At 35.3% G+C, this 60,948-nt stretch overlaps 3 protein-coding genes across 3 annotated transcripts; 1 reads left to right on the forward strand and 2 right to left on the reverse strand.

Moving 5' to 3' along the window:
- Positions 1 to 14,620: 14,620 nt before the first annotated feature.
- On the forward strand, positions 14,621 to 38,554 carry LOC149413140 (uncharacterized). The gene is made up of 6 exons (XM_089645420.1): positions 14,621 to 14,836; positions 24,970 to 26,447; positions 34,026 to 34,847; positions 35,833 to 36,228; positions 37,009 to 37,187; positions 37,954 to 38,554. The coding sequence occupies exons 1-6, from the start codon at positions 14,621 to 14,623 to the stop codon at positions 38,103 to 38,105; spliced, it is 3,243 nt and encodes a 1,080-aa protein (XP_089501546.1). The 3' UTR covers positions 38,106 to 38,554.
- LOC149413141 (SOSS complex subunit B homolog) lies at positions 29,456 to 33,563 on the reverse strand. Its single transcript, XM_089645445.1, has one exon. The coding sequence runs from the start codon at positions 33,476 to 33,478 to the stop codon at positions 32,867 to 32,869; it is 612 nt and encodes a 203-aa protein (XP_089501571.1). The 5' UTR covers positions 33,479 to 33,563; the 3' UTR covers positions 29,456 to 32,866.
- Positions 38,555 to 49,444: 10,890 nt separating the features above from the next.
- LOC149413142 (mitochondrial import inner membrane translocase subunit Tim22) lies at positions 49,445 to 54,677 on the reverse strand. Its single transcript, XM_089645079.1, has 3 exons — positions 54,362 to 54,677; positions 51,828 to 52,094; positions 49,445 to 49,649 (listed from the first exon to the last, which is right to left on the reverse strand). Exons 1-3 carry the CDS (start codon positions 54,600 to 54,602, stop codon positions 49,567 to 49,569), a joined length of 591 nt encoding a protein of 196 aa, XP_089501205.1. The 5' UTR covers positions 54,603 to 54,677; the 3' UTR covers positions 49,445 to 49,566.
- Positions 54,678 to 60,948: the final 6,271 nt, after the last annotated feature.

Below are 60,948 nucleotides of genomic sequence, written 5' to 3' on the forward strand. Positions count from 1 at the left end.
TTGTTTCCTTTATGCGTTCATACATTTCTATTGAAAAAATGTTTTAATGGTAGTTTACATTTATATTTTTTATTGAGTTATTTATTTTTTTATTTGTATTCTACTCAAGCAAAACGATAGGCAAACCTTTAATTTATATAAAACATATTTTTTGTATTCATAATGTACACCAATTCGTTATAAAGATGAATCAAAATAGTGATTTTGCATTAAGCTTCGCCTTAAAGAGGAATTGAGAAAACATATTTTCTTCAAATATTTATGTTTTTTTGTGACATATGTACTTACATTTAAATATTTAAAGATCCATTGTGTGCCAATTATTGTAATTTTTTTAATGTTTCTTAAACTACTAGCACACACAACGATGTGAGCTAACTTAAGATTAATAAATAAATAAATACCGTTTACCAATAATTTGAAAAGAATTTTAATAAATTAGCGATTCTCATTATTCTCCGTGCAGCACGACACAGGATATGGTGCTGCTAAACTATATCATCCCAAATCGGGTTATGTTGTAAGTCTTAAGGAAGTGAGGAGGGGGAGGAGATGGGGGGGAGAAAGGTGGGAAAGTACCTGGCTATACAGATCTGATCACTAAACACGGCCAAAGCCATTTCAAACAACGTTTTAATTCTGAATAGCGGTCTTACACCAGAGCGATACTGAGAGTATTTTCCACTCTGGAATGTGCCGCAAACCTACTGTATATATTATGTTAAATTATTAAGTTGTGAAATAACACAAATTAATAAATATATAATTTACTTGCGCACCCCGGGATTTGAACCCGCGACCAACGGCTTGCCAGTCTAGAGAGCCTTACCCCTCGACCGCGGAGGTGTCAGATGCCACTAATAATTATCTTGCATTTGGAAATATCGCAGTATCATATTTTTGTAGCTATTCATGTGTATACTAAATGAACTGTCATAAACCTAGAATTTTAAGAAAAACATCTGTGTGTAAATTATATGATAGGTACATCTGTACCTTCCCACTTTCCCACACTCGAAGCGTAGATTAATTTGGCAGAACTTTCTTCTACGTTCAATGACTAATCCAATTTATCTTCATCAAATCCCTGATTTAATTAATAACGACTTTGGTCTATCAATTTCTTCTTAAAGGTACAACAATTTGCTATAGCAGACAGCAAAGACCAAAGCACCTATCTAGAACGCCAAGCATACCATCATAGTATAATTCCCTGGGACCTAACGGAGTCTTGGTCTGCATATTCTTGACCAGCTGTCGCATATAATATAGGCATTCGCCCACATCACATGCACCATCTTTAGGTAACGGTTCTAACTTGTGCTTATAATAGCCCCACAGATCTAAGTACGTTTTCCATCTGGTGTTTACGAAAACCTACGTCAGGAAAACTGACAGATTGGCAATGCGAAATGCCAGATTTGAATGGGTTACTTATAAATGTATTAACGGTTCGAAGTACGGTTTTTGGGATAAAGTACCGTGCTTAGATGATGGTCAATATGTTCTTTTGCAACAACATCATTAATATTGACCATGTCGGGAGAAGATTTTAATATTTCAAATTTTCATAGCCTATCATTTACTGTCAAATCCGGATCAACTAAAGTTTTGCACCCGGTAAGTGGTCAGGACATGGTCCTTGTATGTTGTCAAATTGAGATTGAGGATTTTTGCATTGAAGACAATTATAAATAAAACAAAGGTCATAAAAGAACAAAAAACATCATGTCTAAATATTATTTAGTCTAAACAAAATACTATTGCTTTCATTAAGAGGAAAGTGGAACATGAACACAATACTAGGTTCACAAAAAATTAAGGAATGCTTGTACCAAAATATAACAATAAATACGGACAGCGAACCCTGGAATACAATGTGCCTAAAATATTCAACATGTTACCAACAAATATAAAAAATTGCGAATTACCTCAGAGATTCAGATATATGCTGAAAACATGGCTACTAAGCAGAGATACACTGTATTAGTAAAACTATTGATTATGGCAGTGGTTTTTTTTAATTTTTTTTTATAGTGAATACCTCACAAGAGTCCCAACTGCTCCCGTCTTGAGCCAGTGAGACTATGGCATCCCCAATTGGGGGATGTTGTGAGGCTGAAGGTAAGTGGGGAAGGGAAAGAGGAAGGTAGGGAAGTACCTGGCTATTCAGATCTAGTCACTAAACACGGCTAAAGCCATTTGGAGCAACGTTTCAATTCTGAATGGTGGTCTTACACCAGGGCGATATTGGTAGTATCTTCCACTCTGGAACGTGCCGCAAATATACTATATATTATTTTAATTAATTAATTGTGAAATAACACAAATTAATCAAATAAAATTTATTTGCGCACGCCGGGTTCGAACCCGCGACCTTCGGAATGGCAGTCCAATGCGTTACCACTGGACTATGCCGGCCGTCAAAGCCGTCAAAGCTAAGGCCGGTTAGTGATAAATATTATGTATAAGTTGTATTGTAATTAGTAATGATATTATGTACATATATTATATTGTAATTGAACATTAGCATCCTGTTGACAAACTGCTAAATTGCGGTTTAATTGGATTGTACTTTGAAGAACAATAAAAAAAAATAAAAATAAACAATTGATGGAATAATTTGAAAGGTTACAAAACAAATCAATGTAATTTTAAATCATTGAAAAAGAAGATAATATTAATAAATTCAAACGGAACATATAACAGAACAATAGACTAGTTTAGTGTTTAGAGTATTGTCCCTGTAAAACGGAGGTTCTGGGTTCTATTTCCAATTACGATCTATTGAATAATCTTTTAATTTTCTATGTCTTGATCGCTTTCATATTTGTTTGTCTGACATCGTAGATCTCCATCCAAATTGAATTTCGTAATTTAAGTAGGTAAGAACATTAGTAAGTGTACAGCAGACAGGGGGTTAAAAATTGTAAAGTAATAACAAAGTATATATTATATATAGACGTACAACAGAATGTTATTTCAAATGATCTGCATAAGGGTAAGTATACGGTATTTGTTCCAAGCTGTTAATTAATACTTCTCTAATTGAGAGTAACTGATAGAGAGTGGTTATTTGTTTTTCATAATTTTGATATAAACTATTGCAATTCTTTTTATAATTATGAGAGATTTTAGAGATGAGTATTTTTTTCTATGGTTTTCTTGAAAAAAATTTAAAAAATTGAACGCATAAATTTAATTTTTAGATTTAAAAATGCCATTACTTTACTACTTTGAAGACTGTTGAAGACTATATGAAACCACTGAAAAGTAACATTCCCAAAAAGTGTGTCTTTAAAGGTTTTACCAAAACACTGTCGATTAGTTTTCTGTGTAGGACACAGTCCTTCTATAACAATTCCTGTATATAAGTATTATATATTTTACAATTATTTCTCATCATCGCCACACGGTGAAAACTTACTGATATGAAATCCTGTTCATTTATTAAAAAAGCTTGTTAAATCATTCGTTTCCCTGTTGAAAACGGGACTCGAGGCGTACAACAAACAATTTGACAAATTTCATAACAAACTATAATCAGTAAAGCAGGGAATCAAAGAGGAGTGGAGAGGAGAGATGAGGCCACCTCCGTGAACTCTTCCCTTGTGGGGCCTTCACGGAACCAAAGGGGAATGGAGAGGAGAATGAGGCTGTCTTCCCTTGTGGGGCCTTCAGGGAACCAAAGGGGAATGGAGAGGAGAATGAGGCTCTCTTCCCTTGTGGGGCCTTCAGGGAACCAAAGGGGATTGAAGAGGGGAGATGATAGCTGGGAAGACACATTGTGGAACCAGAAGACATAGCCACATATCCCATGACAACCCTGATGAACTTTATAAAATGGACACAATGGGCCTATGGCCTAAGTGCTCACGGGAACTACATGTAAACCGTCTCCGCTCTATAAATAAATAAATCAGTAAAGCACCAATATTTTATGAGGAAGTCTGAAAACGTGTTTTTCAAAATAATAATATTTTGGCATCTAGTCCATTATATTTATTCGGACAAGTCCACCTGCGTTGAACACGTATTCACATATATTCTGAATGACTAGCTTCCACTGGGGCACCAATGAGTTTTTAGGATATGCAATATATCATCGAAGAGTCGGTTAATCGCAAGAGAAATCTAGATCAGTTATTTAGCATACATCTAACATTGAACACAGATCTGAAGCTGGATGCGTCTTGCTTCAGACACGCGAGATGAGAAAATTCTTCAGATAAATTAAATTCCTTGACCATAACAATATAATAGAAGTAGTTCGGTAAAAAATGCATATTTGATTACTGTAGCACGACGTTCAACACAGTGTGGTTTATTACAATATCACTATTAGTTGAGCAAATATACTTACTTTTAAAACTAACCTTGTGACTACGATTATGATCACGATTACGATTATAAGCATGTTTACGATTGTGATTACGATTATAATTACCATTACCTACAATTACGATTAGATACACTTACAATTACGATTTTACATTACGATTATATAACGATTACATTACGATTGTAGAACGATTATATTATGATTGTAGAACGATTATACTAAGATTATATTACGATTATGTTGCAATTACTTTATGTTTGAATTATATTTTACGATTATGTTAACGATTACGATTACCATACAGAAATTAGAAGCCACGACATTTTTAAAACAAAATAAAGCTTTGATATTAAAATTCAGATTTTTCTATTAACGCCACACGGAATCAATACCCTCATATGTAATAAAATACGAGTTTAATTATAAATTACTTAAGTAATAAAAGTGAGAAAATTGTATCATTTAAAAAAAAATGTTTTTGTAAATATCATTTTGTTGGATTAAAAAAATATATCTTTGAAGGTGACTAATGTTCTACAAACTTAACCTCAATTCAAATTGAAACAAGTGAAATTTAAAAGATTTATTTTGTTTCAGATAGACGCCTGACGCATCGTGGATGAAACAACGCCTCTTCAGATGAAGTTCTCTGAGATGCTGTGAACTCTCACCTCGGAAGGGTAAGTGTGATGTAATCGAATGCACTCAAAAGACAAAGTCAACTGTTTCCATAAATTTGTTAATCGTTCTATAATCGTATTACATTCTCATGCACCTGACGTAACAAAGCTCGTAACGTTACGAACACCAAAACGTAACATGAGATTTCCAGAGTTGTTCTTTGTTCATTTTTCAAAAACAGCTATTTCACTGATTCCCCAGTCCAAAGGCTTCATAGGAATGGTAATAAATTCATTTACGTTTATATTTTCTTTTATTCTTTACTAAATCATTTTTATTCAATTTAAATCAGAAATATCCAAGATTTGTTCGGTTATCATTATTAAAATTTGTAACTTAATTTTCCATTTAATGTTGACTTTTGTTATTCACCTCCCCTATCTCCTTCCCCTCTCCACTACCTTCAGTCTCACAACATACCCTAATAGGGGATGCCATAGTCTCACTGGCTCTAGACGGTTGGGAGCAGTTGAAAAAATTGTATACTTTTTGTTGCAACCTACATTTAACAATAAATTTAACTTCCTCAATCTAGTTTTGTTAGCGGCATATATAGCGCAAGTCATGCATTCCTAATAACCATGTTGGTTAACCATGTCGATGCACGCATCCGCATGCGTAATAAAATAAAATTACTAAACATACTAATTTCGGTTTTAGGTGCGTGGGTGAATGCGTGATTTGAAATTGTATTTATGCGTAAAATTATTCAAGTTCAATGAACTTTTCAAAATTGAAACCGATAAGTGTAAATCATATCAAACAAGCGATAAAGTATAAACCAAGATTAGTTATCCTATTAGTTATCCTAATTAGTAATCCTTTATTCGAAATGTGTATTTTTTTTGTTACAGATCTTTATTACAGATCTAAATCTGAATCACTGATTTCTTTTTGTAGTTTAATATCGGTGTTTATTCGACAGATAATTAATTTTGAAATTTACTAAGGGTATTCACTTGAAAAGTACTTAATTTTGAAGCTTACTAATGGCTTTCAGTCTAAAAGTAATTAATTTTGAAGTTTACTAACGGTGTTCACTCGAAAGGTAATTCATTTTGAAATTTACTAAGGGTATTCACTTGAGAAGTAATTAATTTTGAAGCTTACTAATGGCTTTCAGTCTAAAGGTAATTAATTTTGAAGTTTACTAACGGTGTTCACTCGAAAGGTAATTCATTTTGAAATTTAATAAGGGTATTCACTTGAAAAGTAATTAATTTTGAAGTTTACTAATGGTTTTTACTATAAAGGTAATTAATTTTGAAGTTTACTAACGGTGTTCACTAGAAAGGTAATTAATTTTGAAGTTTACTAACGGTGTTCACTAGAAAGGTAATTAATTTTGAAGTTTACTAACGGTGTTCACTAGAAAGGTAATTAATTTTGAAGTTTACTAACGGTGTTCACTAGAAAGGTAATTAATTTTGAAGTTTACTAACGGTGTTCACTAGAAAGGTAATTAATTTTGAAGTTTACTAACGGTGTTCACTAGAAAGGTAATACATTTTGAAGTTTACTAACGGTGTTCACTTGAAATGTAACTCATTTCGTCGAAGTTTACTAACGGTGTTCATTCGAATCGCAATTAATTTTGGTCGCCTCTCTAATTATTTGTCAACAAAAATATTTGATTACGTTTTAAAGAAAATTGACAATTCATAATATCGACGCAGTAAAGGCAAAAGGGCGTACGCGACAATAAAGTCAAAAATGAGTGAATCATACAGTTTTCATTAGAATTTTTATCTGATTAAAACTGTACATTTAACTCATTTTTGACTAAATTGTCGCTTACGCCCTTTTGCCTTTTCTGCATCGATATAATAATTGTTTTTGATGACCAATAATCTCGAGGCAAATATATAAATATATTTAAAGAGAAATTCTGAAAATGACTGGATGATAAAAAATAAATGCTAATTTAAATATAAACATATGATTTGGCAACCCTGGTCTATATTCAAATTAGAACCGATGAAAATGTTATAATGAAGGTTTTTAAATGCCGGTAAATTGTTAATCAGGTGTGGTCATGGATGTAATTTTGCACATTGGTACAATACAAAAACATGATGCTAACATTTAACCTAATGTTCTTTAATGTTAAAGGCGGGTGGTTGAAGAATAAAAAACATCTCGACTCCCATACAAAATACAGCGCCGCCACAGATAAAATAAACATATTTACAAGTGACGAAACGACCAGCTAGAATAATATCAAGATAAATTATTTTCTTGTCAAGCGAATAAAATATATTTTAGTACGCTGGGAGAATTTGTAAGGTTCAAAATACCATAAAATCGATGCGAGTGAGGAGAGCTACTAGCAAATCTACGGTGGATTTCTTGGCACATTAGATAGAGGCTAAACCAAACAGAGCCTACAAAACGGTTGCCCGATATAATTGTAAAAGCCGGTGCACATAAGTTGGTCAAGTTAATGTATGTTAGATGTTAGCGCCATATTAAAACAGTTTCAGTCTTGGTTCGGGTGTGCCTAGTCGCATTATTTATGTAGATGGAATAGTCAGAGTTATGGTTTAAATAAATATTGTGTCGGTTATTGTGATCATGTTGTTTTTTCCTTTATAATCTGTGAATATGGTGGAATTGAAATCTTGCGTATATATATATAGATGGAATAGTTCGAGTTAAAGTTTAAATAAGTGTTATGTTGGTTATTGTAATCATGTTGTTTATTCTGCGAGTTTCTGACCATAAAAAGCGGTGATTTTAAAATATATGGATATGGTGGAATTGAAATCGTGCATTCTTGTGTGAGTAATTTTATTAACTGCACGTAGCATAGTCCTGTTAACTCGACAGTTTTGCATTTCGTCTGTCTGTAAATTTGTTTGTACGTTCCGTTTTTTTTCGAGGTGGTGGTTGTTTTAATAGTTCAATATATGTAGAATCGTTTAATGTGTAACCGTCATGTCGTGTAAAAGAGATGGTGACGATTCTTTGGATAAGTAGTATAATTCCTTATTTGAAATTTTAAAAATATTTCAAAAAATTTATAGTTTAAAAAATCTTATGATTTAGGAGGAAATTTTGGTTTTGATTTAATAAATAAGAGAAAATTAGAAACATTCTTTTTTGGACGTGAGATTTACTGTTAACGTATACTAGCAACATAATGTAATCAAATCTAAAATTTGATGCAAAAGCCCATTTGGCCGTTAACAAATACATAAAATTAAATAAATGTACATTATTTTTACAAAGTTCATGCAATTATTTGAAAAAAATTACCAATTTTCGGTCTTTAATAGTAAGTACCTGACGAATTTTATCACATTATCAGTAGGAAATAAAAAAATCAACCCCGATTACTCGGGGCCATACCTAACTCGAAGGACCAAAATCGGATATAGATACTTCTGGCGTTAATTCCCAGTAATAGAATAATAAATAATAAAGATGTCCAATAGTCCGATAGGTGGGACGCTCGATCAGCACTCGGACGGGCTAAATTCGATACTCATAACGTGTAATCAATTTACTACACCTCTCAACACAAGTTAAGCTTAGCGAAAAGGTCTGTACTTACAGTTATTTAGGGTTAATTTTCAACTATTTACAGTTTCTTGTTTTTAACTTGGCGTGAATGAGGCCCGCCCACCAAATTGTTCACTGATTGTAAGATGGGTATAACATACCCATTAAATTGTTCACCGATTGTACGGTGGGTATAACATACCCATAAAATTGACCACCGATTGTAATGTGGGTATTACATACCCGATTACGTTTTTTTCAAGATTCACATTTTTAATTTATATAATAAATTGTAGTAAGGTTGTATTGCTCTCCTATATCTTCTGTTCTTTTAAACATAATAGAACTATAACGTTACAATATACTGATAAAATATTTATTATTTAACTTGAAACTATTGTTAACAAATTATTCTAACGAGCTACAACAAGCGGAAACTTTCGTTACATAAATCCACAAAATCAGTTACTTCTTACCATTTGAAGCTCGAAACAAAACAAAATTATATCGCTTTTATACTAATGCCTCAATAAGTACCCCGACGGAGAGGTCGGGTGTTACGTACCCTAGACGAGTTCACGCTCGTGTATCTAATAATATCCTTAACCTCCCAGGCCTCTGATATATTCTGACAGAAGGTTGGAGTATTTCCGTTTTGCAATGAAATATAAACAAATGGAATATTTCTGAACAAATTCGAAAACTTAAAACTGTTTTTGAAAGGTGATGAAATACACTTTCAAATGTTACTATTAGACATAAACGTAAAAATAAAAAATAAAATAAAAATTTAGTGATTAGTTTATTTAGCCAAATATATTACGAACATAATTGTCGCCTCACTTTTTTGTCATTTCATATTAAAATAATTAATAAAAATTTCAAAAAGAAGTTCCATAACTTTTTTTCATATCGCGGTCGGAACCTTTGGTCTCAAAAAGGAGCACATTTTAAGTCTTATGTATATAACTTCTAGATATGAATAAAAAAGCGTTGTTTTCTTTTTCACACTCTTTAGATCAGCGGTCGGGGAACTTTTTTAACCATTACCCCAAAATATTTTTGCGCAAGTCGATATTACCCCTTCCCCCCATTTTGAAAAAAAGACAATCAATGTATATTTAAATAAACATTATTTATTGAATTAATTTACACGGAAAATGAAAAAAAAGTTACATGAAAATAGTAAGTATGTAATAGACAAACACTATAAAATTCTCAAAAAGGATCAAACAAAAATTGAGATTTTCAGGTTTCTATTTCAGTTTTTGGAGAAATGATGTTGCTTCATGTTTGATACAATTTCTTCAAAATTGGGACTTTTTGATGTAAGAGCAATATGAATACAGTCTTCGGCTTTTAATCGATTTCTGTTATTCGTTTTTATGTTCATCAGAGTGGAAAAGCCTTGTTCACAAAGATAGGTTTTTGCAAATGGCATCAACTTTTTACCGCCTCCTCATGTGCAATTTTGAAAGCCTTCGTAGCTTTTGACATCCAAACAGACGACAGATTGGCTTTGCTCTCAAATTGAATAAGTGCTTCAGTATTAGATCGAAGTTCATGTATTGTTTCTGCCAAACCCGGAGGTTCTTCTGGTATGTAAGCAATTTCACATTTAAAAGGATCTACAACCCAATTGAAAGTATGTATATCAAGATCTGGAAAGTAGTCAGAAAACCGCTCTCTGAGTTTGGTAAGATGTTTTATAACTGTATCCTTGATGTCAAAGTAATATTTATAAAAGTAATATATTCACAGTCTTCCAAAATAGCAAACTAGAAAATTTTCCTTATCACCCTGAAAAAAACATTTTTACCCCATTTGGGGTAATTTACCCCGGTTCCCCGACCGCTGCTTTAGATCATATTTCTCACCATGTAAGTAAGGGAGACACAACATATTTATGAGACCATATGAGTTATTCCCAAAAGAGAACAAATTGGCTTGAGGGGTTAAAAAAACGTTCGATATTAATAAATATTAATAGTAAATTTGAGTTAGGTAGTTGGCCACGGCCGGCGCACAGTGTTTCGTTTCATACAAGCTAGACGGAAAAAAACTCTTTTATAATTATAAAGTGTTTGGAACCCTCTTGTGGGGAGTATTTAATCTGAATGTATTGAAAATTTGTTTTGAAAGTGATTAATTTAATTTTTTTCTTAAAAAAAAAATCGGAAAAAAAATCTTTTAAATAACTAATACAATATTAATACCGTATTTGAGGTTTTTAAAGAAAACAAATTTAAACAGTAAAAAATATTTGTATTTTGAGAATAATAAATACGTCAAAGCACAGTCAGAAAATATAATACAAATCATGAAACAATCGCGAAAGTATAAATAAATGATAAAAAATATCTAAAAAATAATCAAAAAAATCATTATTACTAAACTAGGAAAACAATTTTACACATTTTTAGCAACAAAACTTAATAAAAACAAGCATTAGTTGCAGAAAGTACAGTCATAAAATAAAATAATAATATAAAAAGTTATACAAGAACAGTAACGAAACAAAAAATTATTACTTATCTAATAAAGTGCTATCTGAGTCATTTGCGGCACGAGATATTAAGTGCACATAAAAATCTTTAATTTTTTTAAGACAGAGTACAGGACGAATAGATTTCTGAGAAAGTGCTTAAAAATAATGCTTATTGAAACTAGATGCTATCTGAGTTATGTTCAGAGGAGTCATCAGAATAATGTTCAGAGGAGTCATCAGATCGCAAACATTGTGTTCTTGAAGATGCGATGAATTCCTCGCTCGGACCACATGCTTCTTTTACTTTCCTCAAGCTATAAAATGACGAATATAGGTAATGGCCGGCTTTGATGGCATTTCTACGCATGACTTTGTATGAATGCGAAGTAAGTTTGCAATCTACATAAACACTTAGCGCTTCTTCAATGGTTAATGTGCGCTGTTCCTTTAATTGTCGACGATCCCTCCATACTTTTGCCAGTTCATCAGAAGAAGCTTCCGAGTTTTCCAGGAGATCGGCAACGGTACGTTTTCCAGTTGCACGAACCTACATCTGTTCGGCAAACGAAAGTTCGACAGATGTCCTCGTATTCACTAAGTTACACACTTTCATTCTTTTACTTCGATCACTGCACGCCTCAAAATCTTTTGCGGGCCTTTCAGTGGATGTAGATGGCTGATTTCTATCCAATTGAGAATTTTCACGTAAATCTTCAATTACAAAAACGTTTTCACTGCCTTGAAGCCACTCACCAAATTTAACAACAAATCTTTCGAGAATCCGAGAGGCTGCGGTCCACTTTTTGGTTATATTCAAAGATATTAACTGTACTTGGCTTTTCAATTTTTTTTCACTTTTTGCACTGAGATTTTGACGTTCAAATTTACTTAAAATATGATTATATATTCCCTGAAACCTTTCTTTCTTGGGTAAACTTCTCCACGTCTCGAACAATTCCTGCCTGGAAATCTGGTATGTGGTGCCTTTAAAATGACAAAATATGATTGGTGAGCATTAATGAGCAAAAATATCGAAACTGATTTGAATAGAAAATTAATTGCTCAATCTAGAAAAAAAAAAATCACGGAACCTTATCCTTATACTTTATCCGAAATAAATTCTCGAGAAGTTAGAAATGAAATATTTTTAAACCACAAAAAAATACACAAGTTAAACATTATTTAAAAAAAAACTGTAATGTTTTATATAAAAAAAATTACAATTATAACATACTACATACCTTCCAAAGTAGACTCCATTTTTTTTAGAACCAAAAAAAATACTTTAAACAAATAAACAACCTTACAGCTCGCGCGACAAGATGCGAATAAAAGCAAATGATAATTCATAAATTCATTTACCTAACTTTGGGGCTCTGGTATGAGTCAACCCGTGCATTAATTACCCCAATTACAAAAGCATTTGTCACACTAACTACCTGGTAATACCCCCATGACGTCATTTTTCAAGAATTCCAAAGAGAGTTTTTTCCGTCTAGCTGTATGAAACGAAACACAGTGCGGCGCTTCAAACGCCCTGACATTAACAGTATCAGTATTGTGTAAAATCTTGTTCTGTCATGATTAGTATAGTATAATCCATAGACAAAATGCAAACAATAATTTGCTAACGAAATCTGCCTCAATACAAGTTCGCTTAGTAAGGCAGGTTATGCCCAACTTAAATATACTATATTACGCTTTTTATACATAATTATTTTCAATTTCTGTTATTATCATTTAAACTTAACTGCTTGTTCGCCGACATATCCTTACGGTCATGAAAAATTTGTAACCGTTGAACGCTGACTTATCATTATGGATCGTTCAAAACATACCTTCTTTTCACAGGATTTTGAATCATACAAAATGTTAGCAGCTTACTAAAATAAAACTTATTCGATCAGCAACAAAATAAACAATAAGATAAGAGTTTTTGCTTTCTTGTTTCTTGAAGAGCAGCCATTTAAAAATAATAACAAAGTTATTAGGTACTACGTCATTCTTTAAGACCCCGCATACACAATTTCTATCGATTTATAATAAGTTTCTCTTTAACTCCTTATGTTTTTAAGTTAAGAAACAAATTATTTTTGAAGATAATATCTATACATTTGTAATGCATAAACGTTAATTATATGAAATTCCTCAAGAAAGCTCCAAAAATAATTAAAAACACGTTTAGTTTTGTTATTTAATATGTTATAGAAATGATACATTCACAGTGTATTTTTAAATACAACTAAAGCATTTGTCGATAGATTTTTGCTCTATTTCGAACGAGTCGTGTTTTATTAAATATTTTCACCATTTATGCTTAATTATTTTCGTTTTTTAATATTAGCGCGCTCCCTCTAACATTTGTATATACTCGTATCTCCCTTTCAAACCATCTTTAAACGCTTAGGTACTACGAGGCCTTAAGTTCAAGTTGTAAAGTTTGTTTGTATTCTCTATTTGTATCATGAAAAATACTTGTGCAAATAGTTTCGTATTTCTTTACTACTACTACACGACTCGTTTGAAATAGAGCAAAAATCTCTCGACAAATGCTTTAGTTGTATTTAAAGATACACTATGAATTTTTTCATGCATATAACATATTAAATAACAGAAAAAAAAGTGTTTTTAATAATTTTTGGAGCATATTTTGCAATTTTTTTCTATCGAGGAAATTTCATATAATTATTTTATCAACTCGGCATCTGAATAGAGATTATCTTAAAAATAACTTATTATATTTAATTAAGAGCTCAAACACTCAAAAAACTTTACTAACATTTTTTTATAACATGCGAGAGAAAAACAAAAACATTTCGCTGATTGTAACTAGCTATTCTGGGGAAACTACTTATGGTAGAGTATATACTATTTTTAAAAATAAATAAACACATTATCTAGTAAGAAGGTACAATTTGCAGAATAAACATTTTCAAAAAATAAGTAAGTTATTACAAAAATAGTAGGAGCCGGCGTACGGCGAGCCGCGAGAAAGATGGAAAATTTTGGGTCGACGCACCACGGAAGTATTATGTCGCTTAAGCTCGGCGTCCCAAAGGTTAACACTAAATTAAAAATTTGTGGCTGACGTAAGTCAAAAGTGAGATAAATTTATTATTGTTTATACTATTTTGTTAAAAATTTTAACCTAAAATAATATAACTATAATAATAATTATTATTTGATAAATCAATACCTTCATATTTTTTTTTAAAACCCTCCCTGAACTCAGAGTGCCAACATAAAAATCTTAAATATTTGTTTCAAAATATCCGGGTACACGGAGAAAACTTTTTAATTAATTTATTAAAAATCTGTTCAATTTTTTTTGTATTCCTGTTTAAATCGGGATTGCAGGCCTTTAACGAATGAATCGACAGATTTCCTAACAAAATCTCAGTTAAACACGAATGTGTTATGAAGATGTAGGAACAAGTGTTCATCAAAAATATAATATTTTCGCAGTTCGAACATGTGTTCCGTTATTTTCAGAATGTAACATAGGATATTAGAAAATGGCCTGCCATTACGTTTTTATGTTTAATTTTAATAAAAATGATGTGTATGAGATATCCGACCTCATTGAAATGAGACTTTCGTTCCAGATGGTGGTGGCAGAAAGATCAGGGCCGGGTCCAGGGCTCGGGCCGGGCGGCAGGAACTCCAGCTTCCGCCTGTCGGGACGGGACAGCGTGTCCTCCGCCTCGCTGTACAAGCAGAGGATAGACAGCATGTTTGATGAGGAGCGCAGCGTCATTAGCCACCACAACTACGGGGTCACGCAGCAGCCGAGTATCAGCTCCAGATCTGCCAGGAACAAGGTAAGGAACATACTCTTTTATTAACGTACTCACTATCATAAATGACGGTCTCATTTATACTCAGTTGTCTCTTGAATGATAGAGGCAGCGCGACAGCGTCGACCCCCTTAATGCCCCCTAGTAAAAGTTCAAAGATGGTTTGAAAGGAGATATTCGCACACCTAGGTAAAGGGTAAAACAACTCGAAATAATTCAAAATTGAGTTATTGCGATTTTTGGAATCTGCGTCGAAAACTACACAAACTACAAAGACACCTGTTTTAAAATCTCCATCAATAATAATGTGATGGCGAAGTAAGTTAGTCTTTCTGAGTTGCTCCACGTACACCCACCACCAACAACAGTAACACATCAACAATTACGACATACCAGCAGTAGGGGAAGGTGCTGTCAATACGCACAAAGACTGGATTATTTCGACTTAGTTTTGTATTCGTGATTAACTGCAGTCATAAAGCGTGAATTATTTTAGTTGATTTGGTATTCGTGATTGAACCTGTCTTGTTTCTCGGGCGTTCTACATATCAATTCCACATACTCCGGTTTTGTTTACAAAAGTAAGTAATTTTAATTTTACTAATTCATAATAGTTGATTAATTTGAGATGATAAAATTATTAAACAATGATTTAGTCACGAATACTAAAATAACACGAAATTAATTAATAAACAAGTGATACGTGTATTTGATGATAAGTAATTGAGCAAAAAAAATATCCTAGTAAAATAACATACAACATTATATAAAAATATTTTTAATCGGTCACATAAAAATCGAGTAAAATGTTTTTTTGCTGTTCCTGAAAAAAGAGGTATTTTGAGTTGTACTACTCTTCATCTGGGTGTGCGAATATGTAAATACGAATATTAGAGGGAGCGAGCTAATATTAAAAAAACGATAATAATTAAGCGAAAATTGTGAAAATATTCAAAAAAACACGACTCGTTTGAAATAGAACAAAAATCTACCGACAAATTCTTTAGTTGTATTTAAAGATATACTATGAATTTTTTTGATGCGTATAACATATAAATTATTCTATATATCGTCGCATTAATTCGTAGAATGCGTAACTCCCAAATGTAAAATTTTACAGGAGGCACAAAAAACCTCGTAGTGAAAAAAAATGAAAGACGGCTTATTCTTTTTATTTATGTTTCGAACATATAATATATTTGGAAATTTATTTTCAATCATTAAACTTTGGTAAGTTAAGGCTTTCTATTTCAAATCGGAGTTACGAAGTTTACGTAAAAACCGAGAATGGAGATACGCATTTTACAAAAGATACATACTTTTCTGCGAACAATTTTATGACCAACCTAGCGGAAAATTTGGGAGATAGGAATTTTACATTTACAAAATAAAACACAACAATGTATGTGTATGTCGAGGCAGTCTATTTAGATGCATTTTAATGATGCGGAAGGTTATCGTTAAAGGAGTGGTAATCCTTTTCTAATGTCTGTTTTAAGTCTTGTAAATGCTGGTACTTTTCCTTCCTTAAGGGATTAAATCTGACTCTCAAGTGAAATCTTCAAACTCTGGAGATCATTACAGATTCGGCGACGGATTTGTGCTGGGTGAGATCTACACTGACCGGGAGTAGTCGTGTCAGAGATGATCGTTAAGTGACGCTTGGAGTCGATGAAGAAGATTGTAGAAGAATTTGATCTGACATTGTCGATCACCCTTGTTATCCTGTAGAAATAAAACTGATGTACTTACTAGGGTTTGCAAGACCCGGGCAAAGAGTAGCCATGACAGGAAACGTTGTGAAAGAGACTCCTCAGAGTGTGAAGATAGGTGGGAGAGACTTGAAAGTGGAACTGGTGAGCAAACATGTGCTTTAAGCGTAGAAACTCTTCATGCTCAGCATCACTTTGGAGTAAAGTGAACGCTTCATCTTGCCCGGCTGGTCGATCCCGAGGCGAGAAGAAAGGACGTCGATAGATGCGTGCGTTCCTGCGTACAATGCAGGACAATTGACCCTCCACCATCATCCCATGAAGCGGGTAATCTTAATGTTGTGACAACCTGGAGTCGCTTGGCAGTTGATGTTACTCATTTCGGTAGGAAATGTTTACTCACATTTATCGATTGCGGTCCAAGTAGATTTGCCATGTGGCGGGAAATCGAGTCAGATAATGCAGCTTCGATTATCAGACATTTGGAAGAAGTGTTTCGGGAAAGAGGCCCGCCCAAAGTAGTTCTCATGGACAATGGTACTGCATTTTGTTCCTACAGTGTTACAGATAAGTGTAAGAGATGGAATGTTCGTCAAAGATTTTGCGCGGCATACCGACCAGCTGGAAACGGTATAGTTGAACGACATCATCAAACAATAAAGAGAACTGCAGCCAGAAGTGGAAGCGATCCCCTGCAGGCAGTGTTTCGGTACAATCTTTGGCTGCAAAAAGTCAGGATGATCGAGGTATTGCGCTGTCTAGTATAGTTCACACTTCACACTCGTGGAGACACCCTTCTGCGCAAGTGAATATAGAAGAGGAAGTATTGACTGAGCTCTAAGTGGGCGATCTTCTTGCGGTTTAACCAGTAGATGGGAGATGCACATCGTGCATGGAAGGGTGACAGGACTTACTTTAGTCAACAACATCGAAGTAGATGGCATACCAGGACATGTGCTTGACCCGCGGAAGATGCCTGACAGAGAACGGACTGTGTCTGAGGAGAGACGAGATGGAATTGCCGCACGTTCCACCATAAATATTTTGGGTTTGTTTGAAGAGGACAGTGAAGAACCGGATCCGGATATGCATCAGGAGGAGATCCACTTGCAAAGAGATGGTGACCTTGAAGAAGAGATAATCACAGAACAAGGACCTATTAGGTATTTACGAAACCGCAGAGGCACATAAAACAAGAGAGCTACGGCAGAGCGTCACACGGTGCAGAAGACGTCAGTTTAGACTACAGATACAAAACACTATTCGTGACTTCACAATTAAAATTAAGGTTATAAAATGTTCAAAATTGATTAATCAACTTATCTCAGTTAATTTCACGGTAAAACTATTACACCGTAAATAAATTTCCTCAGTCAAAAACACAACAAGCGTGCACGGCTCACCGCCCAATACTGAATTAAGGAGTTACGAAGTATTCGCGAGTAAAAATGGCACCATAATTTTACGCAGTTTTCTAATTTGTGTTTATCTAAAAGGTTAATTTTTTTTTAAATTTTCGAGTTTTACTAGTCGATGCGGGTCTAATTTTAACACCAGATGGCATTAAAAACGTATTTTCGAAAAATTTGGAGTTACGCAGTCTACGAATTAATGCGACGATATATAAATCATTAAATAACAGAAGAAAACGTGTTTTTAATAATTTTCGGAGCATACATTGCGATTTTTTTCTATCGAGGAAATTTCATATAATTTACGTTTCGGCATAAAAAATGTAAATATTATCTTCAAAAATAACTTTTTTTTTGGATCTTAAAAACATAAATAGTTAAAGAGAAACTTAATAAATCGGTAGAAAGTGTGAAAATGCGGGGGCTTAATTAGCGTATTTAGCCGGTTATCATACCTATCTGTTACAAAATATTTAATAAAACACTACTTATTTAAAATATCTTGACATCTGAGGTAACGTTTAAAGAAATAATGCAATATTTTTCATACCTATGGCAAGTTAAATAACAGAACCAGTGTTCTTCATAATGCGATTTTTTTCCACCGAGGGAATTTCATACAATTACTTTATCAACTCGGCATCTGAATAGAGATAATCTTAAAAATAACGTATTATATTTCATTACGAGCTCAAAAACTTAAGACCCCGTAGTAAGCGTTCAAAGATGGTTTGAAAAGGAGATATACAAATACAAATGTTAGAGGGAGAGCGCCAATATTAAAAAAACGAAAATAATTAAGCGAAAATATTTAATAAAACACGATTCGTTTGAATTAGAGTAAAAATCTCTAAACAAATGCTTTAGTTGCATTTAAAGATACACTGTAATTTTTTTCTTACCTATAACGTACGAAATAACAAAACAAAACGTGTTTTTAATAATTTTCGGAACTTACTTTGAGATTTTTTTCTATCGAGGAAATTTCATATAATTAACGTTTCGAAATGACAAATGTACGGAGATTTATCTTCAAAAATAACAATTTTTGTTTAGGAAATTAAAAAGTGTTAAAGAGCAATATGTTATAACTCGGTAGAAATTCGGAATGCGGGGCTTATGTTGTATGTTGGAAGAAATTCGGAATGCGGGGCTTATGTTGTATGTAGGAAGAAATTCGGTATGCGGGCTTTTGTTGATGTAAGAAGAAAATCAGCATGCGTGGCTTATGTTGTATGTAGGAAGAAATTCGGTATGCGGGCTTTTGTTGTATGTAGGAAGAAATTCAGCATGCGGGGCTTATGTTGTATGTAGGAAGAAATTCGGTATGCGGGCTTTTGTTGTATGTAGGAAGAAATTCAGCATGCGGGGCTTATGTTGTATGTAGGAAGAAATTCGGTATGCGGGCTTTTGTTGTATGTAGGAAGAAATTCAGCATGCGGGGCTTATGTTGTATGTAGGAAGAAATTCGGTATGCGGGCTTTTGTTGTATGTAGGAAGAAATTCAGCATGCGGGGCTTATGTTGTATGTAGGAAGAAATTCGGTATGCGGGCTTTTGTTGTATGTAGGAAGAAATGCGGAATGCGGGGCTTACGTTGTATGTCGGAAGAAATTCAGAATGCCAGTTCTTAAAAAGAATAAGAGTAGGTACCAGTGCAAAAAAACAGTTCGATCGTAAGTTCTTCTTTTGACCACCTGCACATTAAATCTGATAACGATTATTACTGGTTTATTTTTTTCCGGTGGCAAGCTCCTGGTGATATAGACATTTAAGTAATATGCTATACGATAACGGATCGCTTAAACTAGAACATCTCCTGTCAAGCAAAAACAAAAACAAAATGAATGAATACGTCTCAGTCTAATATTTACACTGTAAGTTAGCGTAGTTAAACTGGTTCTGGAATTCGGCCAGAAAATAATTTGTATTATTGGCCAAAAACTTTTTTCCCCCTCGGGTGTCCAAATAGTAACGCGAAAATAGCAACGCGCTGTCAATGAAATCAACTTTGTTTATTTATGAGTTCTCTGTGCATTAGGGTGGATTATTTTCGAAAATTAATTGGTGAAGTTGTAGTATTGCCAAAATAAAACCGATTATGGATTTCCTCCTTGTGACTTTACCTCTAATAAGACGAAATAATTACATTTATAAGAAAATTATATAAAAACAAATTAATGCTTGTGAAAATAAAGGAAAATATTTATTTCGTTGAGCTTGTTCTGGTGTAATTGAAGATCTCATATTAAGACAGGATATCTATCATATTATTAAAAAATAAATAACACAGGATTAACATTGATTAAGTTTTATACAGAATCCCATAAAACAACAAAACTCATCCATGTTAATAGTAATTGAGAAAAAACATGTTTTCCGTGTACATAACATTCCGGTTAGAGGTTCATAGATAGAGCCAACATTGGCGTTCGAAGCATGGGCCACAAACATCGGTTCATTGTCCGCTGTCAGATACCACGGACTTCAGTCGATTACAAGCGCTCGTCGGGCACAGGTCCCCGGTGATAACTTCAAAAAGCCGACATGTGCGCTGAGATATTGTACAAGTTATACTGGAAACGATAGGGAAAGCAACGGTTTAATATTTAAAAAACTCAAAGAGCACTTGAAGTTGCCGCGCCGGTAACCCAAATGTTCCGGGCTCGGCGGGCGGTCATCGGCGACTCCGATTGTGGAGTTCGTTCATGGTCGGAAGGATTCGGGCGACATCGACAGCCGCCACACCCCCTTCAACATTTGTATACAGATTTTGCAAGGAATATAGACTCTATCTATGTACCTCAATGATACTTACCAATAGTCACAGTTGTCTTTTATTGGTATCAAGATAGAAGATTTTATAAGAAGACAAGATGCAGGCACATAAAACAAATTCAATTTATTTTAGAATTATAAATATAAACAATAGAAAAGTTACACATCGTATCGAATCCGTACATCATCGCTTCTTAAGGGGAATTGCTTGGAGGTTGGGGCTAGAAAGAGGCGATTACTCATACGATGAACTTGACGTAAAATTAAATCTTTCTTCTTTAGAAAAACGTAGGACGGACTTGGATCTCATATGCATTTTCAAAATTATTAAAAGTATAAATAAATCACCCACTTTGTTACAATTCACCCCTTTCAAAATCAATTCCCGTAGACTCAGAAATAATGATTTGCTTTTCCTCAATCAACACTCCACAAATTATGGATACCATTCACCAATGTCCAGAATGGCCAGACTTGTCAACTCAAGTCAGGACCTTGAATTTTTTGGTGCTAGTCTAAATGATTTTTGACAGTTACTGCGCAACTAATTTTTGTATTGATATGGCTGAAGTCGTGAAATCCAGCAAAACTTGACTTGACATTTTCTCTATTATTTTTGTTCCCTATTTTTATCATAGCATATTGTATTATAACATTTCTCCTTGTATTAAATTCATGTAATATGTAATGTGTTAATTGGACTTGGTCCGTTAGTAAATAAATAAATTAGTTATGTGTATTAAGGGTTCATATTATTCATAAGTTATTTGGCAAAATCTCTGGAGGCTTGCATTGTCCCATACGCAACCCTCGGTCAGGGCCAAATATGTCATAACAATAATTTTTTTTTTTATGCTTCCGATTTTGTTGTCCGGGTTAAATCTTCCCCATAGGAAAAACTAAACCCTTCCACTCACTTTTCCACAAATGATCAGCTAGTCAATCAGCTAATACAAGAACAACAACACGTCAAATCACCAGATATCAAATGGAAAAAAAATTCACCGTCTCCAGATATTTTCATATCAGAGGGTTCGGCTCGGTAGAACTTCTAACAGGGCCTATAAATCCTACTGATCCCTCAACATAAATATTTAAAAAATCTTTTGTTATCCTACATGTATTCAAAATGACCGACTTTTGCATCTTTATATATAAATTTTTTGATAGATCTAATACGCCTAAATTTTTAATTAGAGAGCTAGGATAATGCCAGTAGCCGAAATAACGAATGGTAATATTTTTCTAGTCTGAGAATGCCAAATTCTTTTTATTTCATTTCCTAAATCTGTGTATTTTCTTATTTTTTCGCTAACAGATTTTTGAATATTACAGGAATTTGGTATAGCGACATCAATGATATAAATTCTTTTTTTAATTTTGTCATGTAAAACTATATCGGGTCTATTATGACTAATCGTTCGGTCTGTTAGTATAGTTTTATCATAATATATTTTATAAAATTCGTTTTCTAAAAATGAATTTGGTTCGTATTCATAATATGGTACTATATTACGGCAGTCAATCAAGTTATGTTTAATTACCAAATTTTGGTGAATTATTTTTAAAACTTGATTGTGCCTAAATGTATACTCGGACGGTGCTAATATAGAACATCCCGATATAATATGTTCTATAGTTTCCGGAAAAGCCAAACATTTTCTACACAAATCATCAATTTGATTTGTATCTTTGATTATATGCTTTCTATAATTTTTAGTATTAATGACTCTATCCTGAATGGCAAGCATAAATCCTTCTATTTCTGCGCTCAACTCTCCAATACTCAACCATTTGTTTGACGAAAATTTGTCAACATACGTTTGGTTGAGATAATTGAAGTGTTTTGCGTGTAAAATTTTATTTGACCAGGAATCTAATAATTTCTAAATATTGAAGACAATATTAGTGATTCTTAAACGCAAATCTGAAACAGAAAAATCAGAAAAGGAAACGGTCACATCTGGGACTCGAACCCAGGACCCTTGTCTTTCCGGGACAATGCTCTACCAACTGCGCTAATGGGACCTTATCCTCATCGGTCACTTTTAACTGTATCATACTTCGAATAAGAACTACCAACGTTGTCTTCATTTTTTCACCGCACATTTTTATTGGCAACTATCTTTATGTATGATCGCAAGATTCAACCCGAACTAAATGCAATCCTAGACAGCGTCTTATAGATAAACCTATCTTATTGTTTTTATTTTTTGAAAGAAATGAAGACAAAATGAAGACAACGTTGGTAGTTCTTATTCGAAGTATGATACAGTTAAAAGTGACCGATGAGGATAAGGTCCCATTAGCGCAGTTGGTAGAGCATTGTCCCGGAAAGACAAGGGTCCTGGGTTCGAGTCCCAGATGTGACCGTTTCCTTTTCTGATTTTTCTGTTTCAGATTTGCGTTTAAGAATCACTAATATTGTCTTCAATATTTAAATATTATAATTTGAGGTTTTACTCAATAAGTTATTTCGAAAAATAATAATTCATTTCTAGACTTGCAGAAAAAGTCAATAGATGTCGCACATTAAAAATAAAAACAATAAGATAGGTTTATCTATAAGACGCTGTCTAGGATTGCATTTAGTTCGGGTTGAATCTTGCGATCATACATAAAGATAGTTGCCAATAAAAATGTGCGGTGAAAAAATGAAGACAACGTTGGTAGTTCTTATTCGAAGTATGATACAGTTAAAAGTGACCGATGAGGATAAGGTCCCATTAGCGCAGTTGGTAGAGCATTGTCCCGGAAAGACAAGGGTCCTGGGTTCGAGTCCCAGATGTGACCGTTTCCTTTTCTGATTTTTCTGTTTCAGATTTGCGTTTAAGAATCACTAATATTGTCTTCAATATTTAAATATTATAATTTGAGGTTTTACTCAATAAGTTATTTCGAAAAATACTAATAATTTCTGGTTGGGATTTATAAAAATGTTGGCATTCTCATCGTATAAATTTAAAGGTGTAATATTTCTATCTGCCTTGCAAATTATTTTGTGCATTTCTGAGCTATGAGCTTTCCTATGGAAAAAAGTTCTTAGCATTTCTACCTGATTATGTTTCAAAGAAGTTATTTTGACTATACCTCTACCTCCTAAATTTCTTGGTAAATTAACTCGTTTTATTGCTGAATTTGGATGATGGCAATTAAACTTTGTTAGCGTAGTTCTAATTAATCTTTCTAAGTTTTCTAAATCTGTATTAGACCATTTAATTATGCCAAATGAGTATATATTATTATTTTTATTCCAGGATAATTAATTAATAAAAACTTAGTTATAATATAAATAAGTGTCTGGTACGAGTGCAGTTGCGCAGAGTTTTTCCAAGCTACTGCCTGCAGGGTGAAGATTGACATGATGATAGCTAACCTCGATAGAATAGGACACTAGACGAAGAAGAAAATCTAAATGTCAAGGAACTTTTAAGACCACTGAGAGGTCGATATTTGTCATTTATCTAAAAAATTAAGCACTATATTATATAAACGGCCCACCCTAGTTCGCAGAAACCAAACGACAGTCTGACAGCTTTATGAACACACCACTCTTTATTTACGGAGACATCGCATTACATTTTTTTATATTCTCAATCAAACTTTTATTCACCCGTCGGGCATTCAAAAAAACCGTGTAAACGTGTTGAATAGATTAACCTTCCATATACTCGTATATCTAAATTAAACCTCCGTGAAGCCTTTTTTTCGCGTTCGATTTTTTGTAGCAATCGATGTGGTTTGACGTAGTTTTTTTTGGGCTACCTTCCAAAATGTTAATGAATTTGCGCAATACAGAAAGATAACACGAGAATTGCAGAAGAAATCCTCACAATTACCTAAACCAAAAACTGAACTATAAAACAGAGTAGTTTTGACGTCATCAAATTTGCACATCCTTCTGTTCACAATTTTAAGTTTCAACATGTCTACCCATCCTTTGAAATATTCATGTAACTAAATTATAAAGACATAACTAATACATTTTTTTATCCATAATATCAAATTGCTAAATAAGAAAAAAGTATTTCGAGAAGAGTGTCACAAATGGTTGTAGAACCGGCGTCCTATAAAACCAAGGTTTTGTCTCTCGAGTACCGAGGAAATGCAAGATTTAGATTCATCGCGAGTCTTCAAGAACCCTTTCACGAGGAAAATGAGAGAATGGAATTAATTTAAGCAACAAAATATTAGAAATTTCTCATCGCGTAATTTTTGGTGATAACTATTTCTAATCAATGTTGTTTTGTTCCCAGGCCCCTTCGATTTCTGGAAGGCTGGATGGTCCCGGCGGACTGGGCCAGGCTGGAGACGGTATGAGAGCCAGGAGCGGTAGCCACGGAGCTGGAAGCCTCAGGAGACAAGATAGCGTCAACTCAAACCACGGCATCGCGAGCGTGGGACGCAATGGAAACTCTGTCCAAGCCAGCATAGAGAGGATGTTCAGCGAACTGGCCATGGAAACAGACACCACCAACACTGGGACTCACACCTTTACTGTAGACTACCTTGGATCAACTCCTCTCCCAAGAAGAGTCACAAGCCTAGCAGGACTACAAGCACCACTTTCGAATCTTTACTTAGCTTATAGAAGAACTAAACCAATCGGAACTTTGAAAAGCAACTCGGAACTCGCAGCTAGGTTAGAAATTTCAAGAGCAGGCTTGCATGTCAGACACTGCGGACCTAAAGGCGAATTAGAACAATTAAATCCTTTTCCTACAATAGCAGTTTGGTCTGCAGTCAAATTCGTGTTACAACCATCAGAAGAAGATAAGAGTGTAATAGAATACGCATTTCTTCCGCTTATTACAGACCCAGACAATATAGATAAACAAGCACTTTTCAGACATCTTGAACCTTCAGAAAAAAAATACATCTTAGGAAGAGATGGAAACTCGCACTCTCCTCTCTTCACAGTTGTTATGAGAAAGATAGGAGTTGCTAAACAGCTGGAATGCCACGGATTTGTGTGTCAAACATCTGAAGATGCCATCGTGATTGCAGCGACTTTATATAAATCCCTGATGGCGCATATGAGCAAGGTGCCACGAGCCAAAGGAGGTATTACTGGTCCCAGTGTAGCCAGTAGTATAGCCGCCCCAGTTAGACCTCCAAGACGAAAAAGATCAACTTCCATCGCCAGCAACGATAGTGACAGGCATTCCACAAGGCACGACACTCTGACCAAAACTAAATCATTACAGAAAAATAGAAGAACTCCAGACAAGATGGAGCCTCCACCACCACCTCCGCCGCCCCCAAATAAGCTATCAGGGATTGAGCAAGTCAAAGCGAAACTTGCTCAAATAAAGAACGCGAATGAAACAAATAGTGACAGAGAAAGGGGAAGCAACACTCCACCAAAAACGATCTACAATGAATCAATGGAGTTTTTAAACAAGCAACATAAGAACTCTGGAAAAAACAGCAAAGAATCGTCACTTCGGAGTAAAGTATCAGAAAAAATAGAGCTCTTCTCCGGGCTGGAAAGGGGCAAAGATATTCCGAGGCCCATCACAGTACCGCCTCCAGTTCCGATCAAGCCTAAGAAGGATTCAACACTGATCAAGGAGAGCCATCCCAAGTCGGGGCCCGTAGAACCCTTGAGAAGAAGTCACAGCATGAGGAATTCCTGCGAACCTGGTGATATCCTGACCAAAGTAGCTATTCCTCGATCCGGAAGTTTTCTGAATGCCAGTGGATTGAGCAGATACAAATCTACTGGACAAAGGTAAAAAAAACCTCTATAATACCCTAACTATCATCTCATTTCTCCAAAGCGATGGGCAGAGGATGGAACACTCCAAAACTCTGCCTGACGCTCCTTGCTACATTCAAATTCATACATTGTCTCGTACATAATCTTCTGTTATACCGACTTGTGACTTTACCGAACTCGAGTCAATAATATACTATCTATGTACCGTAAACCGTTTCTACTTTGCACCAATTTTGGCTCCACTTTCATAAATTTTATTGTAAATTGAGAAAGGCGTATTATACATCTCTTTTATTGGTTTGACCGATCAGAAGCACATTTAAGCTTTAGCAAGACAGGAAATTTTTTAAAGTTTAATGGTTTGTTTTGATTTTTTAAAACTTTGTTTTTGGAGCAAAGTAGTTCCTTTGATAAGGGTAACTTTGCTCCACTTTGTCTTTCCTTAAGTTTTACGTTTATTTATGCTATGGAGCAATAAAATACGTTACTTTTTTTACTTTGCGCTATCGGAAGATGACCCAGGATTAAGAAAAATGCAACTATAAATGAAAATCACATATATTTTTGAGAGATTCATCAACATAACTTTGGTTCATAGTAAAAAAATGCTTGGTTAAATTTAAAAATAACTTTCAATGTAATTTCCAACAAAGCAAGACATGGTCCTTTGGTAATCAAGTAGAAAACGCAATAAAATTTCCAAAAAATAACATTTAACATTGCAAATTTATGAGTTAAACCCCCCATAAGTAGTTTAACTCGGGTACAGAGTAAAACTCGCGTCTTCCCATTTTTTTGGTGGATTAATGCATCCCAGGATGTTGCTCCATTTATATATAATTTCGTCTTTAGCTTTTGGCCACTTCCAATTTGTTAATGAACGGGCCATTGCCGAAATAGTGGGCCCATTCGCATCGAATTTTGTTATTACCCCTGGAAACATTTCTCCTTCGTATAAAAACACGACATACCGGCCCACCTCTCTCACTAACGGTTGCAAATCTAGTTGATTTTGGCCTTCGAAAGCATTAGGTGGTTCGTTTTCCAAATCAGAAAGTCCTTCAGACGAATCTCTCAATGACATTTTATCACTAGCCTCACTACAGCTATGATTTCTACGAGTTTTTCTGGAACTCGTGCTGGGCATGATGTTTACCATTTCCCCAGTCGTTTCCGATAAAATCTGTTGCACAATATTTTCTTCTGGTTCTGTTAGTAATTGCTCCGCAACGCTCATTCCTGGCACTAACTTTAGCTTTTTACGTCCTTTCTGGCTGATGCTGTTAGTCCATTCGACTTTTTTGTTTTGAAGGTTCTCTAAGAAAGAACTGTTTATGGCCTAGGACCAGTACAGGGAAGTCGATCTAAGAGAGGTTGCATATTTAGGGGATAAATTCCTCCATTGGGGTACATTGCTCCAGGAGCATTGTATCCCCAAAAGTATGTGCAAAGGATACCCAATCTCGAAAATATCCTATTATTCCAAAAATATCACACCAAATTAAAAAATATTTTGCCCACAATTGGTTAATGAAATTCCTTATAAAATGAGATAACACTCACCTCTATTCGTCCAAAAAATTCTCAGATGCAAATGGATTTTGACGGAGAACGTAAACCACAGCAAGCTCACACTCGGAGGTCATGACAGAGAATGTCAAAAAAAGTTCGACTTCCGGCAATCTGTCATATTAGTTTTGCCAAAGGAAGAATAGTATTTACCGATTTCACTTTTTAAATGACTAAAATACGCGAGTGCTTCCATCTAGAAAAAGTCAAATCTTTTTATTTTACTGGAGCACAGTTACCTCGCAGGAGCAAAGTAGGAACGTTTTACGGTAAGTTCAATTATTTGAAAACACATATTTTTGGCACTTCCAGTTGAACAGCACAAGCCGCATTGATTAGGGCTTTTGAAATTTGAAATTGACCGATTGACTGCTTGTACTCCGTTAAAGTCAATGCTGCGAATGAACCATCCCCAGTACAAAAGCAAGGAAAATTGCAAATATCCTTAGATAATTTTTTGTCTCTCCTGAACATTTTTACAAATGGTTCTTCTGCGGTATTGGACTTGATAATGCATTGTCTCCCTGGAGCGTCTCTGGCTTCTTCTCCATTCATTTGTGCTTTGTATTTTCAAATATATAAAGATCAAAGTTACTTGATAGTATTCAAATAATTATGCATCTTACAGCAACATCATTTTCAACATATAAGTGTTGCAAACTCAATGACATTTAAAATTGAAAACCGTAGCATGAAAGTGTGAAATAGAACACAAATATGTAACACTGATACAAATGTTACAACATGTTTACAGTTAGAGAAATTATCTGCCATCATAAAACAAACTAAGGTAATAAATTGTTACGTTGTATATATCTATTTTCGATTGTGACATTTTTCGAGGTGGAATTCCATTGTAAGGATTAATACAATTTTAAACTTATTTTATTTTATACCGGTTTCAGCCTATTATAACCATCTTCAGACTCGTACAGTTACTCCTAAAACGATGGTTTAATTAGATGATAGAAAATGGCTAAAACAGCAAAATAATAAAATAGACGGAAATTTTTTTCAATTTTTTCAATACGTCATGGTTATTTCGGGGGCTTAGGATCACAGGGGCCTAACTACAAAAACTGATGTTAAGTTTGGTTTCGGTAATGCCATAATCATATTTATTAGTGACATGAACCTTTATCTCGTATGTAAAGCCGTTTAAGACTTACAGTTGGGCATATAAGCATTACAATCTTCATTTGCGTTTATCTCAAAACTATGTTATACCTGTGATCCTAAACCCTCAATTTGTTATCAGCAAACCAAACATTATGCAAAGAGCAACAAAACATACAATTTTTGTAGACTATTCTTCCCAAAGAACAACATAATTCATTTCATATATTTAACAAAAAGTGTTACTCGTTGAAGAATGACTTGGCACTTAGGTGGGTACGTAACATTGGAAGAACAGAAAAATAAAAGACAATTTTTCTTATATTATTGGTATTTATTCCAAAAATACCTATACTTGTAATAGCACCGATATCTTGCATTCACCCTTTTGCTAAATACGGGGCCACAGAAAAAAGTTTCCAAATTCATATAAAAAGATCATCAGAGATTCCATTGATCGTATATGTATTACTAACTTGAATACTAAAAATATTGAAGATGAGTACTTTATTATGATGATGAAAATAAATATTTATGGTGAAAATGATGACAAGAAATGCTCTTCATTAATGAAATAGTCATTAGTTTTTTGTCGTTGAATAAAATTTAAAACATTTTCAGGCAAAAGTTTATGATTGCCAAAGCTAATTCATAGGATACAAACATACAGTAAAGAATAACACAAGAAGTGCCTTGTGAGCATTTTTCGTGATCTAAGGATAAGCCCAATTTGGTCCTGTATTTCCATACAAAACTGTCTTTCACCATGATTATGAAATTGAAATGGGATGGCGAAATACAATTTCAGGCAAGTTTAAAGCAGGGTACTCACCAAGAGTGTAGCATGTAACGTACCTGATACTGTATCAATCTGCAAGTGGGTACGGCTCGTCCACGGTAACCGCGTATCCAGCTACGACCTCTCGGATCCGCCTTTAGTGCTCGCTATGGTGCTCGCAGTGAAACCGTCGTCGGTGGGTCGCTGCGAGCACACTGCGCTCCACCCGCGAGCTGCTCGCAGTAGGCTCGTGTCTACGTACTCACTTGATACAGTATCAGATACGTTACATGTTACACGGTTAGGTGAGTACCCTGCTTAAGAGAGACAGAGCGCGTGCTAAATGGTGTAGAACCAAAAGGTGCTAGGTTAGTTGTTGTTTTTTTTTTTTTAATTTGTATGGAAGGCACTTCTAGTTTTCTTTTTTTTTCTACAAACATGTTTTGTAAATTTTCATTAAAATCATATTTCCATCATTTTAACTCCTTTATGGCTGTTTTCACCAAACATAACTGAGCGAACATAAGATTTAAGCGAAAATTTACACTTAGTGGGATACGTTCACCAAAAGTCAATCAAAATGTCATCAGAGATATCAAAAAATGTATGTTAACCTGTTGTCCCACTGGCTCGGTAACAGCAAGGGGTCGACAAATACCCAAGACCCCGACCCTGCGCAGCCATTGTGGGACTTCTGGGGACAAAATGGACAGCATGAGATGTCCATTACCACATGTGGCGTGCAGGTTGTGTACCATTATTATGCAACAATCTTTTAACATTTGAAACAATGCGCCCCGCTAAATACTAATATCAGTACAAATTAGTCCCAACATCACTAAAATTAACATTCCAAGACAAATGAAATAAAAAATGCATTATCATTTCACATCTAAGAACAGTATTTACAATTTATTATCAAAATATGTTTTAATGTTGATATAAAACATTGCATTATAATTTTGATTGAATTCTTATCGGTTGGTGAAAACAGAATAAAATCAATAAAAAAAGTCAATTCCAGTAAAATTTTTTATAATATTTCTAAATTATGTAATTAACCAACAACCCATAGTTAATTCATAAATGAGACTTAAAAAATAATAAACATTACGTTGTTCAATACAATATTATATAAATATAAAAAAAATTATAAAACATAAGTACAGGTACAGAAAATCTGATTAATTGATTATGATATTACAGCAGACTCCCGATTTATGAACCACTTTGTGTCAACCAAAAAAGTTTTACATAGGGCCGGTATTTAAATTTATTTTTAAACTCGGATTGAGCGATATTTATGTTGGTGTAGTTGGTGTAGTTGGTGTAGTGTCTTCTGGAAATGTCTATAGTCACCATAGAGATACATATTTCATAGAAATACCCCAAAAAAAAAATAATAAGCCATTGTAACTGTACTAAGGATGGGTGGTTTAGAATATTGATAGAATTTGAACAATTCATCAATTCAAGTTCTGTTATTATATCATTATTGGCCAATTGTTTCACAAAACTGAAATAATGACAGATCTTGAAAATCAGCTTTGCTATTTGATGAACTAACTAACTAACCATCACGCTGTTTCATCGCAGGGGTAGGCAGAGAGGACGGACCGCCAAACAACTCGGTCTTGGCACACACTTTTTGCCTCATTCACAAACCATCTAAGCGTCCCTTTCTTAATCTTACTCATTACGTTTACATCAGCCTTGCACTCTGCTATTTGATGAATTGTTCAAATTCTGCGAAACAGCCAGTCCTAACAACACACAAATAAAATTATAATAGTTCATTATGCACCACATATAAATCAATTCAAAAGTTAGTCATACAAGATGGCTGCCAGGCATTTTCCCCTCACCTTAGATTTGGCTTCAATGCAATTCATACAAAATCGTACTAATGCTCTGTCCATGGCTTTTTAGGTCCATGTAGAGATATATTGATAATCACAGACATTTTAAAAAATGCAATTTTAAACATTTAAGCAGATGTTCAATTTTTAGAAAACAATTTAAAATGGTGTCTGTATGCAGATTATACATACAAAACAAAACATTATCTAGAATATTCCATGAAAGGAACATTAGTGCCATCTTTTGATATTCGGTAGCAGTTTAATCAATCTAGCAACTAAACTTATTAGCTAATTGCGGAAAGTTGAAGAAAAAATTCATAAAAATCATCCGCCTAGAGCTACCCAAATTCGGGTAGTATATTATCGCTCAAGGGTTATTGGTGCTACCCAAATTTGGGTAGCTATTGGTTATATGCTTTTAATTCAGTTTAGTGGTCAGATATTGGAAAAGAATCGGAAATATGTACAAAATATGTTCGTTTTACAAAAACTCGGCGAGTGTTTACAATCAAAGGAGTTAGGTTAGGTTGTATTTGAACACACATAAGATAAATGCAAATATTATTGGCACGATTTTGGCTAATGTCGTAAATAATACAAAAGCAAAAAATTAAAGGTAATAAGAAATTTTGTAGAAAGAAATCACTTTATCTTGACGTTATTTTTTAAATAAAACAATCAATTTGTTTGAATTTAATTGCAATGTGTCACCTAATGGATTGACATATAATATAAATAAATGGATTAGTGATTCATATAAAGTAATTGTTTAATTTCATTTCATATAAACTAATAATTGACATTCATGGTGCAATTTAGTTAGCAATTTCATTAGGGTATGGGAAAATAAACAGATATTACCAAAACAGTAACAATTTATGAATCTAGGTACAAAAGTTCTATTCTATTCCACTCTCTATTATTACATCAATATATCTGTCATCTATCTATTTTTCTCTCCTCACGGCATTCCTCAAATTCACATAGACCAAGTTTTGTCCTTAACGGAGCAAATACAAAAATTAATGGTCCATCGTTCGAACTGTAGTAATCCAGGAATGGAAAAATTAACACAGACCAGTCAAAGGTAAAGAGCGGAAATTCACTTATCTCCGGTCATCTCTATTGGCTCCTCCTCTATGGCTACCTCTGCCAACTCTTTGGTTCATCTTGCTGGGAGGTTTGTTTTGCTCTCCTGAATATCTGTCTCCAGGTTTATTCTGACTATTCATATTATTCATCATCTGGTTGTGCGGCTGACCGCTGATCATCTGTCTGTTCATATTCGGGTTGGATCCGTTGTTAGTTCCGTTATTTGTGTTGTTTCCGAGGGGTATGCCGCTATTCTGCATGAGATTTACGTTAGAAAGCGCAGGATTCGGTTCACTCATGTTCAGCGACTCGTTGAAAACCATACAGAATTCTCCGATCTTCTGTATGTCGCCGTTTTTACCGGAATATAGCGTTAAACACTGCCGCCATACAGACGCGTATCCCTTTGTGAGTCGAACTATATCTCCTGGCACTAAAAGCTGTCCGGGTTCGTCCCAGACCGACACGTTGACGCACGCGGTCTGGTCTGCTACCTTGAAGGTGCGAACCTCTCTGTTTTCCTTTGTTATTGTCGGGGGACCCACTTCGAGCACGATGAAAATCACGTTCAAATTCTTTAGTCCCGGCCGCAAATCTTTGATTTGAATGAACTCCATTTGAGCCATTTTGATTGAAGCTGCCTTAAAATATAAAAAAAAAAACTAGAACTGTCGATTCTTGTTTGATAAAAGACAAATTTGAGTGATAAACTTCGTTCAAACGAACCGTCGCTCCCGTACAATGACAGAATTGTGACAGATAAATGTATTGCGTTTTCACAGTTGGTTGCCCTGCGGTCAGTATTGCTAGTTAGCGTACGGAGTTCCGTACGCAAAATTTAAACGAATCAATAATCAACAATCATTACGGCAACACTATCTATTTATGATACTACCTATACCTATCTAACCTGCCTAATTTTTATGATCCATTTCGCCATCTAATACCCCGAATACCCTTTTGTGTATAGTTGGATATTTGAACTTACGCATGATGTAACCTTTACTGAAATAAAAAAATTCTGAAATAAAGATATTGTAGATATAGTTTTGTGGATATTTTCAAAATTCAATATTTTAATAGGTAGGTACATAATGATTTTTTCATAAGTTATAAATATCCAACGTCGATTTAAAAATAATGTGTTCTCAATAACATTTTTTCTTGTTTCAGAAACAATGGCAAAAAAGGAGGTGGATCTCCACTCGGCTTTAGCGAACTCTTCAATGAATTCCGGGTACAAGAAGATTTGCACAGCATGGACGACATACTCGGGGCCATAATCGACGCGGAAGGAATGTCTTTCAACGACCTCAAACCAATTTACAAAGAGTTCCTCCTCAAACTAGCAGTCACCCTCACAAAAGATGAACTCTTCCAACACAGCAAAGCAATAATGCGACGACAAAAGAAAAAACTACTTCGACGAAACAGCACAGTCCAAAACAAAAGAAAGAAAATGCTTATAGGAGCAAAAGGTTTAAAGATGGTATTTCGGAAACCATTTGGAAAAGACATGCTGAAAAACAAGATATTAAATATTGGGGAAAAGAACAACATTCAAAAACCAAACACATTTGAAATCCCTAAATTATCAACAAATAAAAAAAAGATCATTGTTACATCAGAGAGTTCTGTTTCAACATCAAGTTATGATTTACGGCAGTTTCATCCCAAAGAAGCGACGCCAAATCAAACGCCAAAGCGACAGAGCGTTAAGCGAAGAAACTCAAAGCGCTCTGAAACTGCAAATCTTATCGGCAAGAGTTCAAAACGCCATGGAAAGGGGAGGAATGTGGATAGAGTAAGCACCTCTGATGATTCTGATTTCTTAACTCTGAGCAGAAGGGTAGGTTGCCAGAACAGGAACAGTTCGAGTGGATATGTCTCGTGTTCGGAATGCGAGTCGGAGAGTTGTGCGGATCGGTGTTATTGTGCAGCGCGCGCGAGACCGCGACCTCCCCCTGCCCCTGCACCATTAGAAGCATGCGAAAGGTAAGTTTTACAGTACTGCTTTTATTTAGAAAGAATCTAAATACCCTGATATTATAGTACGGACATTTTCACAAAGCATAATTACTTATGTTAAAAAGGTAGTAAGTCGGCTACCCATTCTGAGTACTGAACATGGCCCATCTGACTGCTAGCCAAGCGTCTCATTTTTTTCTTATAAACGACGCATGAAACAAAAAAACGTTTACAATCTCCGATCATAAACTCTCAGCAGCAGGACCAATTATGATATATTAACGTTAAATTAGAAATAGAAGAGATAAATAGTGAAGTTCACAGGAGTTGTCAGTCAGTTCGACAAAGTGATTCTCCAGGTAGGTAAAGTTATTCACATCAAGGCATGATATAATAGTGAAGTTACAGGAGTTGTCAGTCAGTTCGACAATGAGCAATGGAGATTTCCAGGTGTTCAGTTTTCTATTCAGCCATTCAATTTAAATAATATTATACCTAAAAATATTAATACTGAAACATGAACTGCTTACTGCTGTTTAAAGCTAATGAGTCCACCTAGGTTTCAAAGCTTATCTCATATTTTTAGGTTTTATAAAAAAAAATTAAATCATTAAATTTAAAAATCATTTTAATTCATAAAAATCACCTACCTAAATTTGGGAAGCCGTCGCTCGAGTGGTTAGAATATAAATATATTTTTTAGTTGACAGATATAAGGAGGCAACCAAAATTACCTTTCCAATGAACACCGTTGGATAATGATAGTGGTGCCGTTAGTAAAATTTAAAAATAATTAGTGATTCTGAATTAGATCTGTCAAACATTATAACAAAAGGAATATACATTTCAAATAAAGAATTATTGATTAGTAAAATAATTTTGATACTAGTCTATTTATCGCTTGTCTGATATTTTAAATACATAAATATATAAATCAATCTTTCTTCATCTTCGAATGGGTAACGTTTGATATAATTGATCAATCAATTTTATTTATTTATGTAATTTATAGGGGTGAGAAATGCTGCGACTGTACCGCTGGAGAATCTAGTCAGTGCTACAGCTGCTGCGGCTGCGACACCGAGAGCTGCGCCGACAGCGATAAGTGCTACTGCCGCACCAACCCGGGCGCTCGCCACGGCACCACCATTACCAGCCGCCACTCCCGGGCCGGACATCACCCGCCCGTCACCCGGACGTCCAACGTCACCCATCACGGCACCCACTCCGGCACCTGCAAGTCCGGCAAGTGTCCGCCAGTGAGGTCGCACCGATCGCCCAGGCGGAGGTCGGTGCCCGGGCCCGCCACTCTGGACTCTCTTTACTACGAGCCACTGAAGCCGAAGGCTCGGTCGGTGCTAAATCATGCTTCTGCGGGGCTGGATTTTATGACTAAGAGGAACTCACGGTAAGTTTGTATTTAGATATATGTAACCGTTTTTGATTTGGTGATGTCCTGAAAACGATGGTATTATCAACAAGGGAATGTTGTGAGACCGAAGAAAGCGTGGGAAGAGATGAAGAAGGTCTGGCTATTCCGATACAGTCACAAACAAAGCTGATGGTGGTCTCTCACCCGGGTGATAATAACAGTTTCTCAAACTCTACATAATTAAGGGCGTAGCCTCGTTGTGATATTTTCCATGTTTCACTTATTCCTGCCGATGGTTTTTTCATGTTTTCAGTATTTAAATTACAATTATTATCACTTTTGATATAAAATATAGTAAACATAAGCGATTAGCCATGAATATTCATATTTTTCCGATATTAAATCGCTTATTTTGAGATGTGTATTGACTACACAGCACCGGAACGCGTAGATTTTTTTAGCACAGTAAGGGAAAGGTTAAGATTATTCCTCAAAATATTAATATGGAAACATTTGAACTGCTTATTGTGCTTTAAAGCCAATGAATCCACCTGGATTTCACCATTCATCCGTAGGTTCTATATAAATTTTCCACATTATGGCAAGCGATTGCTCAAGACGTTTTGCAAACTAGCCATAATACGCCAAGAATCGTTCGAGTGGGAATAGATATCGCTTCAATCCTTCAATCAGTCAGCTTGATTTATCTTCACACAATATTCTCAAAATTACATTAGGGCATGGAATTACTATTAAAAACAGCTCGACTGCAATCTTGTAATCAACTTGTTGTAAAATAATACATAATTGTTTTAGGTTTGACACATTTGAAAGAATGAGTTGTTCAACTGAAGTGGGACGTCCCAGTACAGGTCTCACCCACGGTGGACGGAAGAGCTACAGCTCTGACAACCTTCACCTGGACTACGACATCTTCATGTCCACTCGTGGGATGGGGCCGTATGGCAGCAGAGGAGGGTCTATGCAACTGCCAAGTAAGTATAGTTGACTATTACCAATCGGCAGTTTGTCAACGACCGGGCAAATTGCCGGTTCACTGAATGAATGAGTAACTTTCTGTAGTGGTTGTGAATAGAGGTACTCATGTTGAAAGATTAGAGATCAAAAATGAGTGAAAACAGAATGACTAACTTAACCCGTTGACAAACTGCTATCTAGCAGTTTAATGGGGCTTCATTGTAATAATCTTAAATATATAAATAAAAATGTTAATGTTCGTTTGCTCAAAATCTTAAATCTCCCAAAGTTCTTCACTGGTTTTTATATACCTATATTATATAAATGTCACCTGTGACAGGTATAAACATGTTTTCTTTTAAAAACGGCGCCATCTGCTGGACAAAAGCAACACGCGCTATTGTTTCTCTATCTGCACAGACAGACTTCGCCACAGCAACGCGTGGCGGGGTACAGCTAGTGTAACATAAAAAATTATAATAAAGGAATAATTCCAAAAAACCTGGAGCTTTTTAATTTTTCAAACAAAAAAATTGACTGATAGTGTTACAGAAATATTCAATAAAATCAAATCATTTAATTTTTCCTAGCGAAAACTCTTTTCAAGGTCTTAATGGATTTTCTTTATTCTAATTAATTATTTTATGTAAAATTTTATGAAACTGAAGAAACACTGAAAACTTCACCAATGAATGGAACTACTGAAATATTACATTAAATTATTCATTTTTGTATGTTTCCCCAATTGAAAAATTTATAAATTGTGATTTTTATTTATTCTAGCGATGATGCATCGCTCCAAGGAAGCTTTGGTTTCGCACAAGGAGGCAGAAGTGGGTGCCTTATTCTCTGATGGAAGACTCCTGAGTGCCCGGAGAGGACTCTACCGGGGACCTTCAGCAGCCCTGGCCGACTCCTTGGGCTACCTTCCTTGATAACTCTCCGCAACAACAATGGAGCAGCATTTGAAATGATTAAAGCCTGTGGTTGAATAGAAGCATTGTTTCCTCATGGTTGCTGAGGATTGTCCTGGTCGTATGGAGAACCGTGAAGAACGTTCCAGACATTTGATCGGTTCAATGCAACAGTAATCTTCCTAAACTACCTTCATATCTTGGAGAGTGCTTGCCACACTACGAAACACAGTAATAATACTTAAAGACCTCCAGCTCCCTTTTACCTCCGGTTCCTAATGTCTAAAAGATGATCATCAGGGCAGATGATGGACACTGTAAGACTGTCCGAAACATCGACAGGAGGAAGCGCAAGATGACTTCGCTTCGATCGCAGGCTTTGAATCAATTTTAAAGCAACTTGAATCTAATTGTGCCAACCCCTGTACATAAAACATATTTTACTGTACCCAATGGCCACCAATATTCATAGAAATGCAACCTCATTTGCAAATATTAAAATAATGTAAAATGATGTATCGTAAGAAATATTGGTCCTAGAGTTAATATTATGTACTTTGAAGAGCAATGTTAAATACACTAAAATGTATGGATTATAGAGTTGTTAGTAAATATTGTTATTGTTGTTGCATTGAATGATTATGTAATTAGATAAGATATTTAGATTAGTTTTGTCTAGAAGTAGAAATAAAAATGGTCCACTCTTTGCAAGAGAGGTTTTTTTTGTCCTTTCTTGTTATCTTCACTTCGAGAATGCCTAAAATGTTGTAAAAGCAAAGCCAAAAATAGAAATCTTCTACTGATACAATCGTAAATGTATTATTAGCAAGTTTGGAATATTTTGTTTTTATCGTACATTCATTCTCAGGTCAATGTTATTTGAAAGTACACGGGAAATAGACCAACCTCAAATATCCCTACAACCGACTTTCTTTATATCCTATCGTGTAGCACTCTTGGAATACTTTATACTTTGTGAGATTTCAATGAATTTTGCGCGAGTTGAACTTGGATGGAAGACCACTTTTGAAGTTTTAGTCTACTCATTAGTCTTTCTTTCTCATAACGAGACACCTCGCATGCATTACGTCTTTGTATGATGGCCATTTTTGTAACAACGTACTTGCTTAATTTATATTTACGCTTCAAATGTGAGTACATAATACAGGGTTTTCCAATAAGAGGTAGATGTTACTTTTGAAACTGTCATTTTTTGACATTTGACAAGTAGAAACTACGCCATTAATAAAAATGGAACGATACACGCTTCAACAACGCATTAAAATTATTAAAATTCACTTGAGTGAATCAAATGCAAATCATCTTGAGTGATGAGGCCCATTTCCACCTCAGTGGCTTCGTCAACAAGCAAAATTGTCGCATCTGGGGCTCGGAAAACCTAAGAGTTATTGTTGAAAAGCCTCTCTATCCTCAACGTGTGACTGTTTGGTGCCATTTATGGTCCGGCGGAGTCATTGAACCTTACTTTTTCGAAAATGAGGCTGGAGCAACAGTTACGGTGAATGGATTGCGCTATCGAGAGATGATTAATGATTTTTTATAGCCGGAATTGGATGGTATTGATCTGGACAACGTTTACTTTCAACAAGACGGAGCTACGTGTCACACAAGCAACGAAACCATTGATGTTTTACGATTGAATATCAAAATAACACCTCTTATTGGAAAACCCTGTATATTCAATATATATTTATTGAACACAAGCAGTGAAAGGTGTTGAATTATTTTCTTGTGTTTGAGAATATGGCTAAGTTTGCTAAAGATTGATCAAAGTTGTCTATCTCCATTGTTTTCATTTGCGAAATTCACTGATATCGCAAACACAGTATACCGACTGTATAATAATCGAACCCTGGAAATAGAAATTACTTTTAGGACCTGTCTTGCAGATAGTTGGACATTTTTCCATTTTATGACGAAAAATGTACAATAATTTTTAATGAAAACATTTAGTTTTAATTGATAACTCTGTTAATTGATTCTTTCTACCCATTTTAATTATAGCGTTATGTAAAAATATGCTCTTGTGGTAAATATTGTAAAAGAAATGGGAATGGCGTAATATGCAACATGATAACATTTGTAAAATTTGATAAGCAATGATAAAAATAACATTATGTTGTAAGATATTTCAATACTTATTTAAAATGGGGAATTTGGGAATGGCTTACATTTGTAAAAACTCTTTTATTATGATAAATTAGAGTTAGAAATATCTTATAAGTTGTGCATTTATGCTGGTTATACTCAGTGCTGTCATCCAGCGGGTTTTCAAGGGTTTTCAGAAACCCTTTTCTCGGAAAAAAAATCCTAAAAAAAAGGTACTAAAACTATAATAAAATATTTTTGATTAAAGATAAATGCTAGAAAGTATTGCGTTATTTGGTTTCAAATGTTGATTTTTTAATCCCAAAATAATTTTTGTGTTATGGCTGTTTTTAACACAGTGAAATACAAATGTGTTAAAAGAATTTTTGTTGGAAACCCGTTAATACAGAAAATGGATGAAAGCACTGGTTACACTAGAAACGTAGCATTTATGTACCTATTTAAGTAAAAACTAAACATATTTGCATTTTGAATGTGTGGTGATCATTTTGTCTTTATTGGATAAAATAATCTTGATTCTAAAAAGCCTCTTAAATCTACATTTTATGTTATATTTTTGAAAACTATTATTTTAAGTTTTTTTTAAAATATATTATGAATTATAATGAGTTAAACCTTAAATTGAAATAAAAAATATTCATCATAAACTTAAAAAAAGTCGATATATGTCAAACATTAAAATAAAAATGGATATATTTTTCCAAGACACTATCTAAATCGCATTTTGTTTGGGAAGATTCTTGCAAACATACATAAAGATTGCAGCCAATAAAAATAAGCCTTAAGAAAATTAAGATGATGGTAGATCTTAGTCAAAATATGATACAGTTAAATATGACCGAAGGGGATAGGGACGGATTAGCTCAGTGGTAGAGCAAAGCCACGGCAAGGTTGAGGTCCTGAGTTCAATTTCTAGATGCGATTGAATCTTTTTACAATTTTTCTGATTCAAATTTTCATTTGAGTGTCGCTAATAATGACTTTAAAAAATATTGTTTTATGATTCGTTATCAACTTCTCGTAAGTTTTTAAAAGCATTTAAATATTTCATACTTAACTCATTATGATTTACATGATATGAAATGAAAAAATGTTTTGAAATTATTGTGCAATAAAATATTTTCTAAGTTTTATTTCTATTCGATACCTTAATGTGATTGTTTAGGTTTATTTGAAATAATACCTATTCAATACCTGAATGCGATTGTTTAGGTATGTTTGAAATAATACCTATTCGAGACCTGAATTTGATTGTTTAGGTATGTTTGAAATAATACCTATTCAATACCTGAATGCGATTTTTTAGGTATGTTTGAAATAATACCTATTCGAGACCTGAATTTGATTGTTTAGGTATGTTTGAAATAATACCTATTCAATACCTGAATGCGATTGTTTAGGTATGTTTGAAATAATACCTTTTCGAGACCTGAATTTGATTGTTTAGGTATGTTTGAAATAATACCTATTCAATACCTGAATGCGATTGTTTAGGTATGTTTGAAATAATACCTATTTGACACATCTCTTTAGAGAGAACTGGCAATTATGATAATATCTTAGAAGGACTATTTCAATCATCAATCAATAGAAAAAATGGATCTGATTTTATTTCTACCAAGTAGAATTATTGTCGCTTCGATGGATTAAACATATTTAAAGTTTCCTGTCAATATTATATTTAAAATTTTAACCTAAATTATCAGACGTATGCAGACATGCTGTCATATTCATCTTTTGGCACTGTGCACGTATAAATATACATACTGTCCACAAACATTAAAACAATCTGTGCGGTGCATAAAAAGTAAAATTTCTCATCCAAGAAGAAATAATATTATGTTTCTGTAAATAGCTCACTAAGAGTAATTCATTTTTTATAACCTGTGGCTACCCATATATATAAGGACGATGGCTACACACATTTAGGTCTATCCACTCTAGGCCTTGAGTGATGGCGGCCTAAATTTAGGGAGACGAATTTTTAGAATTTATTACGAAATTCCCAAAAGAGCTCAGTTACAAAACCTACAAATATGGAATAAACGATGAAATATAGGTGGATTAGTTGTCTTTAAACAGTTTATATGTTTGTTGGTACGATTTCATGAATGAGCGCACGCATATCCTAAACCGAATGCCCGGAAATCTCCATTGCTCAAGGCAAATTTTTTGTAAATATCCCATTGTATCGATCGCTTCTTTTTTATGATTTGATTGAAAAAAATTGACGAGTCCTTTATTTTTAAGACTTTCTACTTTTATTATACTATACTATTTAGTTGTGTGCAATGTTTACTTATGTGCAATATTAAATGGCAGTTGCAATATATTTACAATAAATAATAATAACAATAATCAGTTTTTTACTTATTCTTATTAGGTCTCCTAAACAGTATTGATGGAGGTTGGTTTCATACATGACCATAATATCAACAATTGATGTGAGAAAGAATCAGCATTTGAACATGCTGTATCAATGGTTGGTTTGCTGATAAAAGTACTATGTTCTTATAATAATAATAATATTTGGCTAATTTATTGTTATGTCTCTGCTTTACTATGCAGATTTAGTGTTGGGAACTCTTGTGAAAAGTAAAAGGTTCTACTTGTGATTGTGTTTATTTACGTACAATAAATATGTCTGGATTTAGCTACACTGTTCATTACCCGAGGGTCGGTAATTCTCTGTTTCTGGAAGCTTGTTGTCTGTCAATGATATCCCACAGGCAATTGCTACACTCTAGCGACATCTGTCGGACTCTGGAGTAAGCTTTATGACTAGTGCCATCTATCGCTTGAATATCCAACTTATTACCATACATCAAGTTTTCGTGAAAAATCACCTCAAGGGTGCTGTACAAATATATTGATTAAATAATAAATACTAGAACTACTGACTTAAAACTAGTGACTTACATTTAAGAATTGTACCTAGTGACTTACGAGTAAGACCTATAACTATTGTCTTAATTTACATATGTAAAAATTTACAACTAGCATACTTACATTTAAAAATACATCCATAAATACTCGTTCTAATTTTACTCGCGCCAGAAGAAGAAGGAAGTGCTATAATGTTAAGTTGTTTCATAATTAATACCAGTTATACCCCACTACGCGTTGCTGTGGCTCAATTTGTCTTTGCAGATAGAGAAACAACAGCGCGTGCTGCTTATACGTCTAACAGATGGCCCTGTTTTTTTAAAAAAAGCATGTTTGTCCAACAGATGATGCTGTTTTTCAAAAAAGCATGTTTTTACCAGTCACAGGTGAAATTTATATAATACAGGTTGAATATTTTTCTGGTTTATGGACTTTACTGGAAACACTTGGAGCTTATTTTAACTTTTTTATTTCGTATCACAAAACATGCTTTTTATAATATCAACGTTGACAATAACAATTTATTGATAACGGGCCCGACCCTTGTACAGATAAACACTATTTATTGTAATAAATTTCTGAAGGAAAGAACACCTTTTCACTGGGAACAGTCCCTTTATAGGTTAAAAATACTAATCCATTGACACTTATTGACAGATTCGGACATACACAATGAAAAAGAAGCAACTGGTTATCGACATGGTTAGAGCTCTAGAATGTTAGTGCAGATTCACACCATTTCTAATAATCAATTATTCAAACAATCCATAGATGGCGACTGTATCCAGAATTATTAAAAACTTATCATTTACAAAATTAAACAAACATTATAAAAACACACACATTTTCAAATGCAAAATTGTGTCGAAATATCAATTGTAGCGATAGTACTAGAATATATAGAATATAGACCCTGCAACACCTTCGCCGGTCTGCGCCACGGCCCCGCAGAATCACCGACCAGGTTAATTATACCTTCGGCTATCCTGTTTCACACTGGAGTACTCGGAAGACTCCACGTCTTTGCCAGTGCTGAACACATCATCAAGTCCGGTCTCCACCAACGAGGTGCCGAGCCACCGACTTTACCGCCTCGACCACTCCACTGCCGTCATCGCCGCTTACACCTGGTATCATCGTCATCTCACAACTGCGCAACTGCCTCAAAATAAACGCTCTGACGTCAAAACCAACATCTTTCATTATGTCACTACCAAATCCCCAAACATTTTTATTTATATAAATAGATTATCCATTTTTCGTTTTTATCCTGTTCCCTACCTATTTTTCTTCACTATTGAACTTGCTGACTTCAGTATCTGCTTCATTTACAGTACGTCGCCCCAGTTCGTTTTTGTCAAACAGACCAAAACATAATTCTGGACAAATAGGACTTTAAAGTTTTTTTCGCGAAAAGGGCATATACAGTGGATTACATCAATTAAATGCTATCTAAAATGTTTAAAATTGAAAGAAATTAGTATATATGTTCTAAATGAGGGGTATAAAAGCAAAACCCCCACAATCCACACTGTTCATTTTACCTAATGTTTGACTAGTAATCTATATTTAACTATCATTCACACAATACAATATTCAAACCAAAGTAAAAACGCCTCTAAGCCTCAATTGTGGTCAAATGCAAAACTGCCTCTCTTCCACTTTTGGTGAAGTTCAAAAGCGCCACTCTAGAAATGCACCAATCATGAGCCAGAAAACAAATAAGTACTTTGAAAATCCAATATGGCTGCCATGCTAGTTGAAGTGCCACTCTACCAAATGTTAAAAAATGCCACTAAGCTGAGTGGAACTGCAAAACTTCCACAATTCAAAATACATTTGTTTTTAGAGTAGAAAAAAATCAGAAAATGATTTATTTCAAAATGTGTATCTAAAAATATATGGATAAGCTTCTAGTTTAAAAAAAATCATCAAAAAAGCTTAAGGGAAATATGAAAATCTTTTTTTTTAATGGTGAACATTTTGCATTGGTATATGGTTTTTATACCCCTCAAATGTTTAAAATTATACAGAAAACACTTTTTTTAATTTGCATGTTGGACAATGTGAATTCTTATTGGTTAAAGTTTGATATTGGAAAAAGGACACTGGATGTTGGATGCGCACTCTCCCATGACTGCTGTTTTGATCAGGTGTTTGTTATTACAGAAAGTTCAGAAGGCATTTCAAATTAATATTATTATAAAACACAGTCAAAGTAGGCCATCAATGAATGTTAATACTCATGGGATTAACTTATTGTCACTTTTTTTTAAAAATATTAAATAATATTTGTCCAATTCCAAAAGATACTCTCGAATTTCTCTCCGCAAACAAGCCACAAGTGCAGACATAAAAAGTGTATTTTACTAGGGGTGTACATTAAGGGTTATAAATAATACATATTTGACAATAGTCGTCGATTTGTAAAACCTGCTCTAGAAATTTCTGCTGGTTCGGATGAATTGAAAATAAATAATGTATTAAATTATTGAAGATAATATTAGCGATTCCTAAATGAATATTTTTATTGGCTGCTATCTTTATGTATGATCGCAAGATTCGACTCGAACTAAATACAATCTACACAGTGTCTTAGATAAATATATCTTATTTTAATTTTAATGTGCAGTGAAAAAAATGAAGGCAATTTCGGTAGTTCTTATTCGAAGTATGATTCAGTTAAATATGACTGAAGGAGATAGGGTTCCATTAGCTCAGTTGGTAGAGCGGTGCCCCGCCAAGGCAAGGGCCCTGGGTTCGAGTCCTAGATGTGACCGTATCCTTTTTCTGTTTCAAATATTCATTTAGGAATTGCTAAAATTGTCTTCGATAATTAAATATTACAATTAGAGATTTTACTCATTTAGTTATTCCAAAAAAATTGAATAAAATAATTCATATTTTTCACCATTTTGGTATTTAGCATAAAAGGTACATTCTTTTTGTATTCAAAGTGTTCCAAACAGTTTTTCGCGACATCTACAGATTTACGAAAAATTCCAGAGTGGGTTTTGCAAGTGGATGACTCAATTATGCTTCATTTTATCATTTTGGATTACTTAACAGTTGACTGCTGGGCAAAGAAGGGCAATGTCTGGTTAAAACGGTAGGTATAACAAAATTGTAACTAACATCTGAGTGTTACTGGAAAGGGCCAAAAGAATATTAAGATACACGATCGCTCTGCGATAAACAGGGAACCCTGGTGACTCCCCTTCGGGTGATATTATTTATCTTCAGGTACGTAACCTCACCACCTAGGATTCTTGCTGCAGAGTCTCCATCTTCCATCTTCGTGTCACCTGTTCCTGTACTTCAGTTTACTTAACTTAACTTCACTTTATTTTTGTAATATTTATATTTTTTAATACCTGCATCAACTGTAAAGCGCCCCTGAGGTGATATCTCACAAAAGCGGCGCTATAAAAATTGTCCAATAAATAAATAAAAGGTTAAATTATGTGTAGCTTATGCATCTCTAGGGGTAATATATTCCTCAGTGCACTCAATATTATTTAATGATGGGCATAATGCATATTTTCAGATTTTCATACATTGAGTGCAACTGACGAAGCTGCTTCAACAGGAAAACATCGTGTAATACAGAAAAGACGGAAAAAATTCGGTTTAGGGGAGTCACTCGAATAACCGAAATTGAACTTGATTTAGACTAATTTAGGGCTGGGGAATCCGAATCTGTAAGAATTAGGTGGGGGTCGGCACTATTAACTGAGTTATAGGGTTTTGAAATTTCGTACGCGATACATAGAAACTATGTTTTATTTATCAATTATGACATAAGAAAATCAAATTAATGACTATTTAATAGTCTCACATTTCAGAATTGCCAACCAAAAAATAAAAAGTGTTGCCATATAATAATAATATCAATGCATGGAAAATTCAGAAAATGAAATATATTTGCCAGATTTGTAGTTTATTATTTAAAATCTTGTCAATTTTAAATTTATATATATATATATAATATATAACCTAACCTAACTGTGATTTTCTATAACAAAAAAATTACCCTTTAACCCTTAGAAGCCGGGTAATATTTTGTAAATATCTCAAAGCCAAATATAATATTGAAAATTATATATGAAATAATTGACAGACTTCTACAATATCAATATTTTACTTAGGAATTTTCATTGACAGTATTGAAATGCGTTCAAAACTTCTAAAACCTAGTTCTGCACACTGCACATTGCAGTGCACCTGAAGGAAGTCATGATTTCACTGAACTGCTATTGTAGTTGGTCGGATCCTGAGGGTTAATAACGCCCACTCGTGTCCCCTTTAGAGTTTTATCCCAGTTTTCAAGTAGTTTGTGGGCTACGCTAGGTTTGTATAGACTGGTTTGTGATTTGATTCTAATACCTATTTTCCATGTTATTTCCTGTTACAAAAAATTGCCCCTTTAATAACGCCTGCTCGCGTCCCCTTTAGAGTTACATCCCAGTTTTCCAAATAGTTTTCCCCCAATAGTTTGTGGGCTTCGCTAGGTTTGTATAGACTGGTTTGTGATTTAATTCTAATACCTTTTTTCCATGTTATTTCCTGTTACAAAAAATTGCCCCTTTAATAACGCCTGCTCGCGTCTCCTTTAGAGTTACATCCCAGTTTTCAAATAGTTTGTGGGCTACGCTAGGTTTGTATAGACTGGTTTGTGATTTAATTCTAATACCTTTTTTCCATGGTATTTCCTGTTACAAAAAAATGCCCCTTTAATAACGCCTGCTCGCGTCCCCTTTAGGGCCAACGCGCACTAGCGACCTGGCAGCGCGGCCACGACGCGCGGCCAGGCCGCAGGGGTTGCGATTTGCAACGCGGCCAAAACCGCGGCAAGATCGTCAGTTGCACATACAGCGCGCTTCAAAATGAACGTTGAGGAAATATCAGTGCTTTTGTATCTTATAAGTAAGAAGCGGAAAAAGAAAAGGAAAAAATATTGGGTTCATCCCTTGCTACGTGAAAGGCGAACAAAGGGATTATCTCATACTTAATTCACCGACCTTCTGCAATATGATGACAAGTTCTTTAATTATTTGCGGATGAGCAAGTCTTCGTTTGAAGAACTGTTAAGAAAATTAAGTCCATCAATCACCGGCACTGTAACTAAATTTCGCCCCTGCATTTCTGCCAAGGAAAAACTTATTGTAACTTTAAGGTAAGCCTATGCCTATCTACTTTTATTCAAATTATTTTTTTATCTCAGTGTCTGTTTTATGAAAAAGGATGCAGGTAGATAAGTGAAACAAGTAGGTACATAAAAGTATTTAAGTACTGTACTATCATAATCAAAGGTGCAGTTGTTCAATAATTATTAAAAAACGTTTCAATTATTTCTGAATCTTGCAAGGCCTGAGAGTAGTCTGATTCAGGTGATTGGATAGAATTTTCTTCTCTTCCTTTTCTGTTATTGATAATTTTTCATTACCAAATATTTCTATGATCTTTTCCCACATCATCCTTTTTAAGTCTCGGTTGGCGTAGCCTTCACAGGACATGTCCCACAATGCCCTCCTTGTCTCAATCTCGGTTATAAATCTTTCCGTGTCGAAAGACATCGCGATGATCACGAATCACGCTGTAGTTCCACAATACGTGCGGCCGCCGCGGCTAGTGCGCGCGCCCTGGTGATTTAACTACAATGCAATAGTTCTCAGTGGCCGCAGCGGCCAGCGACTGAACACGGGCCGCAAATGCGTCGCTTCGATCTCGCTGGCCGCTGCGGCTTGGTGTGGCCGCTGGCCGCGTGCGGCTAGGTGCGCGTGCTCTATAGCGATTTCATATTAATGTATCTATCTCAATGGCCGCCGCGACCTGGCCGCTGCGGCCTAGCCGCTAGTGCGCTATGAGCCTTAGAGTTATATCCCAGTTTTCAAGTAGTTTGTGGGCTACGCTAGGTTTGTATAGACTGGTTTGTGATTTAATTCTAATACCTTTTTCCCATGTTCTTCTGCCTACTCTAACCCAAACTAAAAACCGAACCTATTTTGTAAAAAAATATTATTATTATATGGCAACACTTTTCTTTTTTTGGTTGGCACTACTGAAATTTCAAAAGTATATAGTCATTAATTTGATTTTCTTATGTCATAATTGATAAATAAAACATGGTTTCTATGTATCGCGTACAAAATTTCAAGACCCTATAACTCAGTTAATAGTGCCGACCCCCACCTAATTCTTACAGATTCGGATTCCCCAGCCCTAAATTAGTCTAAATCAAGTTCAATTTCGGTTATTCGAGTGACTCCCATAAACCGAATTTTACCCGAAAAGACAATTTATTTAATTTGTTTTAATTTTTTATTACAGAAAAATCTATTACAACTATTCATTACATTATATAATGTACTTATTTACAATTCGTTTATTAACAATAACAATAATATTAAACAACATGTCAGCAATCATCCATATTTAACATTCACGCAACATTAAATGCAATAATTTATCGGCTTCGCATGTAATAATCTATGACAGTGGAGAAAGCGGCAAAACCTGCAGCTCCCACCAGTCCAGCTTTGACACCAGCTAGAAACAGAGAATAACTACTTTTAAAACTTGTTAAGAAGAAAAATATTCGGGGTCCAGAGTGGAAGATACCCTTTGTGTCGTGTTGGTAGAGATCACTACTCGTAATCAACACGGTTTTAGTAACCAGATAACCTCTCACTCTCACCTACTATGGCTTCACAACATTCCTTAATTAGGGATGCCTTAGCTTCACCGGCTCTGGGCAATTGGAACTCTTGTGCAGTTTCATATGAAAACTCTTCCTGATTCGTCCATTTATACCGCGCGCTAACTCTAATGAGGAACTCCCGTAAAAAGTTCATATTAAATTTTAAAAGTTTATAATATTTGCCCTGCGAGAGTTCCATAAGATTTTTAAGGCGATGCCATACGTAGTAATGCAAAATCATGTGTTTTTTTGGTTTGAAAATTTGGTCGCCTGGAAATGTTTCAGATGCTTTAATTAAATACTGCGAGTAGAATACATCTTGGCCTTTGAAATAATCGAGTGTTTTTTAGATAAGTCTTTTTATAAGCCCAGAAAAAAAATGTAAAGGCCTATGAAAACTGCTTTAAAGTTCAAAATCTCCTACTTACGAACCCATTTTCGGTTATGATTTTATTGTATAATGTGGAAAATTAAGTTATTTATAAAATGATAATATTTATGCCTGAACATCCACAAAATAAAATAAAAGGCACTTTTTGGCCATGTTTTTTTCTTACATAAATCAAAACAGGCGGATGGTGTTAAGCGGGAATTTAAACCTTATCGCCATCTACGTAAGGGTTGTTATTGATAGCGGCTAAATTTAAAATATTACACGACGTAGTGCATCGCCTTAATCAGATTTATTTAAAAATAGACCCACCAAACTAGGTGAATGCCCGTATCAAGGTGGTAACATAATAAAATTGTGAAAAAAATAATGCATTAATGAAGGACTGAACGCAGTTGGCGCTAACAAAAAATTGTCCAAAGACGCGAAGCTAGCAGGCCACAATCGAGTGCTGGTACCTACCCTGATGTACGGAAGTGAATCATGTAACTGGCAGAGAAAGGATTAAAGTAGACTGAATGCTGTAGAAATGAGATCCCTGAGGCATATGTGTAGTAAAACCATGTATGATCGTGAGAGAAATGTGGAGATCCGCAAAGAGTGCAAGGCTCATGTCAGTGTAATGAGTAAGATCAATAAAGGGACGCTTAGATGGTTTGGGCATGTAGAGCGAATGAGCGAAGAAAGGAGTGTAATGAGAATATACAATGCAAATGTGAATGGTAGCAGAAGTCGGGGAGGCCCGAGGAAGACATGGCACGACCAAGTGAATAAGATACTTGAGTCGCACCATGTCAAGAGTCAGAATAATAGAAGAGTATGTATGAATGTGAATGAGGCAAGGAGTGTGTGCCAAGACCGAGTTGTTTAGCGGTCTGTGCTCTGACTACCCCTGCGCAGAAACGGCGTGATGGTTAGTTAGTAATAATACAAGCAAATTTTGACTATAGTGTCTAGCAATTTGGGAGGCAAGTATGGATACCGCCGCCCCGGGAACCATCTAGTGGGGAACTAACAACCCTACCATAGGTCACCCCAAGTGGTTCGCTATGTTTGGCGATTTGGGGGTGCCCAAGTTCATGGGGTGAGGTATGTGTACGTCTTGGCCGCGGATGCCTTTGCCCACCTACTGACTGTAGAGGACTGGTTGAGGGAGACCTTTTGACCTACCCAGCAGGACTCTCTCTACCAATCCCCTTGCACCGCAGTGGGATGGATGGATTCATAAGTCCGTCACTCCTGGACACATTGACCCCAAAATTCGTACCCAACTCTGGTACCTTTTTCCTAGACAGAACTTTCTCTCCTTCCTTTCCATAAAAAGACCCTCCACACAGCATCCCCAAAGAAGATCCTAAAGGATTTTTTTCTGTGTGGCGCTAATGTAAAAAAAATCTAAGTTAAAAGGTTCCAGAAAACATCAAACTCTCATGTTCCAAAAATCAAGTTGTTTCTTAAAGATTCCAGTTATCTGAAAATTCCTCAATTCGGCTCAGTTTTTAAGTATTTGGATTATAGAGACTACATTGCATGTGTTTTTAAAAAATGGATCATATATATGCATAAAGGGATAGCCGCCGATGGACCACATACGCTACAGCTGCGTAGATCAGGTTAAGAATCCATTGGGTTATACCTCTGAGTCCAATTAGCCCTCCTGTAACCCCTCCCGCGTATGTGCCGTTCTTCCAGTCTGACTTGCCGCGTGCCGACTCGATGTTGCACTCGATGAGGGCGAACACGGCACCAATCATGGCGAAGTTCTTAGCATAGCCGAGCGTGGTGCCCTTCATCTCGCGGAAGATCTCGCGCGCCGTCTGCTGCTTGCCGCCTGGGCCCATATCCGTCACGTTGGGGTTCACCGAGGAGGTGAACAGACCCAGCGCAGCTCCCAGACCATAACCTAGAAATGAAAAGGTCATTAAGAAACGAATTTAATACAATTGTGAGCTAATTTATATAGTGCTAATTTTATAAAAATACAACAAAAATGTTTGTTTGAAACTACAGTTACTGTAAATATCCAGTAATCTCTCAATAATCTGCCATCCAAAAAAAACAGACAAGTGTGCAATTAGTAAAAGGAGCGGATTGTAGTGAATATGTACATACAAAATATGATAAAAATTAAAACAAGTATTTCGTAAAAACAAACAATCACTGCTACCGATCTTTCGTATAATTTCATTTTTTGGTTTAAAGTTAATAATAAATGAAGAAATGTCCTAAAACAACAATACTGTAAAATACAGCAGATATTGTAACTGAGTGTTTTGGTTTGAGTAACTTAGTTAGTGCAGGCTTGGCACTCGAGAATTTGACATACGAATACTAGCAAATTACAGAGATTGATTTTGGGCTTTCAACTAGTAAAAACAACAGTTGTCAGATAATCGATAGGCAGAATACTGAGAGAGTAGCATTTGTATTTTGATTTGTCAAAGTAGTGCAATTTAATAGCTATTTCATTCAAATAATGTAAATAAATATGTCTTTTGTTTGGTGGCCAACTGTCGTTTTGATAGAACCATAACATCAACCAGAACATTGGATCATGACATCTGCCATATTAAGAAGTCCTTATTCGCAGTATTCTAAAATACAGCTCCATTATTTGGGCCACTTCTAAATAAAACTATATCCTAAAAATAGAAAAGTACAAAAGAGGTTTATGTTTATGGTGTATATCTATACATGAGAGAATAAACATACTATCCATTCCTATATCCATCCTTGTTTTTAAGGTTAAACTCAACGTACGTTGTAAACTACGTGTTCATAGATGGCGTTAATTTAATTATTTTTTTAAAATATACTTTTTGCAAGTTAAGCTGCTGCCACACGCAAAGCTGACATCAAAAGTTAATGTACAGCGCATCATCTTTTCTACCGACACACGACGCTATCAAATATTTCTTCCTATGGTAGGAGAGGGGGTCAGTTGAATTCGAGAGCGGCCGAGGAACATAATTTCATCTGTCAAAGTGACAACTTTACTTACTGACAGCTTGAGCACGTTTTCGAAATGGATGATACTTGTCGCCTATTGCTGGATCTGTTGGACAGCTCATCCTCAGATGATGATGCCGCCAACTATATAATTATAAATGCTATTTATAAACTTTTTAGATTTTAAACAATCTGCGCGTAAATAGCGCATTTTCACATAACCTGACATAACCTCACCGTCGAATCAGGAAATTCGCAGTTCGCACGCCGATCGACGAAAGCGACATATAATAAATTATTGTAAAATAAGCTCACGTCGATTTCCAAAAATGTCGAAGGCAAAGGCGGCAAGGACCAACACCAGGGCAGGGAACGAGAAGAGAGCACGAGAGCTGACGAGAGCAAACCAGATTACCCAGGAAAACAATTGAAAACAATCAACAAACGAACAAACTAGAAGCTTCTCTATGTAGGTATCAGGCCGTCCAACTTTATCAAAAAACCGAATGATATTACCATATAAACATACTGAGTTAAAAATATGATTAATTTTGAAAGGGCGAAAATTTGTTTACTTCAAATTCAAATATTGATTATATTTATATTTTAAATATATGTTAAGTATGTTTGCCAAATAAGGTTTTTTTTATGTTTCTAAATTTACTAGCACACATGACGATATGAGCTAACATATGTACAAATTAATAGTATTGATAGTATTAATTTGTACCCTGATGATGCTTAAGTAAAGCGAAACCGGTCGGTTCTTAAATTAATAAATATTGTGGTTTTAAAACAAAAAAGTATTTTATTTTACAAAAATTGTGTTTTAATAAAATAATTATTTAACGCCATGAACGTATAGATTATAACGTACTATGCGTTTAACCTTAACGGGTATGCTTGATTTCCACACCTTAGAAGCACATAGAAAAATATTTTTAGGCAAACATTTTTTTAATCCACTTATATTAAAAGAGGTAAACTTATATGTGCCTAATAAGTATACTCGTGGAAGATCCCATGCACTTTTTCGTATTTCGAAAGCGAGGATTTTCAAATAGGTTTGGGTTTCTTGAAAAAGAAACATTGCCGTTGGTAACTATGCGTTAAGTGTGGTAGTCGTAAGTAAACATAAACAGGACGTAATTCAATCTCCATTCTTCAAAAACTATGAGGAAATGTAATGACGAAGTAACTATGGAAGCAATATTGGCTTACCTATGACGCAGCTCATGAGGGATTTGAAGGCACAGCTCTCCACAGCCGATTCTATCATCTTTTCTTCATCAGCTTTGATTTTAACAGGCCCGAAACTCCTGGGAATTATAATGTTTTCACGAAATCGCGTATTGTTGCCGACCAAGTATTTTCCTAAGGAATCCCAATCATTTCTCTCTACAAATGCCCTCACTTCCTTGGCTATTGGTCCGATAGGTTTATCAACAGGATTTTCCGCCATTGTTTTAAAAAGTAAATGTCGTTTTCATACTATTGAAGAAACTGATTTTATGTGAGGTAACCTATAAGTTTGACACTTTTGACAGCCAGTGATGCCATACCGCGAAAATTTAAATCGGTAGATTTGAGTGAAAAAATAGGTGGTGAAAATATGTATAGTTAGTAACTATTAGTTACTAAATACCCAAAAAATTCAATCCATGGAGGTGGGGAGGGGGATTTGCGAATTTCCGGCAAGAATAATACCCCACATTACTTATGTACATTTTCTACCGGTATAAACTAAATTTGGTATATTTTCAAAAAATTACGGTTGATTTTCACAAATTTCCGTAGATTTTCTGTAGATTTTAGCCGAAATCGGTAGATCTGCCAAAATTTCGGTACCTAGTAGGAATGGCATCGCCATAAATAAACCACTCTGGCATCGCTATTGACAGTAGCGATGGGCGGAATCGATGAATCATCGATGGTTTACTCGATCTTTTTTACCATTCGAAATATCTCGATTCATTGTCAGAATTAATTCGAATGCAACTCCGAGACAATCGTTTTGAAACGTCATCGAAAGTCGTCGCTGTGATTGGTCAGAAATAATCGATGCCAGCCAAGCGTTGTGATTGGTCAGAATTAATTCGAATGCAACTCCGAGACAATCGTTTTGAAACGTCATCGAAAGTCGTCGCTGTGATTGGTCAGAAATAATCGATGCCAGCCAAGCGTTGTGATTGGTCAGAATTAATTCGAATGCACGGTCCGAAATAATCGTTTTCAAATGTCATCGAAAGTGGAATCGAGACAATCGCTCTGAAATGTCAGAAATCATTCGAATGTTCAGTCCGAGATAATCGTTTTCAAACTGTCAGAATTCGTTCGAAAACACAAATCGATTCTCACATTCGAGAGGTTATATTTCGAGATGTCAAAATATCTCAGATTGCTTGACAAACGAAGTACATTGTTGGCTGCCTACTGAAGCATGTTGATGTTATAATCAACCTCGTGTGTGAATTGTAAATTATGAATTAATACTTTTAGGTGACGATTTACGTTTCCAGTAGGTATAGTTTATGTGTAAAAGATTTTCATGGTGATAGTTTTTCACAATTGAAGGTTTAATACCTACCTATGTTATTTTTAGGTTATGTATCATCTATTCGGGACATTCAAGTAGTGTATATTTAAAATAAAATAAACCAATAACTTAGCAAACACCATTTTTATATTTAATGCTGATCGGGTTTCACTACAACCGTAGCTTCTTCGGGCAGTATACAATATTCAGTATATATTAAACTCATCAAGTGACATGTGTTCGTTTATATTAACATAATATATCTGCTACCTATGCTACGAACAAATATATTAAATTTATTTGAAATTAACATGAATGAAATTAACATCGGTGTCTCTTAGTTAGTAATTAAAATGAAACGCTTTCTGTAGTAAAATAACTTTATTTACTTAAAAATAATTTGTGAATTGCATACAAATTACAAATGAATGAATGGTTTGTTTTGGGTTCTAGTAGGCGCCTACAACGTACATGAGATTTAGAGGTTATTTTTAACAAAACGGCATATAATTATTATCTTATTATTAAGAGGTACATTATAAATATTATTAATGGGAATTTGTACCTACTGGCTACACTAAGTAGCTATTCAGCAGGAGCTTACAATATTATATAAAACAGATATCAAAGTACAGCAAATGAAAATTACAGCACAATAATAATGTACATAAAAATATTTTTCTTTGTACTTAAAAAACTTGTATAATAATTTATTTTAATTGTACGTATGTAGATATTCGAATCTTATTAATTATTTATAAAAATGTTAATTGCATATCCATACATATTTGAAATTCGTGGCTAACAGGAATAATACTAATTTTGGCAACAGACAACAAGGGAATCATTGCCAGGAATGAAAATTAGTGATTGAAATTTCGCTAGTACCTGCTTACCAAAAATATTGCCATACTAATGAAAATAAATTACAACCGGAATATGCAAACAATTTTTTTTACGATAGGAATAGTCTTGATATTCGAGTTTCTATTTTCGAATCCTACCCTCCCCCCCCCCCCCGACGGAAATTTTTTTGCCCCTGTCCGTAGCTATTGCTCCCGCACTCCGAGCGATTCATTCGATTCTTTTGATGTTTCGGTTAAAAAAAATCGATTATATAAATATTTCGATCATTCCCATCACTAATTGACAGCAAACTCATTTTTAAACTATCTATGGCTATTGACTTGTTGGCAAGTGAAAAATTTCTTCCTCAACGGCCCAATTTTTTAGATACGTACGTACAATTAAACCATACTATTAAAAATATATGATTTAATTTGTAAATACACGCAAATTTTACACATAGGGCTATAAAAGAATTTTTTTTAGCATAATCTTAATCTTAATATGTAAAATTTTAGCCTGTATATGTTTGTGCTTGCAGAACTTGAAAAGTAGTCGACTGATATCGCTGAAAATTTCAAAGTTTGTTCTTTTTAGTTCCAGGAGTGTTTAGAGAGTTTTTGTAGTAGAGAAGTCGGTGACGCCCGAGGAATACTTAACGCAGCACCGGAATGAGATATGGAGTCGAATTAAAGTCAATGTGATATAGTTTTTTAACAGTAACATTGTGGTATACAGTAGTGTAACTCCAATCTCAGTCCAGTGTTTATCAGTTGAGTTAAAAAGTAAACAATTAAATTTTATAGCACACGCAAATCAACTAACAAAACTTTTCGTCTTGAAGTATCGTTTTTAACCTCTTTATTTTTATATAATGTAACAGAAACTAATATATTATGTTCACGATTCAATGAATTGTTTTTTTTATTTTTTTTATGTGACACCTCACAAGAGTGTCCCTGCCTGTGCAGTGCACAGACAGGGGAACTATGTCACCACCCGGTTGGGCGGCGTTGTGAGGCGGAGTAAGGTAGGGGCTGTAGGAAGGGATTTGTTAATGCGGGCCTTGAAGAGGCTCGGATTATAGGAGGGAGGAAAAACAGATGCCGGTAGCTCGTTCCACATACGAGCCGACTTACACAAAAACGAGTCGTAAAAACGGCCCGTTCTCATGAAGCCAACGTCAACCGTGAACGGGTGTTCAGTTCGTGTCCGTCGAGTTTCGCGCACGTGCACCGGTGCATCAGGAATCAATGCTGCTAGCTCCTTGGAGCAGGCTCCATTGAAATACCTGTAGAACAGACACAGCATGCCTACATTGCGTCTATGCATCAGAGAAGGCAATCGGTCTGTTAACAACGGATTGTCAATCAGACGGATCGCTCTCCTTTGCACAGACTCAAGCAGGTTTATCAAGTATTTTGGGGCACCAGCCCAAAGGTGGCTCCCAAATTCAATAGTTGGGCGGACTTGAGACTTGTACAGGGTCAGCAGCTGGTCACTGTTGAAGAATCTCCTAGCCCTGTACAAGACGCCCAACTTTTTGGAGGCCTGATTTACTCGGGCTTCTATGGATCCCCGATACTTGAGCTGGTCTGATATAGTAACTCCAAGCATTTCAATGGAGTCTTTATTGGGGAAAGTGCTCCCATCAAATTACACCAGACAGTCATTGATCTCCCTCTTTGCCGAAATTAGACACGCTTGGGTTTTTGAGACGTTGAAACTGACCAAGTTGGCCTTACCACAGGCACGAACCATCTCTAGGTGGTGGTCAATTTTTCGCTTCAAAACTTCCCGAGCTGTTCGGACATAATAGGTGGAAGGGGGCTTGTCAAAAAGATAACCCTCGTGAACGGTGCTGTCATCAGCGTAGCAGTGAATTGGTGCACATTCAACGAGATCGTTGATGTGCACTGGAGGTTATCCACCGCTTACCCGCCCTGGTATAAGTAACAGATGGTTACTCCTTCAGGGCTCTCACAAGGACTCTAATTTTTTTTGTTTAACGACTCTACATTTATTTTAAAATGAATCTAGACCTCCAATGTCCCTGCATAGTGGTTAGGCTGCGGGATGCCTACAATATTACACAAAAACACAAATAACAATATTAAAATATGTACAGGTATAGTAAAATAAAATAGGCCTAAAAATAATACAGGACGAAATAACTGCTTAAAGCCTAGGCCATCTGTAAAGAAAGAAAAAAAAAAGAAAGGAAACACATATACATTCATGTTTATACTGTAGGAATCTACGTTTAAACATATATAAATATTACCGGAGAGTATTACACCCGTCCACTGGCAGTCCCATCGAGAATGTGCATGGCGATCGGTCTGTCCGTACACAAAGAACGACTACCGCGCCTCTCCGCCGGATTACCTGATTATGCCCTGAAGAAAAAGTATGTGGGAAGGTTGGGGCGTGCCCGAAGACCCTAGGGACTAAGTGAGCGTCAGGCATTCGGAGGGTGGGCGGAAGGTTGTCGAGCTTGCTCGGCCATTCCTCAAGCCCGCCATGGCGATGGGGGAGGCGCAGTCGACTCTGTGTGAACACTTGTCCGGTGTAGGAGGCGTCTGATTAGGCAGGGACGAAGTCTATTTCACACCCAAAACGGGTTGAAGACGGTACAGGACGATTAAAGTTCAGTTCCGGCTTACTGCACACACTCCTAATGATATGTAAAGCAAAAGAAAGAAGAAAAAAAATGATAAAGGACAAGTTAATTAAAAACTCAAATTATATCAATTAAATTCATTATGACGGATTGAGCGATGATGTCATCACTACCATCGCTCAAGGGGTCAGTCTCGCATGGAATCCTGCTGAAATAGAAACAATCATAACAAAGGAAATAATTAAAATAATAGCAGTTACTATGGAAAGAAGAGAAGCATTAACAGACAAAATTAAAAAGAAAACAGCAAAAAAAAATAAAAAAAATCAAATATGTAATGCAAAGGTGATTGCAAACCTTAATATAAAATGAAAATAAAAAAGAAATATACAGACATCATAACGAAGGTAATATGAGAGCAGGAAAAGAATTAACCGAGGAAACCAGAAGCAGTCACACATGGCACCTGAAACTCTGAATGATTTTAATCTAATCAGCGACTCTAAGATCAGGCCATCTCTTTACCCAAACCTTTGTAAACTTCCTCAGGCACTCAAAGTAAATAAATACACTCAATACAACTTTTGGGCAAAAAAGCTTCTTATATCACAGTATTAAACTCTACAACAAAATACCACTCACACTCAAAAACCTCAACACTTTAACATTTAAATCTGAAATAAAAAGCTGGATACTTAACATAGGAAGATCTGAAATAGAAAATTTACTGAAATCAAACACAGACTAAAACAGAATCAACTGAACTATACCAAAAAACAGTACCTTACTTATTTTAAAATTACTTAAAAAATATATATATACTACATTATACTTTGTTGTAATATTAATTTCTTATAATTAAATTATAATATGTAAATGACATCCTCAGCACGGGAGATCCCAGTGAGGATATCATTATATCTATGTGTTAATAAGAAAAGAAGACAATAAATCATTAAAAAAAAAAAAAAAAAAAAAAAGTTCACCTTATTCGAAACGAGATCGGCATTCCATACCGGTCTTGTGATGACGTTCAGACCTTCCAACATTTCCTCTCTTGCATCCGTCAAAATCTCACAATGCCACAGAATATGCTCGGCAGTCTGGTCAGTATTGCCACATGCGCAGTTTGGATGGGGGGACAGGGCGAGACTGTGAAGTCTCCCCCTGAATTCCCCATGCCCGGAGAGAAGTTGGGTCACATGGTGATCCAGGTTTAAATATGCCCCTTCCATTCTGAGTTTAACAGACGGGAAGAATGAGTAAGCCCATCTTCCCGAATTTGACCTGTCCCATCGCGCTTGCCATTCACTCAGCGTTATTTCATGCATCTCTCTAAGAAGAGCAGGGAGAGACACAGATCCGCCTGGTATTAAGTTAACACCTAGGTGAGTAGCAGGTCTTCCTCTGATAAGCTTCTTCTTTGTTAGCACCTCCCTAATTTCTAAATCAATTGGCAATATGCCGGCCAAAACTGGCAAAGCGTCCGAGGCAACTGTTCTATAGGCACCAGAGAGTGCCAACAGGGGGATTCGCTGGCCCCTCTTGAGTGCCGACTGGATCAGTACATTATTCAGGCGGTGCTCCCACACAGAGGCTGCATAGGTGACTTGCGACACATACACCCCTCTGTATAGAAGGCGAAGCGCTGGAGAACGCAATCCCCACTCGGCAGTTGAGATCCTTCTCAGTTTCAAGAAGAGGGCTTGGGCCCTGCTTGATACACTCTTGAGATGTGCCAAGAAAGAGGACGATCGATCCAAGAGAACGCCTAAATACCTAGTGGTTTCCGCAAATTTGATG

The sequence above is a fragment of the Hesperophylax consimilis genome, chromosome 22 (genome assembly GCF_061612785.1).
Source record: "Hesperophylax consimilis isolate HC1 chromosome 22, BYU_Hcon_1.0, whole genome shotgun sequence".
Classification (NCBI taxonomy): Eukaryota; Metazoa; Arthropoda; class Insecta; order Trichoptera; family Limnephilidae; genus Hesperophylax; species Hesperophylax consimilis.

Bases quoted from the DNA above. Each gene is read 5' to 3' on its own strand.
- LOC149413140 (XM_089645420.1), top strand. From the start codon at position 14,621: ATGGTGGTGGCAGAAAGATCAGGGCCGGGTCCAGGGCTCGGGCCGGGC. The intron at 26,448-34,025 runs GTAAAAAAAACC...TTCTTGTTTCAG, and splicing joins TACAAATCTACTGGACAAAG to AAACAATGGCAAAAAAGGAG. The intron at 36,229-37,008 runs GTAAGTTTGTAT...TAATTGTTTTAG, and splicing joins ATGACTAAGAGGAACTCACG to GTTTGACACATTTGAAAGAA.
- LOC149413142 (XM_089645079.1), bottom strand. From the start codon at position 54,602: ATGGCGGAAAATCCTGTTGATAAACCTATCGGACCAATAGCCAAGGAA. The intron at 52,095-54,361 runs GTAAGCCAATAT...TTTCATTTCTAG, and splicing joins CCTCATGAGCTGCGTCATAG to GTTATGGTCTGGGAGCTGCG. The intron at 49,650-51,827 runs GTATAACCCAAT...CTCTGTTTCTAG, and splicing joins AGGGCTAATTGGACTCAGAG to CTGGTGTCAAAGCTGGACTG.
- LOC149413141 (XM_089645445.1), bottom strand. From the start codon at position 33,478: ATGGCTCAAATGGAGTTCATTCAAATCAAAGATTTGCGGCCGGGACTA.